Genomic DNA, 72,089 nt, shown 5'->3' on the forward strand with positions numbered 1-72,089 from the left:
ATTTCCTACCCTGAAGTATAGTAGTACATTGCACCCAGCACCCCATGTTCTGTACTGGGTGAAATATGAACTCTTGAGAAAATCATTTCATCTTTCCAAGCCATATCTACAAAGTGGACTATAAGTAAAATCTGCTTATGGGAATGATTGTGAGGTTTAGACGTAATTAAGAAGCTTGGCACTCAGTTGAAGGTGAGCATTATAATTACTCATGGCAGCAGCGACTGTATTATTGATACTGCAGGTAGAGAGATGTAGGTGGCTGCTGCTGAAACCACACTAACAAGTCACAAGAGTTAAGTGACCCTAACTTTATTGCCTAAACTGGGCACTTTTGAGATGTAAGGGGGTTCTATTAATAATGGTGCCAGAATCTGTCCTGGGCAGATCAGCCATAATTAGGAACCCGATGCTTACCTGCTCAACTGACCTCCTTTTTTCAGAACATAGTTCTGAGTGGAATATTTTTCTCTGTCTTGACACCTTTGGTTTTTGAAGGGTAGCTCTGGCTTACTGGGGAGTGCCTGCTAGTCAGTGTACTTGGGGAGTCAGTATGTGCCAGCCATTTCACTGGGAGTTTGATGGAAATGAGCTCAAAGATCCTTATCACAACCTTGGGAGGCAGGTGTTTCCTCCATCACACAGCTATGGGATCTGAGGCTCAAGGAGGTTAAGTAACTTGCCCAACCAAGGTTACAGACCTATGAAATGGTATATTTTGGGATTTACCACATGCCACTTTGAACACCAGACACTTTACTGACTTACTGGATCAGAATGTTTATAGGAGAACCCAGAAGGACTCATGCATGGTCCTCTCTCTTGCCCCTCCCCTGCTGTGCTCATGGGCTATGTGCCAAGGTGTCTTATCTTCCCCTCACATATTCACCAATTCCAAAACACTCAGGTCAGCTGAATAACCATTAGAAACCCTCCAATGTCTTTATAAATACAGCTTCTGGTTTCTTTGGAAAAAAAAAACTTGTATAGTTTTCCCAAGTTCTAAAAATTTTATAGCTGAGCTTGCAGCTGATTTGATCTGTTTCAGATATTCCCAAGGTGGGGCTGGACAGCAGTAACTCTAGAGTCAATGATTAGCTTATTTGATAAATTATTGATGAGTGTTTAAATACTTCTTCAGGAATGCCCACTTCTGATCCTGTCTTGGTAGTAGTACAGATATCACCTTGTTCATTAAAGTGTTTGTTGGTGGAAAACACTCTTAGTGTCTGATTCTATGTGAACAAAGCTAGGGCTCCTGTAAAATTGGGCAAGGATACTCTAAATTCAGGTGAAATGTTTGGGCAACTTTATCAGTTGGTTGAGAGCATAATTTTCAGTAGGGTAGTTTCCATAGCACCAGAAAATGACAGCTTCCTGTAGCACTGGTGTGGGTGTGAACAGGGAGCACCTCAGCAGACTTATCACTCATCCTTCCTTGAAGAGCTTGCTATCTCCACGGAGCCTGTACAGGAGTAATTTCATTCCTTAGGTCATGTCTGAACTTCAAGTGGAAGTTTTCCTCTGCACTCCCTGACTGATTTCTTAGGACCACTGATAACAGCTTCCATGTAGAAATTGGGATCAATAGCTGAAAAGTCACAAATTTTGTCTTAACTAACCTTGGGAAATAGACTTAGTTGATATTCTGGGAATTAAGGGCCTCCTAACATTAGCCCAGTTCTGAGGAGCAGAATATCAGAAAGTTTTCCCTCCACTCATAAACCCAATAAACTGAAAATGAAGTCTGTTCAAATACTCTGTTAAGATTCCTCTGAGTCACTTTCACTGGGTTTTTATGGAGACAGGCCCTTCTTTGTTTCCCATGTCATCAATGTTGATAATGAAAAATGGTGAAAATGTCAAACTCAGGCAAGCCCACCTGCATACAGGGCTATCCTCTCTTTATCCCTCATGGTCAAGAAACCTTGTGGAAACGGACTGCCCAGCTGTGGCAGAGACCTCAGGACACAGAGTGTCTGCTCCCCATAGCTGGAATATTGCCTGCATCACTGAGGAAAGGGGATCTTTCCTATATTTGGCTAGAGCATTGCTTTCCTCACTATCAGGGTCTTTGTACACACTGATCCCTCTCCCTGGAACAAGTCGCCCCTTTGCCATTCCTTCTTCTGGTACTTCCTCACCTTTAAGAACCTACCAAACAGGTCACCTAACTTCATCTGGGGGCTCTGGAAGAGGATTTCTGTTTCATACTCACACAGGACCCCACAGCTCCCTTTGATAAAACTCGCTTCACTTTTATAATTGCCAGTTCAAGGCCTACCTTCACCCCTAGATCATGAGCTCTAGAGACACAGCCTTGTAAGGTGCAGTGTTCCTTGCGTTCCCCTCATCTAGCATGGTACTTAGCACAGAAGGCCCTTGGGGAGGAATGGATTGCTTGGGGGAACCTGTATGTCCACGGGCTGTGGCAGTTGAGCCTTGCAGGAACCCCTGGAATGCTTGCCAGGGTCTAGAGATGGCTTGCTTTCTCTCTTTCAAGGAATGCTGAATTGTTAACTCTTTCTCCTAAACTCCAGGAGAGTTAGAGTGAGCCTCAGGCAAAATTATGCCAGTTGTTTATATTAAATGATCTTACAATTTATGGATATTTCATCTAAGTTATATCAAGGCAAGGAAGGTATTATCATTTCCATTTTACTGGCAAGGAAATTGACAGCTCAGAGTGATACAGTCACTTGTGCCAAGTCACACAGTATGGGCAGGGCCATAGAGTGAATTACTCCCCAATAATACAACTATATTAACAAGACAATACCATATAACTATAACAATACTGATCAAGTCTTATTTCCAAGCTCCAAATGATCATGATCCAGAGATCATTCTGAGCTTTTCTCAAACTGTTCCTATCACTTATTAAATATTTGCCCATTGCCTCTCTGAAAGTTCATCCTGCTATGTAAATTTTGATTACTTTATTAGAATTCTCATGTCTGGCAATAATCTCTATCATACCCATTTTCTTGGGAGACATTGTTATATGCTTGCATTTCTGCTTGCTTCTCTTTATTCTGGCTGGACCTTCCTGGCCTGGCCTATGTTTGCTTATCTAGGCCTTCAACTGTGTCTCTTGTCAATATTTATCTTTTGATGCTTCCTCTATTCACCCTATCCAACCAACTCTTGTGTCCCTCCCCAGGTGAGGTCTAGAGCACCTTCAGACATCAGTGATGGTGCTATTATTGCCATAGGGTCTGTTCTCAGGGCCATGTGACTGAGAGTAACTAGTACATCTGATATTACATGGCTGAACCTGACATGATGAATCTCCTGTGCAACTTGACTGCTCATTTCAATTATATTACCAGAGATCACCCTTTGGATTTGCTGTCCAAAATCAATGGCACCATGTTTTTAATATCCTCAGTGAACTTCTAATTCAAGATGGTGGACTAAGCACAAGCTCCAGCCTCTTTCTCACCCTGAATGTCTGGAATTGATAGCTAGACAGTATACTTTTTAATCCACAACAGAACAAACCAAGATGGGAGAAACCTCCTTGGTGCAGAAATTCTGGAAGCATAAAAACTGATGGGATAAATCTGGTAACGGAAAGAGATAATAGTTTACACAAGAGAAAAGAATTCCTAAAAAAGTGGGGCAATCTCCTAGAGGGTTCCACATATGTAAATAGTGGATTACATGGATTATGAGAGCAGGAGGAAACGAGACAACCAACAGCTTGACGAGCTGACTCCAGGAGTTCTTATCCATCATCCTTCCCCTTACCAAGTAGTAACTGAAATGGCAGTTCTGTCCAAAGAAGCTGTGGGTGTAGAAGGTTGGAGCTAGAAACACAGGATATATCCAAACCTAGAATTCGAACTGCTAAAATACTTTGACCAGTGGTGTGTCCCACTTCTCTTTAGTCTTCTGGAAAACAGATTGGACTAAAACCCACATAACATTCATCCTGTCTTCCTCCTACCCCCAGAAAGTGAACAGAGGCAGCCAACTGACTAACATGGAATCTCAGCTACAAAAAGGAGCTCATAATTAAGAATCACCAAACATTTTGTGAACGCCAATACTACAAAAGAGTCCAAACCTGAGGAAGCAGACTTGCAAACCAATCAAGACAGGACTCCAGAATATATTGGCTTAGCACTGGAGATGCCAGAAGATATGCTATCCGTAAAAATGATCAGATAACAGACATTAATATTTTGATTTTTTGAAGTAAAAGTCTGAGGAATGGGTTGAAAGCACAAACAAATAGCAGTGGACAAGCTAGGAGATTCAATTAAGGAATTGTCCCAGAATGAAGTATAAAGAGAAAAGAGATGGGAAATATGAAGAAAACAAGTAAAAAATATGAAGGATGGGTCCATAAGACCAATTTTTTTTCAGGTCAATACTTGAGGATGGAGGAGAGGCTACTTCCAAAGAAATAATAACCAAGAATTTCCCAGAACTATAGAGGACTACTGAATTATCAGTAGTCACACAAACAAACAAAAACATAAAAACCCCACATACAGATATCTCAGTGGGACCAATTCTTCACCCCACTGAAGAAAGACTTGATTTGGAAAGGAGTAGAAGATCATTTGAAACCAAGTATGTAGGAGAAAAAATGGATGATCAAGCTCAGTCATTGTTGACAATGAGTTAAACTAGATAGGAATTTAAAATCTTTTCAAGGCTCATAAATTTGTTCTGAAGATGCCTGCTTCTGCTATTAGCACCTGTAGGCAGTTTAGCTAGTATAGTTTACTATGTTTTCTCAAAACTTCCTTTAGGTTTCTTGCAGCGCAGCATGGAAGTGCATGAACAAATCAGAAGCCAGAGGTGGAGTGAGAAGGCAGCACCTCCACAGCATCTCCCACATCATCTGTACCGTCTGTGCTGCCTCCACAGTTCTACCATAGACACGGATGCTTCCCAAAATGCACCCAGCTTCTTCAGTCTCATTATCCCCAATGGCTTTACTGTTTCCTTCTGCCTGGTGTCTGTAAAGCCCACTCCTCTACTCACCAGGAAAATCCAAACCACCGTTTCAAGGCCAGAACCAATTGCACCTTTCACACGAAACCTGCTTTGACTGCATCTCTATGATACTATCTCCTTGGACTTGTCAATGGCATCACGTATGTTAGTTTTTGTTTCCTACCAGCCTGCAGGCTGCCCTAGAGTGGAGAAAGTGCCACACATTTCTTTCATACCCTCCAAGGACCTGCTCTGGACACCTGTTATGAAAACATTCCCAGGAGAGAGAACAAGTTGAAGGGTTATCCCCTGGACACCATTTGGTGAGACAATTTCCTCTGACTGGGCAGAGGAAAGTGGGTGGACAGAAAATGGGGGGAAATGGATTCAGAGAAAACATTGTGGGTGAGGATGGACACTGGAGGCAAATGTCAACTATTCCACAATTCTTTTCTGGTCACTTCAGCATCGCTAGATATATAGGTGACAAGAGGGCCATAGAATCACAGAACTATAGCGTCTTTAGAGACTATCTGGCTCCTTTGGCCCCATAGCACACAACTCTGGAGTGACCTTGGGGATACAACTCCACTCCAGAGACAGTTCCTTTAGCTATTGCCAAGACTGTCCTTTAATAACTTTTTCCTCCTTATAGACTGAAGACTAATAATAATTTTTATTGAACTCTTCCTGTGTGCCATGCATCTGGTAAGACCCTAATATGCTCTTAATCTCGTTTTCTCTTCATAGTAACTGTATCAAGAAATACTACATGTCTTCCCTTTTGCTGATGAAGAAACTGAGACAGAGCTATAGCAGTGAATGCAGTGATAGAGAGCCCACCTGGATCCAGGAAAGCAAATGGCATGAGAAGGGACACAGGAGCAGTTAGCTTTCAGATTCTCCTGTCAACCTTTTCACATTCTGTCTAGCTGCAGTGCATTTCTCTCAATATGATATCTTGCAATATAAGATCTGCTCACAAAGACATGCCTGACCTTCCCAGAAAGCCACTCTCTCCTCCCTTCCCATGGTGGCTTTTACTTCTGGTTGAATATTTTTGCCATCTGACTTTTACTATCGAAGTATGGGTGGTGCTGTATTGCCCCAGTTAACTCCTGAAGGGCAATGACCTCATTTTTCTATCTTCCTAGAGCCTAGAAGAGCAGCTAGGATGTTGCAGATTAATTTAGTTTGGGGACTGAAGACAGTAGCCTGAATGTGCTTGGGCATGCATGAGATGAGACCTGCTGTGGCAGAAGCCCAGACATCTTGTGAGCCTTGATATCTACTGAAGAGCTAAAGTACAGCCCTGGATGGTGTCAGGCTGAGATAGCCATGGTCCTCTTCTTTGGTTCCATGGGCCAAACAATTCATCACTTAATTATCAAGCCTTCAGTGTAGATTTGGGGTCCAATTAAAATGAAAATCCTCTAGAGAAATTTAATTCACTTACAACCTGGAAACAATACTAATTAGTGAAGATGCTTTTGATCTGAAAAGAGCCTCTAGGATCTTGGGCACCTGAGGCAGAAAGTGGAGAAAGGAACCAGACTGAGGAATTCTTCACAGAGGCCCTGTCAATAGATCTCGAGGGTTCCAGGAACCCAGTATTGTGTTCAATGCATTGCATGTCGATTCCTGAATTTTCCTCAGAGACAGTTTACACAGATTTATAAGATTCTCAGAATGGGTCTGGGCCTATAAAGAGAACGAGAAGACTTAAAGATGGAGGCCAAAGTCAGTCATTTGGACCCCAGCTTCCCTGACCCCTGGGCTTAACTCTGGGCCTACAGGCACCACTGGCTGGCATAAGGCAGGAGTGAAGAAGAAAAGAACTCAGGAAGGTTGGGGGCAAAGGACTGGGGGCAGGGGGTGGGGAGTTGATGAAGGTTAAGGATGTTGGGCATCAGAGTCAGAGCTACAAGGAGTCATGTGGCCCTATCCACTCATTTCGTAGATAAGGAAATAGAGGTCCAAGGGGGCTAAGTAACCCCAACACTTTGGGGTCAGCCAGTGGCTTCCTTGCCAGAGAGTGGCCCTGCTCTAGGACATCTCTATGGCCTCACAGTTTGTTCATTAAACAATAGATAAGCTCACAAGAAAAGGCCAATGATGCTGCTGCTATCTGACTGTTTGGGTGGTAGCTATGGGCCTCTGCATTGCTGGAGCTTGACATTTGGAATCACAGATAGGATACTGAAAACATCGCTCTGGGGATATGTGCATGTATCATATTTTGATGAACATAGGCCTAGAAAGCTTAAGATGCTAACCACTCATTCATCCTCTCACATTTCCTGGGAACTCGTGGTCACCTCTATGGGGGCATCAGACAAAAGATGTGCATTGTGGTCCCAGAGGAACATATGCTGTGGTAGTGGAGAAATACGCCCCACTGAAGAGGCAGTTGGCTGTCCTCAATGGGAGGTGTGTCCACCCATAAAAGAGCATATCCAGGTAAATGAGAACTGAGGACCTCAGGGTGATAAATTTTGGACACCAAGGCTTAGATGTGGCTCTGGATCTTGGCCAGAGATTCCATAGCCTCTGTGGCATCTGGGTTGCCCTAAAGATTGTCTATCCACATGGGGACCTTCCATTGTTGCTCCCAAAGTCACAAAATCACACAATTCCTTGTGCCATGGAGATTTTAAAGTCTGAGGAATGATGACTCCCACTGCTGGTGCGAGGTTCATGGGGCTTCACCTTACCCTGGCCTCAGCATCCTGAGACAGGGAGGGTTCACTTACCCAGCCTGGGTCCAGGCAGCTTGGAAAGTGAACTAAGTTACAGGACCAGTTAGCTGCAGAACTGAGGCTTGAACTCGGGTCTTCTGACCCCAAATCCTGTTCTTGTGATGCTGTCACTTCTGCCTTTTCCCTCTTCAAGTTAAAAGCCAAAATTTTGGAAACAACAAAAAATTCCACTGGGCCATGCAACATGGTAAGTCTAATGAAGCTGAATTAAAAAGTGAAATGGTGAAAAACATTTTAGAGAAATGACTTTTTTTTTTCCTGGCCTTTTCTGCCTCCTCCCTAGACAGGACTCCTAGTGAGAAAAACTGTGGTTTGGGTGTTGGGAAGCCCCAATACAGCCTGACCTGAGGGCCTATGAAGGGCCTCTGGTCCCCAAATACTACCAAACCTTGTCTTGTGGCCTGAAAAGCATTGAACAATCAAGCTCTAGAAGGCCTATAAGGCAGTCACAGCCAACCGGGCTTTGGAGCAAGCTCTTCTGGGAGACTGCATCTCCTACAGCCCACTGGGACAACCATGGATCATTCTGCTGAGGGGCAAGAGGCACCACTGGAGTGGCAAAGATCAAAGCTGAGGTAAAAAGACACCATAGAAACTTACCTAAGTCCCAGGCCTGCTGCTGGTTGGCCAGCAAGCTCTCGTGAAGATGGGAGTGAGCATTTCCACAAATATGTGACTTGTTCTTCTATGCCAGGTATTGTGCTAGAAGTTTGGGGACCTCAAAGATGAGTAAGAAAGCCCCAGTCCTGCCTGACAGCTGCCTGAGAGCATTGGATTTGCACGTTCACGTGAAACGTGGGTTTAAGCAGCAGGTGTCTTTCATGTACCTCTAGTGGTCTTCCCTGTGCAGTTGGAAGCCTAGGGTTGAAGTCTCCTAGCGGCACCTCCTAGATTTTTCATTCATTCCACACACTGGATTATTGAAGGATGGCACCAGGGGCTGGAAGTACAGGGTGGACAAAGACACTTGCCCTGAAGGTGGTTCAAGCCAACTGTACATCTATTGACTTGGGCTTTCCTCGTTGGTTCCCTTCATTTCTCCCCTGTCCTAGCTCAAGAAATTCCCAGGAATTAGAAGGTTTCTGGAAAGAATGACCAGAGGCTCTAGTGTCATGACCTCAATGCCAGGGCATGGAAAGCAGATCCCAAGAGGTGATCACTGATAAACCTTCCCTGCTTCGACGTGACCATGGACAATGAGCCATTTTCCCCTGAATCTCATGTAGTTGGTTCATTTTTAAAGGGAGATAACTGTATTATTAGAAGATCTGATATGTTTCTATGATGCAGAAGCTTGTGGGCAGCTCTGCCTGTTGTTCTAGAGAACCATGGCTCTCCTAAGATGTCCTGGCTTAGAGCACTCTTAGTTTGCTCATCTTCCTACCTTCAATGTCTAGAAATAGAACTGAATGTAGTACCACCCTTAGACAAGGTCTTTAATAAATATTTGTTTAATGAAGCCCTCAATGACTTTGATTTATCTAGTGCCTTGGCAGTTGAAAGTAGGAGTACCCCAGGACCCATGTCAAAGAGAAAAGGAGGAAGGATTTTTATAGCAGGTAAGAGATGGCTCAGAGAAGGAGAGGAGGAAGCAGACCTCTCCTGGGAGGTCAGGGAGTAGGGAAGACCAGGAAGAGCAGGAGCCAGTGGGAGGAGGAACCCAGCAGGTAGGATATTTGTGGGTCCATGAGGAGTCAGATGTTGAAGGAGAGAGCCAAGAAATGAGGATGAGGAGGACGAGTTTGGAAGCCTTACAGTCAATTAGAAGCAAAGAAGAGTTTGTAGCAAGGGACTGATAGGATAAAACTGAGTTTAACAACCTTGCCACATTGTGAGGGACAGTGAAAGGGTTAAGGTCCAAGGGGAAGAATCTCAGAGAGGTTACCATAGGGAACACAAACGGGACAAAGTTGCAAACAGTGCAAACTCAGGCAATAGGTTTATAGTGAGTATGCATGAGGGCCTGGACCCTATTCTAGAAATGGGATACAGCCACAAAGGAGAGAGACAGACACATTCTTTGGGCAATTTACCTTCTAGAAGTAGAGGGAACAAAAGGAGGGATGTATACTTTAATGTATTAATGACCCATTTTTTTTTCCTAAAAGGATTTGAGGAAATTAACAAAAATACATCCAGTTCTGATAAGTAAAAATGATTTTATCTACTTTGCTTGACAACATTCTTTGTTAGATAAAAGTGAGTTTTATATGGTTGACCTTGTAATGCCACTAAGTTAGTTATGGCCCGGCAGTAAAGCCTTACTAAACAAAGGCATTTGCAGAAAGGGCACAAATATGTGGTCCCAATGTGTGGCTCCTTGAAGGTGATGGCAGTTGATTCAGACACTGAGGTAAGGCTGCAAACAGCTGGAGGCCGACTGGACTCATGGGGAAATGTTTTGCAGGCCTGGTTTAAGAAGAGGGCTGTGCTGTCTATGTAACATGGTTGTCTGTCCACTACCTCCACATTCACATCACCTGTGCAGCCCCTGAAGGCAATAGTTTGGGGTGCTGAGAGGGGGCTGAGGGTCCAGAAATAGATTTTTCACAAGAGGATTTTGAAAACAATTGGATGTCAGAGAATTCAAGGTAAGGTAATTTTTGGCACGAGTCTAGTAGGAAGATATGAGTTTGCCTTCAACTGGCCACTGAGAATATACTTTGATCATGACTGAGTAGAAGGTAAGGTTTGGGTTCATTATAAAATTTAAGATATGGGAGCAGAAGGTAAAGGAAATTCAGGGAAGCACCGTGAGAACAATTTTAGGGAATATACCTAGAACTTTGTGACTGGACATAGAGAGACTGAGATAGGAGAGAAGAGATATCACTAGGAAAGGAAGTGGGGAGAAGGAAGAAAAATACTGAGATTCTGAAGTTGGAAGACTGGATAATGATGTATAAGAAGATTTTTTTTTTAGGGGAGGAGCTTTGGGGCAAGTTGACAGATTGGGTTTAGACCTAACTGTGGGGAGATGGTGAGATATCTAAGTGGTGGTGTCCACCAGGCAAGCACTTAGGCTGGGGAAATTCTTGTGTTTGGGGAGCTGAAGGAGAAATAAGGATAGGTGTAGAGGAATAATCAGGAGCAATGGGAGAAAAGGAAAAGCTGACCTCGACAGCCACAAGAGGACAAACACAAGCAAATACAAACAAATGACTCCAAAGCCACAGAGTGAAATCAAGAGGAAAAACAGAAGCTGAGAAGGTACAGATGGGACAGTAGAAAGGCCATGTGTCACTTCTGAGAGATGGTTTTGGTGAGGCAGAATCCGGGAGAGAAAGGAAATGGGTCAAAAAGAAACAGAAGCGGTGGTATGAGCTGCTTGGTTTGTAAGGAAAAGAAGCTATGAGAAGAAGGGAAGAGGCTAGGGATGTGGAAGGAGAATACGGAGAGACTGGTATTGCAGGATCCAGGAAAGGAAATAAACAGTAGTGAGATAAGGCATAAAGTACAGCTTAGGTTAAGAGAATGGACCTTCAGGTCACATAGATTGTTGATCAGCCCCCTCCCACCTTCACTACTTGCCTCATTTCTCCTCTGGAAGATGGAGATATAAGCTTGGGCTTTTTCCATGAAGACATCATGGAGGCTGAGCCATAACACGTGCTGTACATTGTAAAACATTCCTGGAGAAAGTGAGACCAAAGCTTACAGTCAATAGGTCTTGTCCACTCTTTTCAAGGGACTATGACACTCTATCCACACTGTTTGTCCTTCTTAAAAAAATAGCAACTGTTGTAATTTAAAAAAAAAAAAAAAAGATTTTTTTCATGCCCTTTGGATACTTACTGACTTCAATTTTCCCCTCTCTGCTAGTCTTTACTGTAACATCTCAGCCAAGCCTCCTGTCATCAAGGATACTCATACTTAGCCACAGTCTGCTTCTGGTGGTATTCAGCTACTCCTTGGGCCACTCCTTTCCTGCCTTCTCTGTAAATTCATCTTTCTTCCTGGGTTTATCCTTCTTGCATTAAATTTTATAGAGACACACTCCTCAGGTTGCGCATCCTCCTTGACTGGTGTCTTCCATAGCCCAGGATTTAATTTCTTTCCATATATCTTCAGCTCAGACCTCCCCCGTGAGTCACAGATTCTATGTCCCGTGAACTTGGATGATTCGACAGTTTCATAAATTCAAAATGAGTTCCATAAACACTAAATGAGCTTCCCTCCCACACCACAACACTGGCTTTGGCTCACAGAACGGTATCACCATCCCTCCAGGTGCATAGTATAGAAATTTTAGAGCCATTTTAAACATTATCCTCTCTACACCTCACTACATTTAAATCATGACCTAATCACATCACTTTAACTCTAAATGTCTCTTGTCTGGTCCACTTGTCTCTGTTTCTACTACCACTCATGTCCTAAGTAACTGCCTCTCCAACCTGAAAAATGACAAAAGACTCTCCACGGGTCTCTTTTTGCCCACTCTAAGACCCACCATCCCCATTGTATTCTTCTGCAGCCATATGATTTAGGTTTTCAAAACACAAATATGATTTTGTTGACACCCTGCTTAAAGCCCTAACTGGTTTCTCATTTCTCTTAGGACAAATTCAAGCATCTTTATCACAGCCTATAAGGCTTTACAAAAGTGTCCCTTCCCCCATTTCAGTCTCAGTGCTCTCTGTACAGTTTCCTGCTTTCTGATCTCTGGGTCCCCAACTTCCTCTCTGTTCCTTACTGATGTTTCTTTCTGCTTATTAGCATCATGCTCATCCAACCCTTGCCCTGTCCTGCCCAGTATCATTCAGCAGTCCCCTCACTGCTAGAAACAGAATATTCTCCAGCCATAGACAAGTGATAGACAAGCACTCTATCACTGAGCCACAATCCCAGCCCCAGATTTGGATACTTTCTAAAAAAAGACAAACCTTGCAGCATATCAACTGCTACTGGAAAATGGATTTAATGGTGACTTTTCACCATACGAGTTTATTCAACCAAGGCCTCTTCGACTACTAACTACCACCCCTGAAACTCTCTTCTAGAGTAAAGGTATTATAAAACCTGGCTGTAAAGACAGACTCCACAGCAGATGATTGTTGAACACGAGCAGAATCAGCAATCAAACTGACAAGGGATTGTGTTACACAGGATTAGCCCTGTTGGGATGAGGCTGCAGAGTGGCCTGAGTCTCTTACAGGTGGCATCCTACTCAGTCTGTCCTCTGCCTTTATTCTTCCCCTCCCATTCTTCTTTTCCCCACTACTTCTGATGTTGACTCCAGGGACACTGCTTAATCAGGCTATGGTGCAGGAGATTTTTAGATCCTTATTAAAGTCACAAGAGAAAGACATTCTGCATGAGTTACTTTGGATTCCATAGACAACCCAATGGGAGGCTCTGAGAACATTTCAATGATGTTCAAGAAGTGGGTCTGGGTCTTGCTGTCTTGCGATAGAAACTCACTAATTGGGAAAGTAATATTTGATTAAGGAAAGGGATTGCCAGATTGTTTTATTTGTTTTTTAAATTGATTTGGCTTCAAGGAAAAAAAGATTGCCTAAGAAAAATCTGCTGATGAAGTCACAGAATGATCCCACTTCTGGAATGAGCTTCGTTTTCTTGTATTTTGGTAAGAGATTTGGCTCTCAATTGGAAATGTGCATCACTCTACCCACTCAAGGGCAAGATGATAAGGTTCTATCAGACCACGCGTATAAGAGAACCTGAGACTCTACCAAGGTCAGAAATGCTGCACTTCAAGCCAAAAGATCTCTCTTGGGCTTGCTTGTTTTGACTTGTAGCCACAAATTTGTCTTGTCTAAAGTCCAATCACATTATAAAACAAAGTACTGATATCCCCAACACAGCATTCTCTGAAGCAGCTGGAGTCATAGACGAACCAGTTAGGGGATTCTCTAATAACTTTTCTGCCCCTTTGATTTCCATAGAGCTCTAAATTGCTGTGTCTGAGGCTGAGGAGAGCAAGATGGTTTTGGAAATGCTGAATCCAATGCACTATAATGTCACTGGCATGGTGCCAGAAGTCATGCTTGTCGGCACCATGCTGATTCTGCTGCTCATGGGCCTTCTTCTCTTGATTTGGAATTATGAGAACACATCTTCAATACCAGGTAAGTCACTTGCTTATTTCTTTGTCTAAGGATATTGTTTCTTCAGGCTTTTGATTCATGATCGTAAAGAAAATTTTGCAAAAGGACAAAGAGCAAACCCTAGTAAGATCTCTGAAGACCATGGTCATGAGAGCAAATGAGGACTGAGGTTAAAAGGTTTATAACTATTATTTGCACATTTTAAATGAAAGCATTTTAAAAATATCTTAGATAAACTCATCTAGTCCGCACACTATTTTGGAAAAATAGACTTGACATAAGTGCTTTTTAAAGCAAGCTTGAGATGGGGTGGAGCAAGGTAGAATTCCAGGTTTTTTATTAATTTTTAAAAATATATATTTAAATCCATTCCAATTTTGCCCTATGGCTGAAGTGTCTCTGGAATCCCTTCTTTCTCCATTCCTTCTCCCTCCTACTTTGCCTCACCTGCACCCTCTCCCTTTCTTGCATTTCTCCTTTCTCTTTGTTTTCTCTTCTTGGCAGTTTAGTGATTGTGGCATCACCATGAAAGTTGAATAGGACCTGGGCAATGGAAGAAGAATGGCGGCCACCACCATTTTATAGGCACATCACAACCTGATGGAATCTTTAACAAGGCCCATGGGTCAATTAAAAGTAAAGAATAATAGAATTATCTAGATAATCCCAATGGAAAAATCCTACCATTCCACCACTACTGCTTTAATTTTCAGATTAATTCAGAATTACCAGAACTGTTGCTTTAGTTTTCAATGTAAATGCCTCCTGGCAGGCACCTGTTCCCAATCCCATAAGCTATCCAATAACACAGTTTCAAGAGCATAGTAATTACATATTTCTAAGTGTGTTGAGCCTCAATACAGGGTAACTGAAAATGGGCACATGGGACTGGTACAAAATATTGCATGTCTGGATTCTTTTCAAAATGTCCCAGTTAACTGCCTGTTTTTCCGTCTGATTCAGCCTGGTTACTTGAATGCCAAATTTATTGGGATATTTAGTTAATTTTGTTCTCTGCTCTCCAGCCTCTGGGTCATCTCCAGAGGAGGAGGCTTAGAGCTGAAGAAAGATTTCCTGGTCTTTGACTTGAACTCCCACTCTGGATGTGCCTCTTCTTCACTGGATTTTTCCTCTACCTAGTGGGCTCCTAAGTCAGGGTCAATGAATGGTAGGAGTGAAGTGAATGTGTATGGCGGGGAGGGGGGTGGAATGATTTTTCCTTCTCTTCCCTGACATAGGCTGAGGTGTTAAAGTCTAATCCACTTATTATCAGTGCAGCTTGCAAAGAGAGAGAGGTCAGCATTGTCTGCCCATCCAGTAAGCCACAGGTTCTCTTTTAGTTATTAGAAGAATCAATGAGGCCCAGATTCCCAGGTCCTCCCCCAGACTTTTGAAATCAGATGTTCCATGCCTGGGAAAATGCATTTTAAAAAAGACACCCAACTGCCCTAGATTCTCCTGTTGCAAGCACCGGTGATATTCCCTTGAACCCTGGAGTCTGAAGTTCATCTTATGCAGAATAAGTGTAAAAACTGGAAGCTTAAAGCCCTGGGTCAGAAAGCTAGGTGGCATCTCACTTTGTCCTTCACTTCTGGGCCAGGAGCATTGGCAGTTAGATCACATTGATAGTATAGTGGGCCTCTGCTCTGCCAGAGGTGGGGCCCCAGGCTGATGTTTTAAAAACTTTCCTCTGGTAACTTTTCATGGGTAGACAGGGTTGAGAGCCACAAAGATGGGCCCAGCTCCTTCATTTGATAAAAGGTTCAGAACAAGTGATCTGCCTTGCCAGGTGACATGTTATGACAAGAGTGAGAAACCGGGGAGTTTTACAAGTGAGGGGTGAAAGCCCAGAGAAGGGAAATGGCTTGTCAGCTCCCCAGTGGAAGGAAGGTGAGAGCATAGGGGATGCCTGGGAGGTCCTCAGTCCCATGTCGATGAGCACTTAGCTGACCAGGGAGTTTCTAGCTTTGTGCTAACTTGAGGTCTGGTTAGAATCTTCTAGTGGCACAGACTAAGAACCTGTGGTTCCTGGTTGGGAGTGGGAAGATGAGAAAATGGTCCTTGTTGGGGTGGTTGTTCTTGCTGCTCTGTTCTCCTGAACTCCTCCTGCCAGCTCCCTTGCATCAGGGATCACTGTGTTCTTGGTTTTACAGGTTCCGGGGAAGCTCAGGGTTGTCAAAAACTGAAGGGAGTTCAGAAGGCAAAACGATTAAAAGACCTTAAGTTATAAATTACTCTGGTGAGGTTGATGTTAATGCCTATTTCTGTGGATCAAAAAACTGAGGTTCAAAGAGGGCAGATGTTGTACTGTTAGTAGACTGGGACTCACATCTAGGCTTCTTGTGTTTTCTGAGAAGCTCTCCCAGGTCAGGTGTTTAAGGGTGGAGGGCATGTGAAGACAAGAGGTGTGGTTTCTGGCCTGGGAAATGGCCGACAGTTAGATGGCATAGTGCCAAGGAGGGGGCAGTGAGAATCTGGGGGAGGAAAGACTTCTGTGGGGGATAGGGTTGTAGGCTTCAGTTCTGAGAGATGCCCTAAGGCCACTGATCTCCATCCAGGACTCTCAAAACCTGGCACCTGGCAGCTCTCCCTTCTCCAAGGACACACAGCCATCCTAACCTTGAATGTGGGTCCTCTCCCTCCACACTCTGCTCTGGGCACCACATCCCCAGAGCAGGGCACTTGGAAGAGGACATGGCAACATGTTCTTTTTCCCACTAAGAAACTATTTCACAGAAAAGTGCACAGTGTAATGGAAGATTTGCCATCATGGTCCTGCACAAGAAATAGGATGTTAATGGCATTCTAGAAGTTCCTCGTGTGCCCTCTCAGTCACTCTCTCATTCCTGGAAGTAAATACTTTCCTGGATTTTGTGACAGTCACTCCCGTACTCTTTTTTTTTTTTTAATAGTTTGGTCTCCTCATTTTATATACCCAGACAAAATGGTTTAATTTTGCCTAGTCTTAAGTGTTTGAACAATCAAAGCATTCATGTATTTATTCTTCTGTCTTGCTCCTTTGCTGGATATTATGTTTGTAAGATTCATCCATGTTGTGGCATGCAGCTGAAGTTTGTGTCATGGCCATGTGGTATTGAGTCTATGAACATCTCATGGTTTAAAACCAATTCTACTGTTAAGGACACTTTGGGCATCTCCAGTCTGGTGGATGGCATGGCTGTGAACACATGTATACACAGGTTTGTTGGGGTATATTCTGAGGTGTGGAATACAACAGCTCTTGATTAGAGCAGCGGGTGAGCAATCCCAGCTGTTGGCTTCAAGGAGGCTGTCTCTGCACAAAAATGCAGTGAAGGATTTACTACTCCTCTTAGGGTGTGAAAGAGGCTCCTGCAATCACTGCATGCCTAGATAAGCATTCCCAAAGCAGACAGCAGAGTAATGTGGAAGCAATCAGAATATTCCCCTAATATTTTACCCAAGTTTCTATCCTCCCAGAGCATTTTCCTCTTCAGCAGGGTTAAAACACTAAGGTTCTCAGCCTCAACTTCAGGGTTATTGCAATTTCCCTTTTTCAGTAGATACAGCTCTCCACAGTCATATCTTATATCTTAAAATGTTTTCATTTTGAAATTTTATGTTTTGCAAATTGGTTTTTTAAAGTGATGGGGGTCTCACTATATTGCCCTGGCTGGCCTTAAACTCCTGGGCTCAAGTGATCCTCCTGCCTCAGCCTCCTGAGAAGCTGGGACTCTTGGGGTGTGCTACCATATCCAGCTCACTGTTATACATTCAGTTGGATTGGTGGCTCCCAGATAATAAGGTTTTCTTCATGGCACCAACCTTTAGATAAAAGATGGAAAGAGCAGTGTTTTATTTGTATGTCTTTGTTTCTCATGGGACTTGCATATTGAGTGAGTGAATGCTGAATAATTCTACTCAAATTCAAGTAGCTATTTGGCTCTTGTGAACTAAATGTGTGTTATATGATATTTTTTCCATTTTTTATCAAAATGTAAAATATCTTAAATAAGAATAGCATTCAAACTTCATTCTCTATGTTATCTGCATATATTTATGAATTTTGAATTTATGAATTTTGAAAATTCATTAAGGAAACACTGAGCATGCAGTATGGCTAAGCTATAAATATCCAGTAATATAGTTTGTTATTACCTATTTTAACTGATTAAAGTTTTCTATATCTGATGACATTTTAGGGAAATATATGTTCAATCAAATCTATTTGTTCAAATCTTTTTAAAGAACTCAATGGAATTATTTTAATATGGAATTATTTTAATAAAGTCAATCATCTACTATATAATATATACTGTTATTAAAATAATCACAAGATTAATGACCCTTTGATAATATTTTGGTTTTATAGATATTAACAAAGATCTTCTTAAAAGGGGAAAAGAGCTGACAGTATTGTTCTTATTAACTCAGTCATTGCAAAGTAAAAGGTTAAAAATTGTTTGGATAATTCCACTGAAAGCTTTGATTATCTAGATTATTGTACAGCTCTAGCCCTGAGGGGTGAGGGTGTTCTCTTATACAGTCAGGCATGTTTTGGCTTCACAACTATTGAACTGACAGAATGGAATTAAAGAAGAAAGATTTACAAAAATGACTACTTTACAACTCCTAAGACCATCCTGAATGTTTTTATTTAGTTTGTTTGCCAAAACCAGTAAAGTCAAATGACCAAGTTTGTTCTCTGCTGTAAGCAACATCAAGTTCCCCAGTCATTGCCTGGATTTGGGTTCTTTGAAATCTTATCCCTGACTATATAAGGAAGGATGTGAGTGGCCACTGCTCTTGCCTAAAACGAGATCACGGGACTCAAACTAGTCTAGACACTGAGAAGACTTGTTGCCTAATCCCTCAATTCTTAGCTTTATTTTGCATCATGAGATTTAGCCTAAGATTCTTTTCTTAAACTGAATCTTTTTTTGAGAGGAAAAAGAAGATGTGAATGTTTTTCGATTAGACATTATCTTTGCAGATCTTGCTTCTCTCAGTTAAAAGGATTATTTCCAAACTGCCCAGTTCTGACATATCCATTCTGTCAACTGGGGCATTCAAAACCAGAAGTTTTCAGACAAAACCAAACTGCCAAATAGTTCTCCTGCTTGGCACTTTTCATGGGTTCCACACTTGTTACCAATGAGACAAATTAGCTTGTATGCAAAACCCATTGGCACTGTGTAACTTGGGAAGAGATCAGCACACATCCTCCAGTTCATTGAGACTGAAATGACTGAGACCAAATGGAGCTAGTGTGATAATGGGCTCCTGAAGTACTTTTTACTCACAGAGGGATGAAGAGCCCAGGTTAAGCTTGTCTTGGTTTCCATTTTAAATTGCTTTCTTAGTGAATCACAGATAGATATAAAGAACATTTATCTCTCAAATTTTGTAAAAGGGTTTTCAATGTTTAAAGGGTTAGTCAGAGGATTATGTGTCACCCCTAAAATAGCCCTAAAGAAGGCATGCAACAAGTAGCAGCTACTTTGCTCACCTACTCTCATTATCCACAGGTCTGGGGCCCTAAGAGGTCATTGAGCTAGAATTAGCTCAGCAGCTTTCCTTTCATATGTGATAATGTTTCTAAAGGTCAACAAAACACATTGAAGATAGCACCCCTCCCCAAAAAGGAACATTTAGATATAAAAGAACAACTATTTCTGGTTTGCTAAAATACAATGTTCTGATGACTATCCTAGGTCCTGGCTACTGTATGGGAATTGGGCCCCTCATTTCCCATGGTAGATTCCTGTGGATGGGGATTGGCAGTGCCTGCAACTACTACAACAAGATGTATGGAGAATTCATGAGAGTCTGGATAGGTGGAGAAGAAACACTCATTATCAGCAAGTAAGTTTGTTAATAAAATCAGAGACACAGGGGTGGAATGTGGCTCAGTGGTAGAGTGCAAGGGTCTGGGTTCAATCACCAGAACCCAAGATAATCATCATCATCATCATCATTTTGCATACTTTAAAATCAAGACTGAAGTTTTTGCTATTTAAAAAAAAAGTAATTTTGATTCCTTGATATCTTGGTAAGGCTATGTTTTTACTGCTATAACGAAGGTGAGTAATTCCTAGGTAATACTGCATACAAACAGAATAATTGGATTGAAGCCAGAGGTACATAGATAAAGAAGTCTGGAAAGTTGGGAAATTATTCAAAACTTCTGAGCAGTGAATGTGGAAGCTCAGAATCCAAACGATGTGGTGTTGACAAAACAGACTTTAGGGAGAGGCATTATCTTTTCTGCTTTTCTAAAAATTTGGTCTTATCTCTACAAGTAAGCATTAAACAACACACACACACACACACACACACACACACTCAAGAAATTTAAAATAAAAAATTAGAACAAAACTTGGGATGCAGGATCTGACCAGTAGTTTTCTAGAGTATTTCTAACACTAGTCTCAGAGTCCTCGGAGACAGCAGACAGCAGGCTATGGCACCATTCAGGCGCTGCCATCCCTCTAAGACTGTGTGCCAGTATCCTGGCCTGGCAATTCCAAATAAGTCAGGAGCAGCATCACCCATTAAGAAACAATGTCCTAACTCCCTGCATCATCGTGTTTGCTGAGTTACCTTAGTATGTTGACCTCACTCTAGAATTAACCAAATATACATCAACTGTGCACTAGTTTTCTTGTTTATTGATCTTAAAAAAGTGAAGCATTTCAAAGAAGGCAGAATTCACTAAACTTCAGATAACTTAAAAGCACTTTAACAAAGCTATCTGCCAACAGTGTCTCACTGATAATTTTTTAAATTTACAATCCCTGACAGAGCTTTACCCACAAGCGAAAACTCACCAAGGCGTTTTAGTAATTTGTTGGACTTGTTCATCCCAATACATAAACTATTGATCAAAATGTAAGTAAAGCATTTCTGGAAACTGCATGAATTTTTCAGGCCAAGGTTATGTATTTCATTTCATTAAATATCATGGTATCCTCAAAGCCCAATTCTTTCAAACAGATTCTGAAAAAAGGAAGCAGTGGGGAAAATATGTTGTACTTCCAAATATTTCAGACTACCTGGTAATGTTATTTTGGATCTGTCCAATACCTCAATTTTTGCCAGGGTTTTTTTGTTTCATTCAGTTTGGTGTTGAAGCCCTTTCCAGAATAGCTAAGGCAGACCACATTTATACAACTAAACATAAATGGCTGCAGGTAGACATGTCATTGCCCTGGGTTCATTGTAAAACACTGCTATAGTGGTTCTCAGAATGTTCTTCCTGGACCAGCAGCCTCAAACAACCTGACAACTTGTTAAAAATGCAAATTCTTGCCAGGTGTGATGGCACACACCTATAGTCCCAGCAGCTCAGGAGGCTGAAGCAAGAGAGTTACAAGTGTAAAGCCAGCTTCAGCAACTTAGCGAGGCCCTAAGCAATTTATCAAGACCTTGTCTCAAAAAAAAAAAAAAAAAGGACCAGGGATATGGCTCATTAAAAGTGTTTCTGAGTTCAATCTCCAGTACAAAAAAAAAAAAAAGCATATTTTTGGGACCCACCTTGACCTACTAAAAAGGAAAGCCTGAGGGTAGAATCCTATAGCCCGTGTTTTGACAAGCTTTCCAGGTAATTATGAGGCACACTTGAATTTGAGAACCATTGCTATATTCAATAGATCATAATTACTCTTTGATTTTACTTGTCCTGGTCAGTTTAGCTCTGGTCAGTCAAATTTGAGTGAATTTGATATCCTTTTTATTTTTTATTTTTTGGTACCAATGATTGAACCCAAAGGTATTTAACCACTGAGCCATATCCCCAGCCCTTTTTTTTATATTTTGTTTAGAGACAGGGTCTCACTAAGTTGCTTAGGATCTCACTAAGTTGCTGAGGCTGGCTTTGAACTCTTGATCCTCCTGCCTCAACTTCTGGAGCTGCTGGGATTATAGGTGTGCACCACCATACCTGGCTTGAATTTGATATCGTAATATGTTCTCATTTAAAAAATCAGTACTTACAGTCACTTTTAAAACTAGTTACTGTCTAAAAAAAAAAAAAATCCTGGAACTGCTGTCCTTTGGTTTGGGGATTGAAACATTTTGCTTTTTCAGCCCCCAGCTCAGCATGCTGTCTTCCAGCCCTCCTCAGTTCTGCATGTCTGCCTTCCCTGACACCTGCTTCCCTTGACAAGCAGGTGAAGTGACCCTCAGAATATTCATCCAATAGGGGTCCACTCATGGTCAGCATCTGAAGCAGTGGCTTCTCATCCCAGATGCATATTAGAGTCTCTCAGGGAGATTTAAAAGCCCAATGCCCAAGCCTTTGAGATCAGAATCTCTGAAGTGGGAACCCAGACATTAGTGGTGTTTGAAGCTCCTCAAGACTCCTCAGCAGCCTGCAGAGCTTGGGAACCTCCCATTTAAAGAGAAAGGAAGAGGAAGAAGGTTCTGGTACAAGAGGGCTTTTGTGGTGGGTTAGGGGAAACAGCTAAGCACAGTTGAAGTGACATTGCCTTGTTGCATTACCCTTGAGTCCAGCCGGTGGTGGTGCCATAGGACTAGATTGGGAGTGAAGAATGATGGATTTGAGAGTGGAGAATCAGGCAGAAATCCCTCTCAGGAGATACTCAGATGGTACACTGAAGTCACCAGATACATTTCCTGGGTGTCCAAAGACAATCCCTGAAGTAGGATGCTTGTTGCCATTAGGATGGCATCTGGCCACCCTGCCTATCTTCATTAGGAAAGTGACCTTAGCCACCCTGACCATCTCAGGCACTGATTCACACAGAGGCGTGGACACAGCCTACCTGCCCTTCCCCCAGCTCTCTGAGTCTTTTCTTGTCCTGTTCTCTCAGGCTTTTCACTTGTTGGAGTCTTTGTGTTCTCCTTAATTGCCTCAGAGCCGCTCAATTTTGTTGTTAAAGGCTGAGCTCCCCTCAGGAATAGGACATGTTTTTCCCCATCTCCTTTCCCCGCCTGCTCTTCAAGTCCCTTCCAGAACTACCCGTACCTCTTGAAAAGACCCCATCGGACCTCGGAAAGCTTTTTATTTTTAAGTGAATAGTTTGCCATATTACTTTTTTCTTTTTAAAATTTGAAGTCTGTAGTCATTCCAACCGTGTAGCATTCAATACAACTTTTCCAGCCAGCTTAACTCCAAAGTGTTAGGGGCTGCAGAACTTCAGGGAAGGAAGTCAGGCATGAGTGCTATTGTCATGCTGCCTGAACAACCTGGGGCTTTGAGATAAGGTCTCTCTTTGGTCATCTGTGGATGAAGTATGCACAGTTCCCCTGCGTAGCTCCCAGGAAGCTACACTTAAGCGAGGGTTTACAGATGCTGTACTTGATATCATATGTCCACTGCATGTATACATTAGTTCTGTCATAAATACCCGAAACCTTTGAGTAACAACCATAAAGGGGAATTAGTAATTAACATACTAATTCAAGTTTTATATGTATATCTTCTAGCAATTAATATACTTATTAGGATTTTATTTGCATACCTTTCTTAAGTATGTGTAAAATTACAAGGGATTCACCCAGTTATTCTTTCAATATCCATTAAGAATCTATTACATACTAAGCACTCTATGATTTTAAGTTTTAATAATCATAATTGGCTTTCCATTCTTTCATTAAATAAATATTTACTAAGAACTTGCTCTGCCTATCAGATATAGTTCTACACTCTGGGGAATCAGCAATATTATACTTTGGGAATAAATCAGCCAAATATCCTTAACTTTGTGAAGCAATATATTGTTAATATACCAATATTAAGCAAGTAAAATATTTAGTATGATCATGCATCACTTAACAACAGGGGAATATTCTGAGAAATACATCATCAGGCAATTTTGTTATTGTGTAAACATCATACAGAATACTTACACTAAGATGACTGTGATGTCAGAAGATGATATAATCTGATAGGACCACCATCATACATGTGGTCCAGCATTGACTGAATCAATCAATGTTATAAAGTTATGTATCAATCAGAAGTGTGAACAACAGTCTCAATTTGCCTGAGATTAGGGGATTTTCTAAGATGTGGGACTTTCTGTGCTAAAACAGGGACAGTCCTGGACAAACCTGATGCTTGGTCACATGATTGTTAGGTGGACGTGTACTAAATAGAAAAAAGTAGGGAAAGAAGATGGACGTATAATTGTAAATAGATAATTTGAGGCAGTCCTCACTGAGAAAATAGCATTTAAATGAAGACCTAAAGGAAGTATGGAAGTGAACCACATCGAAATCCAGAGAAAAATTATTCTAGACAGAAGGAATAACAAGTGGTGAAGTCCTGCGGTAAGAATATTCAAGGACCAAACTACAAAGATATTAGAGTAGTTGAGTGGAAGCACAAAGGACATGAGATTAAAGTGAAAATTAGGCATAAGAGCTTGTCTGTCCTTACAGGATATTTTAACAATTCTGGATTTTACCCTGCATGAGTTTGAGCAGAGGAGTGACGTATCTGGCTTGTTCATGTTTCAGCAGAATAATTTTGACTGCTCTGTTTAGAATTGGCAGTGAGGGGACAAGGGATGGGAGCAGAATGACCTGTTCAGCAAGAGATGATGGTGACTGGTTCAGAATCCAGCAAGAGACGTGGTAAGATGATGATGTGAGATTCTGGTCACATTTTGAAGGAAAAGCCAGTAGGATTTGGCTGTTGGGTTAGATGTTGGGCGTGGAAGAAAGAATAATTAAGTGATGCTCAATTTTTTTTTTTGTCTTGAATGCCTGGATGAATGAGAACATCATTACCTGAGCTAACAGGAACAAGTGTGGAGTGGGGAGATGTCCAGATCATGTCTAGCTTCAGACATGTTGGACTTGACATGCCCAGTGGACATCCGAGTGGATGTTGATAGGGGAGACTAGTATGTATCCAGTTTAAGGCAGTCAGAATCTAGCAAAGGAGACTGAGAAGAAATGACCAAACAGAGAAAGGAAAACCAAGGGAGAATGGGGGTCTGCAAGCAAGGTGAATAATGCATTTTAGGAGGAGGGATTGTTAACCATGTCAGATACCGCTGATGGGCCAAGTAAAAGGATGGACACTTGAGTGTTGCTTCCAGACAGGTCATGGGTAACCTTGAAGAGAACACTTTCAGTGGAATGGTAAGGGGAAAAACTCTGGCCAGAGGAGAGAATAGAGGGTGATGAGTTAGAGGTAGCAAGTGTAGTAACTTTTCCAAGGAGTTTGACACAAAGGAGGTAGGAGATGGGCCACTAGCTGGAGAGGGATGCACAGTTGAAGGAGTTTGCATGTTCACAATAAGGAAAATCACAGCATGCAGATTGTGGTGGGAACAACCAACCACAGAGTGAAATTGCTGATACAGGAGAAGGAGAGGGTTTGCTAGGTGAGATGTGAAGGAGTCCCCAAAGCAAGAGGAAGGATTGGCCTTGAATGGGACATAGAATTTCCTCCACAGTAACTGGGGGAAGACTGAATATGTTGACCCAGATCCTGGTGGTTGTAGCTTCTGGGGATTTCCTCTAGTTGCTTCTATTTCCTCAAGAAAAATAGGAATAGAGCCTCTATCTGAGACCCAACAGCGCGGAGTGAGGGTGAGGGTAGAGAAGAATAGTCACGTAGAAGTGTGAATAGACTTGGGAGTTGGAATTGGATTTCTTGCTGCACTAAGGGCCCATCTGAATTTAACTAAGACCTGTCAGCAGGGTGAGTGTGTGAGTATGTGTGCATGAGTGTGGTGCACACATACTGTGTGATCTGTGCAAACACAGAGTAAGCTAAGGGCTGGGTTTAGCTTGATTTGATCACTTGGTTAGGGTGGTTATGGTAAGATCTCTGTTATGAGAATGGTATTTCTCTTGCTGCGACCCTAGACTTTAAGCTGGGTTAGTGTTAGAATGGGCAAAGGACAGTGAAGAGGTGACAGGACTGATAGAAATTGTGTCTCAGACGCAGAGCAGTGTACGCATGGGCAAGTATTCTTAAATGTTTGTTTCCAATTATTTCCTTTATTGCCTTCTCCTCTTTCTAGCACTCACCATAGTCAAACCTGGCCACAGGTGTGTAAATTTAATAAAATAAAAATTGAGGTATTTCCTCCCTGCCATCTAAGAGCTTACTACCTGGCTACTTTTCATTTTGATTAGACAATAGATTTACCCTCTTTGGAAATGTCTTTTGACTTTAGTCATGTTTAAAGAAGAAGAATGACCCAAATAACCAGATATCTTACACTGTCCACTGTCCCTTCTAAGCCTGAGAACTCTGTTTGTTTCTCCTCAGTGCTGAGAAATCCTCGCTTTCCCAATGGTATGAAGCTTTCCTCAGCCAGTGTCACTGGCCAGCCCACACAGGGCCAGGGCCAGGAGGAGTCTGGGCTGGGGTTCCTTTCTCTTCCTTAACCTTATCTTCTTCACTCTCCCAATTTACTTTGCTTAGATAGACCCAGCCTCACTTTGATAAATAACCTTGTTTTAAATTGCTCTCTTGTGGCCAGTCACAGATACTGCGCTCTGGGTACCACTTCTGCCTGATTGGCTTTGTCACTAGCCAAGTCTGAGCTTCTGACTGAAAATAATTGAGATGTTGGCGCCCCCTAAAGGACACAAAGATTTAAAAAGTAGTGTTAGCTAACACTTAGTTGGGTTTTTGACTGAAGTTTCTTATTCATTCTTTTTAAAATTGATGAGCAAATTCTTCAAAGAAATAAATTGATATTATTAACGTACTTTCCAGAATCTCTAGGGGCCAGATCAGGAAAATAGTATTCTGCTTGTCCTCAAAGTACTTAGAATTTCTAGATACAAATTTGTGAACAAAAAATATAAAATTTACTTACTTTCTACTATAATTATAGAATGAGGTAGGAGAAGATAAGAAAAGTTAGAGTTTCAAATATTTTAATTACTAAGAATTTCAGTCCTCCCTTTAGTATGGTTTTTCTATGTAGCACACAATTTTAACTGCCAGTAAAATTAATTTGCTGGAATATATATTGGAACATCTAGATTCTCATTTTCATTTTTGTTGCTACTAAGAGGATAACTTGTCCAAAACTTGAAGTCATTTGGTGAATATTCTCTGGAGCAAAATCAGGAGAATATTTTATTTTCTGAAAAGTAATTGTTAATTACATAATAATGTTTTTTTTTTTCATTTCTTACCACTGCTTTTATTTCAGTGGTGAGAAAAATTTAAAATTCTAGTAGGACCATGGAATATATCACAAATGTGTTTGATTAATATGGAGTTCACAGCCTAATCCATTCAGTTAGAGCAGAGCTCTTTTGACACAGTAACTTCTATGGGAAGGTATTTTGGCAAGCATTACCTGAACAAGCTCACTAAGGTAAAGTCATCCTTTAGGAGCCAAGTGTCAACTTTGAGAGGGAAGAGCAAGTATCAGGATAGCCTCTTCAGCCCAGATGAGAATCAGGTATGTGTAGCCACTCCCAAATTTTAAGGGTTATGTGTTCTGAAAATCTCCATAGTAGAATTTGCAGTTGAGAAACAAAATTTCAGAGAAGTGGGGAGGGAGAGACAAAGTGGCACTGAATACATGAAACCTTGTATAAATATTCAATTCACCAGAATTTAAAAAAAATAGCCACATCTGAAATAAAGAAAATAACAATGTATTTTATGCATCTTGAATTTGCATATGGGGCACCATGCAAACTACACTATCCCTATACTTGTAACATCCCATATTTTAGGAGAAAACTGTTACCCTGAGACCTTGATAAGTCATTATGGAGACAAATTGAGACACAGTGCTCATAGATAATTTCTCTCACCAGCACAGTGAGCCTTCCAGGCCAGCCCATCCAGGCTCTGAACAAGCCCAGGGCCAGAAGTACCCAGGGTGATCTCCTCTGAGCCTACCATGATACCATACTGGAGGGACTAGGCCTGATGGGAGACTCTAGGGGTTGGGTGATAAAGTCAGAAATATTGGTTCCAAACGAACAAAACAAGACCTCAATAATTCTAGCAACTTCCAATTCTGTGACTCACTCTTACAGGCAGTGGCACTGTCTGAAGTGGGGCCAAATGGAAACCAGGAGGCTGGAAGCTCTCCTGACTCTTGTGGTGCAGAGGATCCTTCTTCATAACAGCCTTGCAGCTCTGACTTTGGTGGTGGTTAATGGGTTGGTGACTTGGGGTTAGAGAAGAAGAGGAAATAAAGAACAATGTGGTGTTTGTTTTATTGTTTGTGATGCTCAGACAAGGAGTCAGTAGGTAGAACTGATTCAACTGGAGATGGTGCTCTCATGCCAACAGATGTATTCATTCAATCTGAATACTAGGAACTAGGCATTGCACCTGAATTTGCTAAGGGAGCCATCACAGTCAAGATGCATCACCATGATTTCTCTCCATGGTGAATTAACACTGCGGTTTGCTCTCTTTTCAGGTCCTCAAGTATGTTCCATGTAATGAAGCACAGTCACTACATCTCCCGATTTGGCAGCAAACTTGGGTTGCAGTGCATTGGTATGCATGAGAATGGCATCATATTTAACAATAATCCAGACCTCTGGAGAGCAGTACGACCTTTTTTTATGAAAGGTAAGCAGGGGCTCAGCTACATACTTCTATTTTATCTATGAATGTGACTTTCTTAAAATTATATTTTAGGAGCTGGGGCTGTGACTCAGTGGTAGTGCACGTGCCTGGTATATGTGAGTCACTGGGTTCGATTCTCAGCACCACTTATTAAAAAAATAAAGATCTATCAGCAACTAAAAAAATTTTTTTAATTATATTTTAAATTTTGCTGTCTCACAGCTTTGAAATAATACTAATGAGAAGAAGGGCTAATGCTCTTTATACCTTTATTATATCTTAGATATTGTTCTAAACACTTGATATTTTAATCCCACAGCAACCTTATATGATGAATTCTCTTATCACCTGCATTTTCCAGAAGAGAAAACTAAGGAATAGAGAGGTTAAGTAACTTCTCCAAGGTTCCAACATTAGTAAATCGTAGTCCCCAAGATGTAACACCAGAGCCTACATTTATAACCCCCACAAATTCGGTTCTTCCTGTGAACATAGAAAGCAAATTCATGAATGTGAAGAAGAAAGAGACTGGTATTCATAGGATCATTTCAATTAAGAATTCAGTGTCAGCCATATGTTTGATTAAACATGATTGATGGTTATTGAATCATTAACAATCATGACATTTCATGAGAAAACAATTTGTGAAGAAAATTAGAAAACTTTAGGACAGGGAAGGACTGTGTATGTTGCCTCATCTGGTCTCTTGAGTTTTATAGTTAAGAAAATAAAGTCCTAGAGGGGTATGATTTTCACCCAGGAAGCACAGCAAGTCCTGCAGGAGACCTGATTTCAAGCTTCCTTATTCAGTGACTTTCTTCTTTTACTATGTCTTCCTGGAAAGGAAACTGTTGGGAATATTAACGCCCATCCTTTGACATTAATATTAAGCATCAAGAAAGATAAGTATGCTCTGGAAATCTTGTCAGTGATGTGATCTGGAGCTAGGTGGACTTTAGGTCAGTATTCTTCCCTTAGTCAGCCTCTCATATGATAAGTTTGGGTCACCTGGATAATCCACAATAATTTCTTCCTCTCAAGGACCTTCACTGAGTCATCTCTGCCAACTCCCTTTTTCCATTGTAACATATTAGTAGATTCTGGGCAAATCAATATCCCCAGGCCTTACAATACTGCAGAATAGATTAATGTACAAGTGTAAGACTCTGGGTTATAGGTTGTTCATTCAAATCCCAGTGCTGCCACTAACTAGCTCTATGACCTTGGGCAAGTCACTTAGCTTCTCTGCACTTCAGTTCTCTTATTCACAGAAGTTGATAAATATTATAAAACTTATACTCTTGTGCTATTGTGAAGAACATATTAAATAATGCCTTAAGATCCCCTAGAAGAATAAATTTTATTTTACCTTGTCATTTGACTCTAAATAAATATGTGAACTAGTATTTAGGAAAGTAGTTAACTTTGGGATTGGGAAGGGGCAGGCCAGCACATGACCAAATACTGTCCTAGATGACAGTAATGCTCAAGGTGTGCACAGTGCTGCAGAGCACAGACCAATGGGCCATCAAGCCACCAAGGGATAAAGAGAGAGTTTTCAGAGGAGTGGATGCTTACCATGAATTTTGAAAGAAGTTAAAGCTACTAATTAAGCAAGTATGACAAAAGACATTCTAGGGGTAAGCAAAAAAATATGCCAAAGCAAAGAAGGATAGATCAACATGACATATCCAGGGACCTGTCAATAATTCCTGGTGCCTGGCTTGGATACATGGAGGGATGAGGTCATGTGGAGGGAGCCACCAGACCCTTCTGAACTCTTGAGGTTATCTCAAGAGCTTTGAGGAATCACTAAAGATTTTAGCAAAATGATATAGATCTATGTGTGTTTTTAGAAAAACTCCTCTGCTGGCAGAGTGAATGATTAATTAGAAAAAAAACATGATTATCAGCAGTGAGAACAGTCAGGAGCTACTGAAGTGATTCAGGATGGATGGAGGGGAGTCCACAGGTATACGAAATGTTAAAAGAGTAGAACCTAAGGCCAATGTGGTGGTGCATACCTATAATCCAAGCTTTTGGAGAGGCTGAGGTAAGAGGATCACAAGTTTGAAGCCAGCCTTAGCAACTAGTAAGACCTCAAATTTAAAAAATGAAATAAAAAAGGCTTAGGATATAGTTCAGTGGTAAAGTGCCCCTGGGTTCAATCCCCAGTAAACCTCCCACACACACACAAAAAAAAAAAGAGAGAGAGAGAGAGAGAGAGAGAGAGAGAAGAAACTGTAGTACCAGCAAATTAAATTAATCAAAACATCTTTGTGAATTTTTAATTAGATTAGCCCTATTTATGTAAGATCAGATTTTCTAATAAAAATGCTGCAGTTGCACCCAAATTAAATGTCCCAAACTACGAAGCTAAGAGCTTATAAAAAAGTTCACTGTGGTGCCTCATTCTTTATAGTCAGTGAGAGTCCTGAGCATTTTTTTGAGGAATCTCTTTTTGGAGTTAGGCTCTTTGTTGGTTTTTCAGATACAATAGAAAGGTGGACACAGGTTTTGGTATCAAAACCAGTAACATTAATGAAATTTTAAACTTATTGGGTGTGTCTACAGAAAAAAAGCTAGGTGCACCTTAGGAAAGGGTTTATCCTGGAAGGTGGTGGAAGAGGCAGGAGGGTGGAAAGAAGGTATATGTTTCCTGAAATTACCAAAAGTTTGTCCATGTTGATGAAATTTGATTACTTGCTCAATTTTTTTGGCCTAGATAAATAATATTTTTAAACATATTTTTAGAAATTAAATAATATAATCACTACTGCCTATAAGAAATGATATTACATTCTCCCTATCAGTGTGAAATGTGGCTTCAAGCTCTTAGACACAGAGGCAAATCATGTATCACCCTAAAAAGAAAGCCACCAGTGATTTTGGAAGCTAATCTTCCATGCAAAGGGTGAATCATTAAGGAATGATTTGTTCCACTTGCAGATGTGATAGCCACCCAGAGAACAATGCCTTGGCCCTTCCTGTCTGCTGGGTTCTTCCTGAAATCAGAAAGAATGCTCCTACCTCAATCTTCTTTTTTTCATGTATGGAAATCTTAAATGTCTAAACCACTCCTCAGGGCTCCTTTCTCAGGTGCAAAGTCTGCCTTGATGCATGGGCTGTTGCCACTTCAAAGTTTTTGTTGTTGTATTGTTGTTTTATTTTGTTTGTTTCCATTCTTCTGAGAAAGTGACCTTTTGGAGTTACCTACAAAGTTCCTCAGAATTTATTATCTTGTCTGGAGGACTCTTAACAGCAAGTCTGAATAATAAAAGGACCTACAAAAAAGAGACTACTCCTAAAGGAAGCTTTAAAAAAACATATCAAAGAGGGACAGAGGAGCTTAAGCTTTCATTATGGACCATCAGGACCCATAAGCCAAAGCCACTGCCCTGGTGGTCAGGAACAAGGCAAAGAGGAGGGCAGGGCCAGTTCACTCTACCTGTTTTCCTTCCTTCAGCCTCTATTTGGCAAACAATGTATCAAGGGTCTGGTGTACTGTTGACTAATAAGCAGTTGCCACTGAATTTCCAGTTTCATGGGAAACATTGAAAAGCAAACTAGGAATCACTTAGCAAGTCGTTGGTTGAGTAAAATAAATCTGGAAGCAATTTGAAGAGAAATTGAAATTAAGACAAGGACATTTTTGGTGATTTGAAAAGCTAGCATTTTTACAACTATAATGTACAATTAAACAGGAAGCACCTTGGGTCAAATAGTTAAGGGTCATTTTCACTGGTTCTGTAGTGGTATCCTGCCACCTGTTGAAACAGAAAATAATTATAAGCCAGGCCAAATCCAAACTGTCTTTAAAGGGGAAATGTATAAAACAAATATGAAAAATCACTGATCATGACTATGACCACAAATATTAAATGTTTCATTTGCAATCTCACAAATGATTTGCCAGAGCATGAAGGAAAGCTTAAGTTTAAATAGCTTGTTTAAAATAATATCCATTCATCCACTTTTAACCATAAAGTTAAGGGAATGATTGTAGAAAATTAGGAAAATATGGGAAAGTATAAAAAAGAGTATGAAAATTTCTAACCTATCATTGAATGCAAAAGTGAGGACAATTGAGCTCCAAACACAAAATGCCAAAATAGCCTGGTGGTTTGTGAGCCCTGGAGTGAGTGACAGCTGATTCTCTGATGTGTGTTCTTTAGCTTTAACAGGCCCTGGCCTTGTTCGCATGGTGGCAGTTTGTGCTGAATCCATCATAAGGCACCTGGACAGACTGGAGGAGGTCACCAATATGTCGGGCTACATTGACGTGTTGACCCTTATGCGGCGCATCATGCTGGACACCTCTAATATGCTTTTCTTGGGGATTCCCTTGGACGGTACTGAACTTTTCACTCTTGTGATTTGACATTCTGCCCTTGATGAAACAAGAGGATGAGAGGGATAGCCAACTAAACATGTGCTGTTTTGTACAGTTCTCTTGTTTAAACATTTCTAAGTATTCCTAAGGCACCCCATCCCCCAATGTTTCTGCCTTGTTCACTTATAAGATATAAATTTCCATGAAGTAGGGGCCAGCCTTTCTTTGCTATCTATCCTCATTGCTTTAAGAAATAGCATTCTACTCTGATTAAGACTTAGCAGATAATTTGGTCATTAACGTATCCTACCACCAATAAAACGGGTATATTTAACCATTTCTAACCATTCTTTTGGGCATGATATATGTGTGTGTGTGTATGTATATACATGTACATATATGTGTGTATACATACATGTATATATGTGTGTACATACATATATATAGATATAAAAGCTATCAAATATGAAAACTTGATTCTGTTTGATAAAAATGATGGTGATGCTGCTGCTGTTGCTGATAATGATAGAAATGATGATGATAGCTGCCATTAATTTAGTATCTACTATGTACCAAATAGTATGAAAGATTGCTTTCCATGCATGCTTGCCATTTAATACTTATAATAACCCTGACAAGATGTCTCACTTTCCTCACTATGTTATGTAAGTGAATACTAAAACTTTTTCACCAAAAAGCAATGAAATAATTGAATTGAATATGTTAATTCCATTCTATTATTGATGTTACATCCAGGTTAATGTGATTTTTCCTGAATTAATTTACACCAGTGTTCATTGATTCACACTTTCATTCAGTAAATACATATTGATGATCTATTTTATGCTAGGCACTGTTCTTGTTTCTGGGGATATAGAAATAATACAGGTGAAGTTTTTACCCTCAAGGAGCTTACATTCTAAGGGAGACATGGACAATAAAACAAGTAAATATTGAAAATTTATTAGACAGTAATAAGTGCCTTGAAGTAAAAACAAAGCAGGGTAAAAAGAGCAAAGCGGGAGCAGTGGGGTGGGCATGGCTGGTACAGAACAGGTGATCAGGAAAGGCATCTAGGGAGAGGACATCTGAACGTGGCCTGAATGGAGTGAAGCCGTGAGCCATGTTCAGATCAGAAGGAAGAATAGTCCAGGCAGAGCAACCATACACGAAATTTAGCATTTGCCCAAACCACCTGAGATAGATCACTCATGGCCTGGTTTGTGGCATTTGAGCAGGTAGACAAGCTGTAAGCTTTCTGTTTCTCCTCCCCAGCTCCCATAGCCTCATTTCTTCTGCTATAACTGATCCTTATTAGAGCTATAGAAATTTCATCTGACTGCCAGGTGGATAGGAGCCTCCATTCACTCTGAACTATTTTAGTCACAACCTCTTGCTTGGTCCCTTTCCATCCTGTTCTACATACCTCACTGCCCTGCTCCTTGGTTCTCCCAAGTTTCAATTGTTAGGAAGGATTCTGTAAAGTGAATTGAAAATCTCTCTGTTAACTCATGAGTACAGAATGTGATGTCAGAAAACCTGCATAATGCATATGGGGATATGTTTATTTCCATTTACACTGGGCACCTGTTAAACTCTCAACTTGCCTTTGGGACCCGGTACAATGAAGAAGAGCATCATCCTGAGATCAGACAGAACTGGGCTGTAGCCTGAGGATCTTCCTGTCACACTGGCTGTATGATGTTGGTCAAGTCTCATTTTCTATGAATTGCAATTTTTTTCATATGCAAAATGATAAAACTACTACTCCCCTGGTAAGATGATAAGAATTAAATCAATCCTTTGTAAAGCACCTAGCATGGTGGCTGATATTTGATAGTTGAAAAATGTTTAGTTTTTGTCTAGTGGTACTCATGTGACTAAATTGTTAACTGGTGATGGAACCTTGCTCAGCTTAGAGCCCCAGACAGGAAGGAGAATCTGTAGGGAATATTCTCTGCTCAAAATACTCTTCTTAGGCTCACATTTTGCTCAATGGCTCTATTTTTGTTTTTGTTTTTCAGAAAGTGCCATGGTGGATAAAATCCAGGGTTATTTTGATGCATGGCAGGCTCTCCTTCTCAAGCCAAACATCTTCTTTAAGATTTCTTGGCTATACAAAAAATATGAAAAGCCTGTGTAAGTAACACAAGTTTGGAAGATTTATAAGTGCAATCAGAAAGGATTTTTTTGTTTCTTATTTTCCATTGTGTCTTTGCTGTTGTTGGCCTCTTTGGTAAGTTTTACATTTCTAGAGCCCATGGGGATTTTTGATTAAGTTGCCAATGAAACACTAATAGTAATTTGGCTGTTTTTAGTTAGATGAGAGAGTAAAAAAAAAGCCGTTGGCCAACCAGCTTCTCAGCCAGGGTGCTGAGTGTGTGGTCCGAGAGCTCATTTCTGGAACAAGGACACTGCAGTGTACTTGAGAAAGGTTGGCTAATCCTAACATTAATATCTGTGAGAACTCTCTTTTCATATCTGGAAAAATGGAAACACAGAACCAATTTGTAGTTGTATTGCTTCTGAATGCATTTAACATAAGTCAAACCAAAGAATTGATAGCAGTCCCCAAAGAATTATTGCATAATGACTATAATGAACTTCAATAAAATGTGTGATTTTTTTGTTATATATTTTTTGTTTTGGAGGTCCTGAAACTGTCATTAAATGACATTGTTTTAGTCTTAAAGTAGTCCAGTAGAAAACTAGACAAATGCCCCAAAGCTTACAGACTAATTATGGGTTTTTAGAGTACAGCTCCCCAGCTACCAAACACTGCCTCCTCTGACCACCAGTGGGAAACCCATGTGATTCAGAGGCAGAAAGTCCCAGTTTGTATCCTCCCCTACCATTTAGAACTAAATGGCCTTGGGGAGTTATTTAAAGTAAAATATAAACCCCTCTAGAGTGGGAATACAGGTTTATGAGGTCACATATATAGAGCAATGAGATCTAAGCACAGCAGAGTGGGCATTAAATATGTTAATTTCCCTTTTTCCTATATTTATATCTTCTTTAAGCATCCCTAACCATCTTAAGTTCTTCATTTCTAAAATGTCCCTGAGATTTTTGAAGACCCAATTTTATCCTTTCTGTGGATTTTGAAATTCAATAATATTAGTTTCTGGGGAGGAACCTAACTTGATGTTGCTTTGCATGGTCTCGTGTGGTTGGTTGGTGAGTATTAGGTAAATGATTTGCACAGTTGGTTCTTTACACATTTCCTTTTCTTTCACAGAGCTTACTGTGACTTTAATGAATTAGATAAAGGATTTATCTCTTCACTGTGATCAAACTTGGTGGTGGTGGTATTCTGAAGAGTTTCATTGTGTTCTTTTAAGTTATTAGTTTAGCCTTGGCCTTGGCCATAGAACAAAGCAGTAAACTGTATATTTATTTCTCTCAGAAGTCTATAGAAAGGAGCTCAGCAGCATTTCCTCTGTATATCACAGTTGCCAATGATTAGTGCACTAATTTATATCTCCTATAGTAACAAAGACCTAGAGAAATCTTTTCATCTCTTCCACCTAACACTTAAAATAATGTCAGTACTTTTTAAAAATACATTTATGGGAAGATAAATGGACACCTACCTCTACCTTTATTCGATTTTATATTTTTGCTTCTTTTAATTCCAAATATCATAGTAGTATTGTTTTCTATGTTTTGTTTTTGTAAATGTAAAGCTTTTCAGCCCCATAATACCTTGGAATAGGTGTTTATAGTCTAGGCTGGTAGCCTAGTCTTTAAAAATGTATTCAGAATTCCAAACAACTGATTCACAGGTACATTCTCGATATACATGCTTGTAAGTCAGAGATTTCCTAGTTCCTGAAAACTGTCATTTAACTCAATTCTTCCAGTTTTGAAGGGCATATAAATTCAGATGCATACATTTATGCAGTTATTAAGGCCAACTTGTAACTTGAATAGGAAAGATCCTAATTTGCATTCACAGTCCACTAATGCAAAATTTTGAATTCTGGCTCAGGAAGGAAGTATATGCTCAATAGTGGCTGCAGTTCTATGAAAGAACTGTTTATGAATTCAGAATGTAGGGGCATCCAAACACCTTCCAGGCCATTTGGGGGCTAGTGCTCCAGTAGAAATGCTATCAGCATTCTAAGCCTACTTGAAAAGAATCATCATAGCTCACCAATTGAATAGATATCTGTCTTCCTTATGTAGAAGATGCTCAACCAATATATGCTGAATAAATGGATGGGTAGGTGAATGAATGAATGTGAATACATCTTTGGTAGATATCTGGAAGGGTGTGTATGTGTGTGTGTATAGGTATACTCATAGAGATACACAATACATGCATCCTCATTTACAGCCACACAATTACTCTCTTAAAGTGTTTAAATATCTTCCTTATGATGTTCAAAAGAAATTTTTTTAAAATGAGGAACATTGATGGAAGATTCGTCTCTTACTTGATGAACTGTACTAAAAATAGAGGCTATTGATTTGTGACCATATCAATAAGAATTTGAAATAAAGATATGTACATTTAACGTTACACAGAATATTGTCCCCTAGGATGAGGGAACAATATGCTTACACATGAACACATACATGTAAGGACTAAGACAAGAATGGAATTTAGACCTCAAGGTGACCTTATTGTTCATCTAAACATAAGGCTCAGAAATGTAAAGTAGGTTACATAGAAAGTGAGTAACCTGGGCTAGAACCTCACTGGTTGTCCAAGGAGCTCTCCCTTTACCATAATATGCATACACATATTCATGCTGCTACTTATTCCTAGTGCTTACAGTAAGGCAAAAGTCACAGGTATGAGAATAAATATCAAGAATAGTACCCACCTGAGTTTACTGTCTAGTACAGGAATTTTATACTCAATAGTCTTCAGGGCCTGGCAAATAAAACTGGGCTGTGAGGCTGTAAGAGGGCAGGAAATGGAAGCGCCTACGACAAACTGAAGAGTGCTTGCCCCAACCAAAGACATACATGGGCTCTTACTTTAAACACTGCCTACCAAATCAGAAGTTGCAAAACATGGCTGAGTGTAGCCTTTGGTATCAGTGTTTAACCCTTAACTAAAAAGTCACAGCTTTAATTTTACTACCTGTCTAGATATCTTAGTTAACTCTGATGCCTTAACAAAGTATAAACATGTAATTTAGGAATGTTAGTGAAGAAATAAAATATGAATTTCTTTATTCATGAACACCACTGGCTTCAAGGGAAGCAGGACATTTTGTTTAAACACACAGGAAAACAATGTTTTTCTAGAGGCTTAAATTGAGATTATATTTTGACTTTTTTTTTTCCAGCAAGGATTTGAAAGATGCCATAAATATTTTGGTAGAAGAAAAAAGGCAAAAGGTTTCCACAGCAGAGAAACTAGAAGACTGTATGGATTTTGCCACTGAATTGATTTTTGCTGAGGTACTGATCTAGACTAACCATAATTCCCTACCCAACATGTTATGACTGTTCATGTACATGTGTGTGTAAAGATTCCCTTTTATAATAGTTGCATATTTCTGCTTTTAAGTATTTTCCCTAGAAGTACTATAAACCCAACCCAAATATCCCATGCAGACATTCTAGTAAAACTGGTCTTTAAAATTGAAAACTCTTCTGTACCACAATACAGCATATGAAATCAGGAAAGAGGAATATTAAAGACCTTCAATATAATCATTCCTCTGCATTTAAGGGAGTTCATCCAGAACCCTTTTCAGATACTCAAATGCAAGGATGCTCAAGTCCTGTATAGAAAGCAGAATATTTACATAAAACCTACACATATCTTCCCACATACTTAGAATCATCTCTAGATTGCTTATTTGAATACAGTGTAAGTACTATGTAAATGGTTGGTATACTGTATTGTTTAGGATATAATGACAAGAAAAAAGGTCTCTATATGTTTACTACAGACACTATTGTTTTTTCAAGTAGTCTCAATGTCCAGGTGGTTGTTGAATCCATAGTTTGGAGCCCAAGGATATGGAGGCTAGACTACATGTAGATAATTGTCTAAACTGTTCATCGGTCAGCTGTAGATTGTCACGTGAAATGTTCATAGTCAATTATAGAGACATGTAATTTCTATAATTTCATTTTATTGAGGTTGTTGAGCTTGAGGGTCACTTCCCCTCATTTTATTGAAACTGATTACTTTTTCAATTTTCCCCCTCTTTGAATTGTTCAGAAACGTGGAGATCTGACAAAAGAGAATGTGAACCAGTGCGTATTGGAAATGCTGATTGCAGCACCTGACACTATGTCTGTCACTGTGTACTTCATGCTGTTCCTCATTGCAAATCACCCTAAAGTTGAAGAGGCAATAATGAAGGAAATACAGACTGTTGTTGGTAAGAATTTATCAAATAAATAATAGAATTTAAAAGATAATCCTTTTGATTGCCAATTTCTTATGTCCTAAGAAGGAGGTCAAACACAGAATTCTTTTTATAATCCACTTGGAGAAAAATAAAACAAGTAATTCTATCACAGTTGGACTATGCCAGGTAGGTTGAAAAGATGGTTCTCTCTGTTTTTTACTATAAAAATAATACATGCTCTTTGGGAAAATTCAGAAAACAGAGAGAAGTGTAAAGTAGAAAATGATAACTAAAAGGATTAGTTCCCAATCCTTTCCACTGTCCTTCCTGACCTCATTGTCATTCCCAGAGCTAACCAGTGTTAATTATTTGCTGTTTATTCTTCAAGATCTTTTTCTATGTGTATACAAACCTAACTCATTGTTGGATTTGTCTTTCAAAAACTTGGGATTGTGTATGCTATGCCTGCTTTATCAGTTCAAAGGCCTTTGTGGGTCCACCCAGGAAAAATGGCTGCTATTTACAGCATTGTTTCTGGATTTCAAGCAACTCAGTCACAAATGAACTTCCAATTGGTGACAGAAGGAAGAGGAGAGAATAACAGCAAAGACAAGGGAGTGAAAAGTTTCCTTCTGGACTCCAACCCAGTGAGGCTCACCCTCATCCCTGATGCCTCTCCTCCTCCTCTGCAGGGAGCCACCAGGTCTCCCTCTACTTTCTCCCCTCTCTTTCCATGGCCCTGCCTGTTTCAGCACCATCCTGTAGTAACTCTCCACAAAAGCATTGCCACAGTCACAAGAATCAGACCGCCTTCTGGGAAAAAACAGAGGTCCTTATTTGGAATCTCCTTCATATTGGTAATCTTTGCAGGAACACACTTGGGCTGGTGGGAGGGAGAGGACACATCAAGCCCAGTGGAGTGAAGAGAAGGCTGGAGTTCAAGGCACAGAGGGAAATTGCTTTTGAGACCATAATACATAAGCCTTTAATATAACTTTGATACAGTTTCCTCAAGAGGTGAAACGTGTTTGTACTTATTGATGTTCTCCTGATCCTTCAGCAGACCTCTGCAAAGACAGAAAAACAGCAGAGCCACTTGCACAAATGTCTGTCCTCCTTCCTGTACTCATTTGCTTCCTAGTGGATGCCTTTGGTCACCTTCCCCATCATCCTCCCTTCTACCTCTCCACCCCAGTTAAACATACTCCACTACATCCTTGGGTACAAAGACCAATACATGTGGGGCAGGGCTTCTTACTTTGGTTAGACTCAGAACCCTGGGCCAGTTCTGATTCTTCAAAAGTGGTGGCCCATTTGAGGAAATGCTGAAGCTCTGCCACCTCTGGGACTAATTCAAGCCTCTTTGAGCAATGTCATACCAGTCTGAGGCAGTGAGTGTGCCCATCAATCCCCAGTCCCACCAGGACTGATCTGAAATACCTATTTTATTTTGGAGGGGAGTTCTTGCCACACTACTGTGAAAGGTTGTTCTTGAAGAGATGTGGAGACATGTGGGCAGGTGACTGTACAGTAACCAGAGGAAAAAATGTTGTTGCAATGGATTGAATCCACTGTCTCACTTTGACTGTGCAGCAGCCCATGCACCCTTTTGGGGGATGGTTGTGCTGTGAGTTTGCTCACAAGTCCAAAGAGGAAATGAATGACTCCTAGAATTTAGAGTTGTGTGTAAAAGTCAGATTTCAGAAGCCAGGCAGATTTGAATGGTGTATGAAGGGAATTAGATATGGTTCACAGGACCCCCTTTAAAGGGGTAATCGGCCCCTCATCTTCAGCCCACTGTTGTCCTGTGGGAATGTGGGTCCAGTGTTTCTGACTTTTCAGGAAATCTCAATGTTTCTATGAAATCTTCCAGGTTTTAAGATAACTGTCTTGATATCTGAATTTTTATAGACATAATTGTTTTTCAGTCAAAAGTAAACTGTTCTATGGAAAAAAATAGGAGTGTCAGTACTCAACACATATTGAAACTAACATTACCTTCCTTGCCCACTTTTCTCTCACAGGTGAGAGAGAGATAAAGATTGACGATGTGCAAAAACTAAAAGTGATGGAAAACTTCATTTACGAGAGCCTGCGGTACCAGCCCGTCGTGGACTTGGTCATGCGCAAAGCCTTACAAGATGATGTGATTGATGGCTACCCAGTGAAAAAGGGAACTAACATTATTCTAAATATTGGAAGAATGCATCGACTCGAGTTTTTCCCCAAGCCTAACGAATTTACTCTTGAAAATTTTGAGAAGAATGTAAGAGCCCTTCTTAAAACTGAATGTACCACTCTCGGCAGTTTCAACTGTTGAATCTGCTCTGGGTCTGTGTTTGCACCACACGCTTTTCATTCTTCTTACCCATTCCCGTCTGCCAGCTCACTCGGAGCACACATGTTCTCTGGCTTAGACACGGCTACCAAGTTCTTGCTTAAGCCAAGGTTGCTGGGTCTCCAGCTCTGTAAAATATCTAAGTGGGAGCAACATGGTGGCTCAACATGTGAAAAATCTAGGCCCCTAATTTTGCTAAAGTGAGATAAGTTATATTGAACCCAGTGAATCTACTTTTCCATTTAAACTGATCACTTTGTCATCATCCAGATTCAGCTAGCACTATTTAAGCAAAAGAAATCCATTTCTGCTTTAGATGGAAATTAAGTGAGACCAAAAGATCTGACTTTGGTTCATCAAATAGCCTTATGAGCAGCAGGTCTCATTCTAAGTAAGACTCAATAAGTGGAAGAGATTCTGCTTTTTCTATACTTGACTTATATTGGAGATTCTGCCTCCATTCTGTCAAATTTTAGGCAACAGTATTTTTTTAATTTTTAAAAAATTTTTTAGTTGTCAATGGATCTTTTATTTTATTAATTTATTTATACATGGCACTGAGGATCAAACCCAAGACCTCATGCATGCCAGGCAAGTGCTCTACCACTGAACAACAACTTCAGCCACAACAGTATTTTTAAACCTAAATTATCCAGATAATTCAGTGCTCTCTTTTCCCACTTGCATATATCATAGAAACATGAAGTTAATTCAGTACTTTAATTTATCCTGTTTCTATATAGGCAATCTAGATAATATCCTGTAAATCAGCCAATTAGTCAAAAAAATGTATTGAACATCTATGTGCCAGGCACTATGTAAATTCAGATTCGAATAAGACAGACGGACATGGTTCCTCATTAATTTTCTTCATAACTAAAAACAGATGCTTAGTTCTGACATGTTTTGTCTGCATTTGTCCCTTTTCATCAGGCTTATATGGCATCACACAGAAACAGTCTTTGCGTTGGAGACTTGCAAAGCAGCAGGAGAGCTGTGGGTACTCTCCAGAGCTAGTTGAGTACCCCAGCATTGCCTGTAAAAAGTTGATTTGCTTTGCTTTACTCCAGCTCATTTACATGAATGGCAAAAGTGGAGACTGAGGATGAGTCTGCACAAAAGGTGAATCACAATAGATCAGAAAGGGGTTTATTTATTCAGTCCTTCAAATCAGTGAAGAAGCAGTATGGCTGAGACCCCAAAACAGAGTGTTCTGACTGACCAGTGTTTTCAGAGTGAAATCAGAGACTGTATTGCATGACTCTGGCCTTGAACACTCTGGCTAATGGTCTGATCATTTTCACAGGTTCCTTACAGGTATTTTCAGCCATTTGGCTTTGGGCCCCGCAGCTGTGCAGGAAAGTACATTGCCATGGTGATGATGAAAGTTGTCCTGGTTACACTTCTGAGGCGATTCCATGTGAAGACACTGCAAGGAAAATGTGTTGAAAACATACAGAAGAAAAATGACTTGTCCTTGCACCCAGATGAAACAAGCAACCTGCTAGAAATGATTTTTACCCCAAGAAATTCAGACAAGTGCCTCAAACACTAAAGAAGGTTGTTCAGTGACTACTCTGGAGCATTTCTCATCAGTAGCTCACATGGGAACCATTCACCCTTGCCAGGTAATATCATCCTCACAGTGAACATTTGGGCCCAAGGCATACCTCCTATGGGCCTTCAGCAAGATGGGAGCTATGGGACATCTACCCTCGTCCAAACTAGAGAACCAGGATGCAAGAGAAAAGAGGCCATGGGGAAAGTAGTCAGTGAAGAAACTGCAGTCCAAAAGGACCAATTCCACAAAATATGCTTTGGAAAAGATAAGTAATCCACTACACCTACATCTGGTTTCCTACAGGATCTCCACTGCCCTGCCCCAGGGCATTTTAATGTCTGGGCAGAAGCACTGGAATTGATTAGAAAAGCCAGGCCAAGTCTGAGTACCAAGGGCCAAACACATCTGCTAGTGTGAATAAAACAGCTTTCTTTTTTCTTTTATTTTCTTTTTCTTTTTCCTTTTTTTTCTTTTTTCTTTTGTGATGGTAGAACAGCAACATTCAGACACTTTGAAGAAATACTTAGACAATTTCAGCATTTGACTTTTCTCGTGAGTTAGGCCCAGTTACCTATTATGTATCCACATGTGATCTGACTGTGGCAAAAGTTGAATCAAAGAATATCCTTTCCCAGTCTCTCCATTCATGTCTCAAATACCTCTGCTATAGTAGGTATAGATTCAGGTAATATAAGCTAACTTAGTAATAGCCTGGGTAAAATATAACTAGGACTCTACATCTGATATCAGGGGGGTAGGTAATAAAGGGTAGAAATCACATGATGTATTCCAAATTCAAATAAAAATCCCTTTTCCATGTTTGCATTGTTGCTCAGCTCCAAAATAGCATGGATAACAAGAGATGACTTTAAACAGTCACATAGCCCTTACCACAGCATCAGTCATTTAGGAGTGAGAAAGCCCTCTGAATCTGTATCTGGTACTACAGCCCAGTGGGTTCTGACTTCTAAGGAGTGCTCCTGTTACCTCATTCCTTTGACATTGTCTCCCTCCCTTTCCTTCCATGCCCCCAAATCCAAGGGCAACAATCAGTAAGGAACATGGTTGATGTAGAACCCCTGCAAACCATTTTTTAAAAAAAATCCTACCTCAAATTTAATAGTTACCTTAGAAATTTAACCATTATCTAGTTTATTGAATCATTGTATGTAGCCATGGATAAAATGTACACCTGGAATTTTCTCTGTATAAGGAATCAAATAAATGGGTCAATTTTCCAAATACCACTTTACTTGTGTTTATGATCACTTCGAGTGTATTTATTGGGTGTTACTAAAAAATTGAGAAATTAAGCTCATTTACAAATATGTTAATATGTCTACTGCATCAACAGCCATCACATCCCATCTGAGCATCCCTCACATCCTACTATTTAGCAACAAGGCAGCTGAGTAGAAACTGAGTATAAGTTCCTTGAGAGCAGGAGCTGTTTTCCTTCTCTTATCATCTGTCCCCATCCTCATCACCCTAGTCTCTCCATATTTGCTGTCAAGATGAGTTTCAAAGAGACACTCTTGCCCGTACATACTTTCAATTGACCCAGAAAACAAGCTAAGAAGAGGTAAGTATTCTAACAATCAAAGATGTGCATTAGTGGAGAAGGAAATACTTGAGCTTGGAATTATTTGGATTCTCTCTATGGTCTAAAGATACCTGGAATATGCCTGGGTACTTGAGCATGTCTGTGGTCAGATCTAGACCATCCTCCAAATAATTTAAACCCCTGAGAATAAAGCCAGAATTTGAGATTTAATGTATTGATGTTAATTCACCGGATGATTATGGACATGCTGTTTACACTGCCTCTGGTTAGAGTTGTGTGGTAGAGGGAGAGGCTGGATCCATTTCCCTCACTCATCCAGAACTTCCCAAACACTTGTGTATTTTATATGTATAAATGTAGCCAAGGCCTATATCCATACAGTGAAATGAGAGGTTGAAATACTTGTATATAGATAATGCAGACAGAAAATATGTTGGGGAGAATCTGGAAGTTGGGGGCTGAGAAACATGGTTTGAATGATCAAAGCAAGCTCTCCTAGAATCAAAACATCTGGGTAATTGTTGAACTTTCCTGCCCCCCACCCCACTTAGCCTGTGTAGAAAAACCCCATCTGTTTGCACAGAGTTAGCCTAAGAAACTTGGAATACCACTGGCTTTTCAGTAGGTTGATGGACATATATTTGAGAGTCCTGCCATCTCTTCAGACTTTGCCTCATTGTTAAGTACTTAATTGTCACTCTTTAATGTGTTGTCGATTCTGTTTTCATCAGTTCTGAAGAACTAGAATGTGTAAATTGCCAGTGAAATGCATGCATATAAGGGCTCTATCACTGTCAAATGTTAAGGACAATTGTACCCTCATATCCTCTCAGGTGTGCTAGACACTCTCACTCCAGTGCCTTCATTGAGATCACACTTTTATCTCACCCAAGTAGAAAATAATCACATTCAGAAAGCCCTCTCATTGTTGAGAAATGCCAGTTGAAAACTGTTATTTTTATTTCTAAGCAGCACTTTTCTCAGTTCAAGTTGCAAATATTCTACATGAGTGTGTAGCATTGACCCACTGAAAGAATGCTTACTGGACTTTTCTGTCTCCAGTGTCAATTGGGCTCTGGGGCTGACTCTCTGACCTCCACTTCTAGAAATGCTTGCTAAATTAAACTTGATAATGAGTTGAACAGAATTTATGATACTTATCAGTTATACAATTATTTAATTCTCCCAAAAATATGATGAAGTAAGTATTATCCCCATTTTACAGATAAGGAAATCCTCCATTCATCTATTTTTATTCTCCTGTAAAATGTAGCCAAGGCCTACCTGCTTGGTAGTTTCCCTCTCCTACCCACACAATCCAACACATGTGGCCAATGTCTCCAGTTCTATTATCAAAAACTGTTCTTGGGGCTGGGTCTGTAACTCAGTGGCAGAGCACTTGCCTAGCACGTGTGAGGCACGGGTTCAATCCTTAGTACCGCATAAAAATAAACAAAGACATTCTGTCCATCTATAACTACAGAAAAATAAAAATTAAAAACCCTCTCAACATTGTTTTAGCCTGCTAAAGTTATCTACCTAAATTATAAAGCAAAGCTAAGCCTCAAAATGTTATCTTTCTTTCAATAGAGGTGCTTTTTCCCCTAGAGAATTGCACAAGAGAATTATAAGCATCAGCAGGCACGGCTGGTAGAAGGAAAAGAGGAGGGGGAGGAGGGGGTCCCTTCCAGATACCCCTAAAAGGCACTTCACCCACATGTGAAACTGGTCCTACCTATACAGTGTTTCAGTCACAGGTGTTCCTAAATCAGAATGTCCATAGGAGGCAGGCAGGTAACATGTCAGATGATCGGGCAGCTCTAAGAATAACCTGTGTGGGAAAGAGAATGCTGAGAGTAAAGGCCTTCAAATTCAATGTTCCTAAAACACAGTGCCAGCCAAAGCATACCCATCCTTGACCTGCATTGGACCTGTGACTTACAGTTTCTAACATCAACCCCTTCACATCGAGTGTTCTATGTGTACCCTCTACCCACCCACTCACACACCCAGTGAGGAAGGAAGAAAAGTCCCCATTTCACTGAAGCAGAAACTGATGCACAAGGAAGCTGAATACTTTGTCCAAAGTCACACAGTAAATGCCAGATCCTGGGGATGCAAGTCTGGGAGCTGTTTGATTTCACCCAGTTTGACTTCTCTACATCACTGTACATATCCTGATGATTATTTGTTTGCCCTTCACCAATTCAAGCCTAAGTAGAGCCATTTGTAAGTATGCATTAGGCCAGAGGAGCTTTATAGTAATGTCCAAAACTTCCATTAAGTTACTAATGTGCTTTATAACACCAATTTTCCCCCTTTGTGTTTAAGCCCTGATAGTAATTTAATGCATATGACACTCTCACTTTCAGGTCAAACATGCAATTTGGTCTCTGAAAAGATGATTTGAGCATCCATTGTAAGTCAACTGGAACACTCCAACCCCCCAAACACTAATATGTCTGCATGTGGCCCTAACATTGCCACAGGGGGAATGAGGATGTTTGTGGAACACATTTGGCTCACAAATAATTATCTTATTCCCTACTTGGACTTCTGAGTAAGCCAATGTATTTGGAAATAATCTCTTTTTCTGAGTGGTTTCATATCCAGACTAATTGAATCACTAAGATCTCAATAGTATCTCCTTTCACTGCTAAGATTTGCACTCTATTTGGGCAAGAGCAACCCTTCTGGCATGTTTATCACCTTCCCAAAATGCAGTCACTACTTTTACCACTCATGCAGGTCTAGCAAGCAGGCAAAGAGAAATGAACTCTCACTCTGGAGAAATTCTACCCATGACAATGCAGGAATGGCCCGTGCATCTTTGCGCATGGTCCTTGAGGCAAGTGACAAGGAAAGAATTACTATAAATCATTAAGAATACAGCATATTAGGACAGCAAAGGTGCTGAATGTCCTTTCTGCTCTGGTGGCCCTTAGGAAAATGAATGAACATCTTTTCTTTTTCTTTCTCCTCCTCTCTCCTCCTGACTTAGAGGTCTTTCAGATAGTTCATTTTGAAGAAAATACTGCCCCTTAAGAGGTCTATATATACATATTGCCACATCAAAATAAAACTATGTTAACTTAAAAAAAAATCTAAAACCAATTTTATAAATCTCCAGAATAGTGTGACACTTCTTCCTATGCTTAAACAACCTCCAACTTACAACAGAAGTAATTTATGCTTGTCCTATTAATCACTTATTTCTCCAACAAACATTTATTGAACACATATTACACAGCAGGCCCTGCCCTAACTTCCTGTTCCTTTGCACCTTACATGTCAAAACAAAATAAGTAAGGAAACAAATAATAAACAAGATTATTTTAGGTAGTCTAAGGGCTATGAAGGAAATAAAGGGAATGATGAGATAGTAATGTGGGAGGGGCTCTGTTTCAGAATTGAATGCCCAAGCATGGTTTCTCTGAAATAGTGAAGTTAAAGCCAAAAGGGCAAAGAATAATCAACCAGTCAAAACCTGGAGAACAAAGCTCCAGGTAGGGGGAACAGCAAGTGAGAAGCCCTCACATGGGACCAGTCATGGAGTCTCTGATTATATACACAGTGTGACTGCAGTGACATTATCAAAGAGAACATAAAACAAGATGATATTGGCAAGATGGGAAGACCTCTCTGGGCCTCAAGGGCCATAGAAAGAAGCTGAATTTTAAGTAGGAGGGATATACTGGGTCTAGGTCATTCTAACTCTCAAGAGCCACTTGGTAAAAAAATCAGGAGTTCTGTGAAATGGTTAATGTCAAGTGGGTAGTTTGTAGAAGTATTTATACCATGAAAATTGGCAATTATTACAAATTCAGGCTCTTTTCCTTTCTTCTAGATTGCCCTCCAGGATAGCCAGTTGTTAAATATTTCCCAGCACACCACTAATATATGTGCAAATTAAGCGCGATTGAAAGTCATTGGAGGGTTTGAGCGGGAGGAGGACATGGCTTGGCTTATGTTCTGTTCAATATGGCTGGCTGCTGTATGGATAAATGGTTCTTGGGGGATGGGAGTGGAGGCCAGGGGGCTCAATAGGAGAGACTCAAACCCAACTTTGCAGACCCCAATCCAGCGATGGGCATTTAGATTGCTTTTACCTTTTGGTCATTGTAAATAATGCCCCCATGAACACGGGGCATATACAACTACCTATTCAAGGTCTTGCTTTCAAATCTTTTAGTCATACACCCAGAAGTGGGATTTGAATTCTAGTTTTTTGAAAATGGCTGAACCAATTTACATTCCCTCCAATAGAGCGCAGGCTTCCAATTGCTCCACATCTCTCCAACACTTGTCATTTTCTGTTTGTTTTGATAGTAGCTATTCTGATGGGTGTGAGATGGTTGAGAACCAATTTATAATCTCCAATTGGATTAATCCCCCCACCTCAATTCTGTGTCTAGGCTTGTTCTTCTAAGCAGAGGAGTCAGATGGGGAATTCTCTCAAAATTTGTATCTGGCCTATGGAATTCAAATGAAACAAAAAACCAGACTTTCCCTCTGGTTGACCTGTCAGATTTAAACATTAGTCTCTACCAGCATGGGCTTTAAATCTCTGACATTCAGCAGAGCTCTGACGGGTGGGTGCTCTGGTTCCCCCTGCACCTTACTCCTTTCGTAGATTCTTGCTCTCCACTTTCACACTTATGTTTTCCTGCCCTCTGATCTCAGAGTTACCCCACACACAGAGGGGTGGGAAGTGAGGAAGAGATTAACTCTCACACACATTCTTCAAAAGTGGCATCTTTCCATGGCTGTTGAAAAGATATTACCGAAAGCATTGAGCAGAAAAGCAAATAAAACATCAGACCATGAGGCAAAACAGAAGGCAGATAGAGGAAAGTGCCTTCTTTGAAGGGTTGCTTTGCCTGCCCCAGGGGACCTCCCATCTTTATCTTTATTACTCCTTCCCTTTCCTTTTCCCTATGCATCCCACTCCTCAGGATAAACAGGTAGCCAGGCCGAGCAGCTGGATAGTGCCAGGAGAAGCTGGTGATGAAATCTCCCTTACAGCCAGTTAGCACCCTCCTTAGCTGAATTCCTCAGACTGACAATGTGACCTCTCTCTGTCTCATTCATCCAACCAACTGGTCCTGGAGATTCAACTCAGGCTTGAAAATCATATAAACATGTATAATTTTCATGGAAAATAAAATACATTAGCAAAGTAATTATGTCATCCATGTGGCTAAAACCTTTTATGTATTGGTCTTAAATAATTCATAATACTTTTTCAGTGCACAATATGGAGACTTCATCTATAAAGAGGAAGTGGAGCAAACAGTTGAGGATGTTCTCCTGTAATTGACAGATGGGTTAGGAAAAAGTGCCCTGAACTTTGCCACAAACCCAGATGAACTGCAAATATACAGGCCCTGACAAGCATAGTACAGAGCAACCAGCAGGTTACAAAGTGAAAGGAGGACCTTGTTCCAAGTGACCAACTCAGATTCCATGTCTCTGGTACCTCTACTCACTGGGTCACCCCCTCTGCCACCAGGTCCTGGATCTGTGATCAGTGCCTCAGTTGTCTCTCATCTCTCCTACAGATTGGGTTCTTCCCATGACTTAGATGGGGCAGCAGCTATGGAATGGCCATTGGAGGAGGGAAACTAACTTAATAAAACTGGAGTGTTGGGATAATGAACCTAGAGAACACATTGTATAAGGGGAAGTGATGGAGGAAGAATGGGTCACATGATGGATTGGAGAAGGGACAAGGAAGTGCTTAAGTATATTAACCCTGGGGATGCTCTGGAGCACTATGTGCCTGAGACTTGGAATGATGGCCAGGACTTCTAGAACAATGGGTCTTCTGCATGACAGACGTGTAGAAGTTAGAACCTAAACTCTAAGGGTGTTCCAGCATAATCAATGACAGAAAAATGGCATTATCTATTTATAATAGTAAATAAATTTAGGGCATTATCCAGGTATCCTCAGAGATCTCAGATTTTGAAACAAATGCATTTATATTTTCCCCAAATATTTGCTTCACATAGTTTCCACTAGTTGTTTTACCTACGCCTGAATTGACATAGGTATTTCCTACGATTCTATTACTTTATACATTTCTAGAATATTCTATTTTAATTATTTCCAAGAATCTAAAGTTACTGCACACTATAAACAATAAAACTTATTAATATAAAAGAATTTTGGGGTTCTCATTATAGTGCAACCAGTACTTCTATTTCTTCAGGACAGTTGATTGCTTCCTTCTGAGGGTGCTGGCCATGTCCCTAGATATCTCTCCTGTGGTTTTTCTTTTGACACTTGGCCAGTATCTATGATCTGGGTGCTTTGAAATGAAAAGAACTGTGCCCCTCACAGTGTGCTAAGGAGGGCATCTAAGGCTGTGTCCACAGATTGCTGGGAACAGACTGCTCCATCCCTGTGCTGCAGCCACTGCCTCATAAATCCCTTCTGCTTGGCAGTCACATTTATACTGTGGGTGACCAGCTTGTGAAATGGACCTCTATACACATGATGTCAGTGATTTTACCAGACAAAATACTGAGCAAGTAGTAGGTGTGATGCAGTGTGGTGTTAGGAGTTGTAACTCCCAAGCAGAAGAGGCAGGAATACAGGGCAGAGGTGCTGAGGACACCCAGGGGACATGTAGGGACATTGGCCTTCACCAATGTGAGGGGTCAGGGCAGCAAGAATTTTTTTCAAACTGTGGCCCAGATGACTAAGTGAATAGAGCCCCAACTGTATGTGATTTTACAAATCCTCCAAGACAACTTCATCCTTTGTAGTGGTGATTGCATTGTGACAACTCTTAATTTCATTGTAACTATCACTGTCTTTTGTGGTATTTAAATCTTCAGTGGGGTTTGGGGTCTTTGTTTTAAATGTGCCATCAAAGGCACTAGTAGTTTAAAATGTGTTTGAATGATGTGACTGTATCGAATTACCATAAAGTGTGTTTGAAGAGAACAGGAAGTTAGGGACACTTAGGCTGGAGCCTTTTAGGCCAGTGGCATTTGTCATACACAGTCAACATCATTTCTTTTCATTTCTCTTCAAAACTGTTCTCTGAAGGCAATGCCAAAAAAAAAAAAAAAGGCATTCTAAAAATGTTCTGAGCAGTGGCAGAATGATTAGAATAACAGTGTGACCCCTCTTCTGACTGTAGAGATTTTAGAATGTCAGCTGAACAGACAGGCACCTTCCTTTAAAATGACACCTCACTCAGGCCCCTGCGTACTGGCTACTCCTTTAGAGCATCATGGTATTTCCTAACCTGAGGACAATTTTAAAAAGAGATTGCTAATGTACCTAATACTTGAGATAAAAGAAATTCTTATTTTTTAATCAAATAAAATGCCATTTGCTTTGTAGCCAAAGTCCAAAGTCAAAGCCAAAATATGAAATGCAGTTAGGATTAAACGCTGAAAATACACAGAAAACAAAAGAAAGGTGATGAGCTGCCCACTGTCCATTCTTGCCCTGTCTCCCAAAAGTCAATCCCTGTTTGTTGCCATTTTTCTCAGTAATGCAACTTTGGTAAAGTTGCATATGAATGGAGTAATATGCTATTTATTGTTCCTGTAGTTTTTATTATCTGATTACTTGAACCTGTTCAAGTTTAAGGGAGGAGGACAATCTCTCCAGGGATGCTGAGAAACCCAGTACTGTCCCTCAGCACATCATGGTCATTGTGGACAACTACATATCTTTAATGTGATGGTATCATTTGGCAAGTGTGGTGTTGATAAATAAAGTGCTACGGATTTTCCTCTTTCCCTCCTCAAGGAAACTATCCATATGTTACAAATTACTATCTCTGTTGTAGTTGTGAAGATTTATTTCTTCTCCAGAGAATCCAGAATTAAGAGCAGCTACTGCTTCTCAAAGTGTGTGCACAGGCTGAGGCTGGTCTGAAAACTGGGGTTCCTGATGAGATGGACACAGATGCGGAGGTGGCATTTAGTAACGTGACAATTAGACACGACCACCTCATTCAAGCACAAGATCAGAACTTAGTTAAGACTTGTTTGGTAGTTTGAATTTGTTTGTTTTAAATTTCATTTTCTAGTAATTTATTTGTATTGTATTTTTTAAAAGTCTCAGTCCATAATGGGTTGGAAATGAACAGAAATAATTTGTTCTTTACCACAAAAACCTTGCCTTAGACTCTACTAGAGCTAAATAGATATGTACAATGTGTGCGGTCCAAAGAAAATAATAAAAATTCTTTGCAAACTCTTTTTTTCTCCAGATAATACTAGGGTTGAACATGAGGTCATGTTAACAGTAATAGCCATATCTGGCTGGTTCTAATTCCCATCCCTGATAGTTCAGAATCTCTAGTCCCATATTTCCCTTGGGAATCTCTAGGCTTCACAGGCATCCATTACTGGATGACAACAACTTTAGGGGCCTCCACAGACTCTCTTGTCCCCAGCTTTCCTTGGGATCTCAGCCATTTGCTCAGTGAAAACTGCTAGCAGCCGTGATGCTCTTAAATCTTGATCCCTAGGGCTGGCTCAGCTTCCCCTGGACTGAGGGCCTGATTCTAGCTCATGTTCCATCATGAATGCCATTACTGAAGCCTCAGTAGGTCTGCCCCCATGTTCCATCCTTCTCACAGCTTCTGGGAATCCTGTGCTCAGGAAGAGAGCCTGCTTCCCTAGCAGCTGCTGGGAGATCATTCACCCAACCTGCATGGGTAAGACAGGAGTCAGGAAGAAACTGACAGGTAAATTCCTCTCTCCCTCCATCTCCAAGTTCTAATACTTGGTGGTTCTGTACATTGTAAAAAGCTTTTTCCAAACATGTTGTTTTTCTCTGTCACTATATCTAGGTGATAGGTGTTAACATCCTCATCTTACAGAGAGGGAAACTGAGGTTAAGGAAGATGAGATTCATCCAGAGCCTAACTCTAAATACACCCGGCACAGGTACAGATCAGGCCCATCTTAGATTAGGATCCAAATCAGGAGGCCCAAGTAGAGGACACATAGAAATCCATAATAATCCAGGTGCAGAATTGTTCTAGAAGGAGAGTAGGTAATATCCAGGTGCTCCCATTAGGAAGAAGAGCTAAGTCCACCTTCACTGAGACCACCTTGCTCTCAACCTCCAGTGTCTGGGGCACTTCTGGACCCTTGAGTTTCCACTGGGACAAACCCTGGGGGTGGGGTATCAACCTGGCCCTGGGTCCCAGCCCAACCATGTGTAGTATGACCATGGACCTCGTTCATAGCTCTTGGACCTCAATTCCTTTATACAAATGTAGGTGATAGAAAATATTTCCTTAAAGAGTTGCTTTAAGACTCACAGAATGCTTTTTAAATTATCACATTATGCAAAGGTTCATTATTACATCAGATTCCAACTTCAGTGCCCAACAAGATATCATATAAGTTGTGGGTTTCTGTTTCTTCTCTTTCTAAATCTTGGGTTTGCTCTTACCAGGATGTCCGCGGAAGGCTGGTGCCAATGCCAGGAAGTGCAGCCCAGTTTACTTTCTGAACCACAACCTTCCCATTCTTAGCTAATGGGAGCCTGGGACCTTATTCTAAGGTGGTTTGGCTCTGAGAGGAATGGGCAGCACCTGGTGCAAAAGCTCTCTCCAAGAGCTGGGGCTGTGGCTCAGTGGTAGAGAGCTTGCCTAGCATGTGTGAGGCACTGGGTTCGATTCTCAGACCCACATATAAATAATTGACCAAAATAAAGGTCTATCAACATCTAAAAAAAAAACCAAAAACCTCTGTCCATGGGGACTTACTGGCCAGTCTAGTCATGTTCTGGGGATGGGGACTGAGGAGGAGGCCTGGGGTGAGAAGGTAAGGTCCAATGAGGAGACCTGACTGAAGAAAAGAGTTAAAGGATTTACAGGGGGGGGGGTTAGAGCCACCCATAGGGCCATTAGAATGGTATAGTCTAACCCCTCATTTTGCAAATGAGGAAACAGGTGCAAGAAAGATGCCTGCCACTCAGACCCATCACCCTGCTGGGACTGGAACCCAAGTCCTAAATCTTATCCCAATTCCTTTAAAAAAAAAAATGACCATTAGCCCCCACTTTGCCTCCACCCTGTACTGAGTGACTACACAGCCAGATTTGCCAGGAGAGAAACCAATTGTAGAACAGGTCCCAATTTATACACCACTGCTCTACAATGACAGAGAGGCCAGGCGGCCACCCATGCGGCACTCTCATAGAGGATGCTCTTCCAAGGACCTGGAAGAGAGCCCTGCTATGCTCACATCGGCCAGCAGGAGGAAGACATGGAAAAGATTTGTCAGTTTCCAAGTCGGGCAGCTCCCAGCAGAGGGGAGCTCATCCTGCTTTGGTTTCCTGCAGAGGCTCTATCTAAACGGGGCTGCCGGCCCGGGGCTAGTAGTGTGAGAAGCTAGTGTGGCTGGTATTACTGTCTGATAAAATGAAAATACCCCAAACACCCATTTACTCTATCATTTAAAATCCTTAGTGGCTGGCTCCAATCAGGGTACTAGAATCTAAGTTATAACCTGGCCATTAAAGAGCTGTGACCTTGGGAAAGTTACACTCTATGCTTTGGTTTCAACATTTAAAATTGGGGCAACCAGAGTGTTCACCTACTGGGGTTGTTGAGTTAAACTAATTGAAAATTAGCTGCCACATAATAAGTACTCAATACATAATAGCCAGCAATAATAGAGATTTTTATTTGGTTAACTTAGCCTAAATAAATATGTATCAAGCACCTAATATGCACAAGACCCTAAACCAGGTGTTTCAGCGACAGAAAAATGAATGAGACACTCTTTCAAAAATATTGCAGTTCTACTCAGTGAGACCTTGTCTCTAAATAAAATACAAAATAGGGCTGGGGATGTGGCTCAGTGGCCAAGTGCCCCTGGGTTCAATATTTTCACCCCCCAAAATATTATAGTTCTTATTTTTTGTCTCTTATGTGTTATCTTAACAACAGTAACACTATAATCTCATTTATTTTATTGTCCTTATTATGAGGAAGCTCAGCATCCGATCTAAAGGCCAGTTTTTACTGTTTTGATCCTATGACCACCATGTTTGCATTCTTCTTTTTGTTTGGTTCTCATATTCTGTCTATGCTCATATTTTACTAAGTCACTATTGTATATGCTATCTTTGACCCAACCTGCTCCATCCAGAGGTCTGGGCTTGCTGCCTAACTAATAGGAAGTCAGAATGGAGCACTCTGGGGACAGGAGGGCTGCCAATCCCCCAAAATAAATTTTTACAGGTAAGGAAGTGACTAATGGAGCCTGAGGGGAAGCAGAAACAGCAATAATCAAAATGCTTTTGAGACAGACAGGATGGAGGGTTCTGGAGAATGAGGCAAGTGGTGAAAATAAAGACCCTGCCAAAAGTTGACCTACTATGTAGGCAAAGAAGAGGAGGGGGTGGCAGAGGTGAGAGCTGAAAAGCACAGGTTAGGAAAGAAATTGCTTTGAATTCATTGCAGGAGCACAGCACAGGAAGGGAAGGCAAATAGCAATAGGTTTTCCACAGAGGTACAGAAAGGATCAGGGAGCAGAAATCATTGCCTCCGGAGTGGAAAAACACTATCAACTGAATGTCCCAAGGGGGAAAAGTGATGGGGTCAGCTGCTGAGGCAGCTGAACTTCCAAGTTCTCCCATGATTGGGGGCCAGCCTCGGGAAGCTGATGCTTGTGTCCCCTCATCCATGAAGCAGTCTGGGGCCAGGATGTATATATAAGGAGCCAGTCACATGCATATGTTAGAAAAACAACAGCTATTTGGCCCTGCTCAGCACATGTCAAAGAGTCCTGCAGATGGCCTGGCACACTTGACGCAGAGGAAGGAAAAGTACAAAAAGAAAAACAGCTGATTGTGGCAAAGGAAAAAAAACAGGCTGACCCATCTGTTAAGTCTGGGTCAAGAAAATGTCTTGGCCAGACAACTCAACACTCTTTCTTTTAAAAATTAAGCAGATCCCTCAAAAATATGGACCACTCTGGCTAAGAGGTCTGTGCTGGAATCATAAACTGGAAACTTCGTAAATGTCTGTCAATTGTATTATGGATAAATAAATTGTACATTTCTACAGCATTGGGAATGAACAAACTACTAACTACAGTTAACAATGAATTAATCTCACAAACAGAACTTTGAATAAAAGAAGCCACATACACCTACATACACATCCAAATAGAGACTGTATGTTTGCCTTTCCAGGAGATCATAAACAGCCAAACCACTCTCTGCTGCTAGAGGCCAGATGTGTTAGTCAGCTTTTCATTGCTGTGATCAAGATACCTGACAAGAACAACTGGGAGGAGAAAAAGGTTATTTGGGCTCACAGTTTCAGAGGTTCAGTCCATGGTCAACTGACTCCGTAGCTCTAGGCCTAAGGTGAGGCAGAGCATCATGCAGAAGAGTATGACAGAGGGAAGCTTCTCAGTTCATGGCAGCCAACAGCAGAAAGAGTGAAGGAGGATCCAGGGGCAATATATATACTCCCTAAGGGGACACCCCCAGTGATCCACCTCCTCCAGCTTCACCATACCTGCCTACAGTTACTGTCCAGTAGTAACCCATCAATCAAATGATTAGGTTACAGCTCTCATAATCTAGTCATAATTTCAGTTCTGAACATTCCTGCATTATGTCACACATGAGATTTTGGGGGAGATCTCATATCCAAACATAACACCAGGGTAGTGGTTACCCTGGGGAGGTAGTGGCTGGAAGGGGCCACTGGTTTCTGGCATGCTGGTCATGACCTGTTTCTTTGAGTTGAGTGCTGCTTCCATGTGTATATATTCACTTGGTGAAAATTTACTGAGCTATGAGTAGATTTCAATAGAGAGTAAAATCAGATAAAAACACAAGGGAAACAAGCAGACCTTGGGGCCTTGACACACCAAGACTCAAGTGAGAGCAGTGGGTCATGTGCCCTTGCCACAACCCAGTGCAGAATGGGTAGTGAGTGACCAGGGAACAAGGAGTGACCACAAACACAGTAGCTGGCTTCTTTCAGTGGTCAGTCAGCCCACAATGCAAGACTTGGTTGAACTAAGGAAACTAAGCAGTACAAGCAACACTTCACGGGTGCTGGCTGAGTATGACACTGGGATCTGGCTGCCCAATGTTAAGTCCCAGCTCCAATACCTTGACCCTGGTTCAGTGCCCTAACCACCCTAGGCCTCAGTGTCCACACTTGAACCATAGAGATGGCAATAGAGTTGAATATGTTTAATTGAGAACTGGGCCTCACACAGAGTAAATAACAAATAAGGGGTAGATTCCATCCTCACCACGTTCCAGAAACTTTGATCCTCACAACGACAATAAGAGGTAGACTTAGGGATTGAGTGATTTCCGCGAGGCCACATACATACAAACAATTCTTGTCTGTAGACATGTAAATAAATTCTGCACACCCCCAAATAATAAAACAAGTTCCAAACCCACATATAAAATTATTTCAACATTCTTTTACTCCACATAAACTTGTAGTTCTTTTGGCTTCTCCTTTGAGCCAGTTACGTGTTGCTGATTGCCTCATTCAGTTAGTGAGTCCAATAGAATCTTTAACATGTGTTCATTTTACTTTATATGAGAACTATAATTTACTTTTTTAAAAAATTATCCTCTATCACATGGAAAGAGGTCAGGCTTAGATCTGTGACCCCGGGGTTTCCTGAGGAAGGCTCTCTCTTTGCTCTACTAAAATCTGCTGGTAGGAGGCCAAGTGAACCTCACAGGGCAGGCATGAGGCTAGGGTTCCAGGTTGGGCCTTGTATTCTGCTTCCTGGCCAGGATTGGAGAGGATACCAGAAGGCTGGTTAGACTTTGGAATGAACTCTGGCCAGCCCGAAAACCATTAACAGTGAGCAGGGAGAAATTCTGGCCAAGCCAGAGATACCGGAACCATCTCAGGCTGCCTCCTGGCTCAGGAACCACACTGGATCACTCGAGTTTGGAAGTGCAAACAGAAAAAAATGGATATAAATGGGGAGGCATGAAGACTGGGTCCTGAAGGGTTAAGACCTAAGTACTTCCTCTGTTCATGTCCTAGTGCTGTGGTTTTGATTAATTATTCAAATTGCCTGCTATAGTTCGGATCCAAGTGCTCTCTAAAGGACCCCGTGTTAAAGACTTCATCTCCAGCATGACACTGGTGGGAGCTGGTGGAGGCTTTGAGAGATGTGGCCTAGTGAGAGGTCTTCAGGTCATGGAGGTGTGACCCCTAAAGGGGTTGTGGGGTCCTGGCCCCTTCCTTTTACTCACTTCTGCTTTCTGCCATGAGGTGAGCCATTCTGTTCCACCGTGTGCTCCCGGCCATGAGGTGTTTCCTTGCCACAGGCCCCAAAGCAACAAGGCCAATTGAGCATGGACTGGAACCTCTGAAACTATGAATCAAAATTAACCTTCTCTCTTTACACATTGGTTATCTCAGATACTTATTATAGTAACAGAAAAAATGACTAATACATTTCCCAAGTATCATTTCTTCCTCTTGAACATGTCAATGATACTACAGTATCTACCTCTCTGGTGGGGGGGAGAGGACTGTAAAAATTAAGTCAGGTGATATATGCAAAGCTCTTAGCACTGTCTCTGTCCTTATATGTGATAAATTTTCTTTGTTGTTGTCAGCAGGAGAGTGACATTTCTGATGAGGCTGCAAAGAGTAAATGCTTGTGACTCTTGGGGGGTTTTTTAGTCAGTAGAGTACTATTTATTACCTTGATATAAAGAAGGCATTATAACTCTCCATAGGCGAAATATAACCCACTCTAAAAAGAAGTCAAGTTCTCATTAATTTATCAAAGCAAGAAATAAAAAGAAAAAAAAGACACTTATCAAACTTGTCTTGCATTTTTGATTCTTGGCCACATGAACAAAGGTAAGTAAAGGATTTTTTTTTATTATTTAAGACAAAAGACAGCTAGTGATGGCAATAGTAATGGTTGGTACTTTTTGAGCCTTTGTTTTCTGCCAGGCATGTTCCTAGGGCTCAGCTTGCCCTGTCATTTTCAGTCCTCTCTGATCAAGGCTAAAGGCAACCTCATGAGCTGGGGAGTTTTGTCAACCTTTCTATTTGAGAAATGAAGCAGAGCTGGTATTCAGACCCAGCTTAAGCCAGTCAATCCCACTGTGTATGGAGGGACCCCGGAGCCCTCATCCTAGATCCTAGGATGTTAGGGTGGTCTCCAGGAGGTACTGTCCAGCCAGAATCTGAAATGTAGGACTAATGCTAAGATGAGGTCAAATGTTTTATTCATTCAACAAATATTTATTTAATAAGGGTCTATAATGTGATAGGCACTATTCTAAGCTGAAAAAATGTGGGGGGCGGGGGGCGGGAATCCCTATTGTCATAAAGCTGAAATTTCAGAGGGCAGGTAGATATTAAACAAGTGGCAGGGCAGGTTGTTCTCTGTCCCTCATGGATTCTGGGTCCATCTCTGAGCTGCAGAGAACCATGGGTAATGAGCATCATAAGCCCCTCAACTCCCTTCAGACTTTTCTCAGAATGAAGCAAATGCCACCAGAAACAGGTTGTGGTTTTTATTGCTGCATTAAAAACCACCCCAAAAGCCAGTAACACAAACAATATTTTATTATGTTCTCAGATTCTGTGGGTCAGTAACTCGGGGCACCATGGGAATGGCTTGTCTCTGCTCCGTTACGTCCAGGGGTCTGCTGGGGATCGGTGGCTACAAACTAAGGCAGAAATCATAGCAGAGTAGCTGGGAACCTTGGAAAAGAAACTGACAGGGAAACCAATTCACAGGAAAATCTCGGGGGGATAAAGCAATAGCAATCTAACCATAAGTCTTCTCTCTCTTCTGGTAAGCACTAGAAGGCCTGAAATCAGGGCTTTGATAAATTGCCAAGTGGGAGAGGAGCCTGCTAAGTTTTCCAGGCCCACTGGTTGCTGAAAAGTGCCCAGTTGTTGAGACCTTTAGCATGTCCATAAGTCAGGACACCAATTAATGCTACTCTGATTGGATTCCAATCCTGACAACACCCTTAGGTGGCATTTCCTACTGACCAACGATCTGCTCATCCACTCAGCCCATCTCCCTGCAGCTGAGGAAACCTCTCAGCAGTGATCAGCATCTAGAATGGATCCTCTTTTGTTCTTATCCATTCAATGTGTTTATTTTCAAGATTGCGTTTGTGGGAAGCATTGAAACAGCACCATTTAGAAGAAAACAAAAGTCACCAGATGGAAAAATAGAATAAGAAACACACACACAAAAACTCTGCAAGCAATATAGGCAGGGTGGCGGGAGTTATTGTTGTGGATCATGCAGCTGTGTTGGAAAAGCTGTCTGTCTTGACAGCCTAGAATTTCAAGAGGGAACTGAACATGGGTCAACAGAATTCTGTGCTGCGATGCACTTCTCAGAAAGTTTGTCAAATCTGCTCCTTGTCAGGACACAATAAGAGTCACAGGATTACCATATATATTGAATGATGAAGCATAGGCAACTTTTTCTTGGAATAAGAAAAGTTTAGCCCCCATCTTATTTGGACAGGCCCCTTAGCCATTGGCTGGTGGCAAAGCCAGGCTCATATGAAAAGGAGAGATAGTGCCTGTTTCTGAGGTTGAAATAAACACACCTCCCACCCACTCTGGAAATCAAGAGAACCAGCTGCTTCCTCCCCTCTACCTGCCTCCTTCAGCATTTTGCCTACATGGATTTTGCCTACTGAGAGGCTGAAAACTTTCATCAATATACCACAAGTGGCAGAAAGACAACTGTCATTCACAGTAGGTCCTGACCACTGCTCCTTCGCTGACATTCATTCCCTCAATGGCCAACATACAAGGAGAAGAGATAGGGCTGTTTAAAGTGTCCATATCCTGACTGATATTCTGGGTTCTGTGAGGAGGTTTCTTAGCATTAATTTTGCCTGTACTGAGCTTATCTGGACCTCTAGCCTCCAGGCGCAGTCACTCTGTTTATTATACGCCCAGAAGAGGAAAACAGGTCATAGCAATGGCCCAACATTATGTAGGTTGGCAACCCTGGCAATGGGTAGAGGAATATTGAGCTTCAAAGTCAGACACTCCCCCTACCTGTTACTTATCAACTCTGTAACACTCTGTAATTTATTTAACCTCTCTGACCCTCAATCTCTAACTGGAAATAGTAGCTTTTGCCCCAAAGGGAATCTTGGAATTAAAAGAATATGTAGCATCTGACGCAGCCTCAGTTCTCTATAAATGGCAATTCTTATTACTACTGTGGGAATGTGGTTGCAGTTTCTAATACTGTGAGCAAGTATGGGCTAATAACAGCTGTCTCCACAGTTGTCAGTTTTAGGGGCTGTTCACATGATTCTAACTGTGGGTCTTAGAATAATGAGGACTTAGAGAAACCAACTGGGATTTCACATTAAGGAACTAATCACATTAAGGAAGAGTGGTGTGGAAGGCTCTGGGTGGATGGCTAGGACAGCAGGAGAGCATGGGGAAAGGGACCAGAAGGTCCAGCTGCCATCAAGAGGGCTTCCCAGGGGAATGGCCCACTTGACCTGACAAGGATGCAGGAGTCAGAGGAAAAGGCAGGCTCTGACACACAGAACTCTGTGAGCCCTGGAGCAGAACTGGCACACGCAGCTTCTATTAACCACAAAGTCACGAGAAAGACAATTTTTTTTCCCACAGGCTGAGGCTATCTAAGGAGAAAGGAGGTTGAAGGCCACAGACGATGTTGTGTTTTCAATGCCGAGTGTCCTTGCTGGGCCAGGCCTCCCTGGGCTCTGCTGCCATGAGGGTGCAAAAGCAGGGCAGGGGGATGCACTCACACCCAAGTGGACCAACGCCCTTGGCCAGATAGAAAGGGCAAGGAAGCTTCTGAAAGTGCAGAGTAAGTGTCCCTGGAGACTGATCCCATCAGCTGATCTCCAGCAGAACTTGCATTTTAAAGCATCAATCTGAATCCTATTCAGTGATACCAAGCACTTTTCTCTCCACCCTTTTTGGACTATAGGATGGCCACGCACAGCTGGAAAACAACACTGCCTTCAAGAGAGAACTCCAGAAATGGGGTGCTTCTTTGAGAAAGAGGCAAAATGGTCAAAGAATTTAGCAGGGACTATATTGAAAGAGTTTCCCTTCCAAGAATATTCTGATGAATACCCTCCCTGAAGCACACAGAGATTAGTCTGGGCCACCAGTGGAACTCCAGGAGGTAGAAAGGCTGCCACCATGAACTCTGCCAGGCCAGGAATCATTTTCAACCCATGTATTTATGTTGATTAAATAAAATCACTAATTTGCATTCACTTACTCCAGAAATATAACCTTACTTCTCTCCCACCCTAAACTGTTTTCTCCATCCTCCCCCACCAGAGACACAGCAAATTCCATGTCTTAGACAACACAATGCTCTGTCCTGCCAAGACATGGCCCAAAGACTCAGGCTCCCTGTGGAATCCATTAACCACACCAATCATGACCATGTTCTCTTGGTCAGTTTTCAGTCCATCAGATGAGTCTCTGCCTTGTTTTATGAACCTGTGGCACAATCTGGTCTGACCAACAGTTTTAAAAGCAAGCAAAAGAAAATCTTTTGCAACAGCCCAGCATAAGTCAATTATATTTTGGAAAAAAAAATAGACTATTGTAAGGCTTTTAAACATGTTTTCTCCACTCCAACCAAGAGCCCACACTCTTTACATCAGCTTGGCATATGTCCATTAGTATGGCCATTTACCTTACCTGCAGTAGCCTGCTGGTCCATGGAAGTGCTGCCATAGTAAGAGCATTCGTTCTGGAGCTAGAAATGACTGGGTTCAAGCCCTGGCTCATGCCCAGATATGGGTCTCTTTCCTTATTTAGAAGATGAGGATAATGGTATCCACCTTATGCAGATGTCATGAGGGTTAAATGAAGTAACTCCTAGTCCCCAGGTTCTTCAGCTCAGCAGCCAAGTCACAGAAGATTAAGGAAGGCAATCTCCTTGCCAGGTCCCAACCAAACCACAGTCAACTACATGAACATAGAGAGCTGAGTAGGTATTACTGGGATCCAAGTCTACAGCAGGGACCCTAACAGTGAAGAGGAATGGCTGCAGGGGGCAATGCATGATGTCCTAAGACCTAGACAAGGGGTGGAAGTAGTGAGGATGGAAGTCTTCCTCTAACCCAGTCTCCCTTTCTTCTTTGCTGACAAAGCACTGATTTTGTGGAGGTGTGAAAACTATATTCCTCAGCCTACCCTGTAGATAAGGACAGCCACAAACTTAAGTTCTGGCAAATTATAGATAAGTATGTCATTGAATAAGACATTGGGGGAGACTTTTTAAAGAAGCAGCTACTGTGATTCAAAAGGAAGCCCTTTTGCACTTTTACATTCCTTCTCGATAACTGCAACTCAGACATGATGACAGGTGCTACCGAGGACATCTTGGAACCATGAGGCAACCCCGAGAGTGCAGAAAGATAAAAGGTGCCTGGGATGGCCTTGTCTACATCTAGACTTATTTCATATGGAAGAAAACAAAGCTCTATCACTTATTTCAGACCTCTGTTACTAACACAGTATGATAACCAGCTTCCAAGATGGTTTCCAATGGCTCTTACCTTTCACCTTCTAGGATGCCTATTCTTGCATAGTCGTTTCACAAGTTGGAAAGAAGTAACCTGTGTAACCAATAGAAGATTGAGAAAATAATAGTGTGTGGCTTCTGAAGTGTCATCAAGGACATGTGGATTCTTCCTTGCTTTCTTTTTAATCACTCATTGCAAGGGAAGCCAACTGTCATGCCATGAGACACTCAAATGACCGTATGAAAAAGTTCACTTGGCAAAGAACTGAGGCCTCCTGCCAGTAATAAATATCAGCTTGCCAGGCATGTGAGTGAACTCTTGGAAGCAGAGCCTCTAGTTCATCAGACTTCAGATGGTGGAAACCTCAGGTCACATGTTGACTGCAATCTCAAAGAAGACTTCAATCAGAACCCATATGTTCAGCCCATACAAACTATGTGAAATAATAAATGTTTATTGTTGTTTTAAAGCACTCAATTTATTACATAAAATAAATACATAAATCATAGACATAGTCAACTCCTAATTGATAGGAAACCTAAAAGTTCAAAGTGGCAATGATTACTTCCGATACCTGTATGATCTATACTATGCAACCTGCCAACTACCCATCCTGAGAGGCATGGCCTCCCTCCTCTCACTGCCTCCTCCTGAGCAGGTGTGAAATACTCATGTCTTCCTGTGCACTGGAGGGCAGACGCTGGTGCTACCCGTAATCAAAGGAATGAGTCCACGGCACTCTACTTGAAGAGACGTCTGTGACAGCTCTTCCTTTGCCTGACTTGCTCAGGGCAGGAGTTCTCACCCCCATACCACCTCCCCACTCCAGGTATCCTCTGCTTCACTGTATTAGTCAGGGTTCTCTAGAGGAACAGAATCAACAGGAATATAATTATAAAAAGGGGTTTTTATTAGGTTGGCTTATGGGACCAGAAGCTGGATAGTCCACAATGGCCATCTTCAGGCTGGAAGAACCAGTAGCTACGCAGTCCAAGAGGCTGATGCCCAGAACATGAGGGACCAACAGTGCTACCCTAGTCTGGGACCAAAGGCTTCTGGAAATTCACTGGTAGAATCTGCTTTGAAAGAGTGAAGAAGTGAGAGTCCAATATCCTCAGACAATTGCAGCAACAATCAAGAACCCATTCAAGAAGAATCCAGCTTACATCTGCTGCTGCTTCCTTGTTTTTCCAACTTTTATTCCATCCAAGCCACCATCCTATTGAATGGTGTTGCCCACACTTAGGGAGGGTCTCCACTTCAGTTGGCTATCCCACATGCCAATCATTCCTAGACACACCCTCATTGACACACCCAGAAGCCTCTTAATCCTCGGCATCTCTTAACCCAATCAAGTTGAAAATTTAAATTAACCATTATACCTACCATCTATTAAATAGTGGGTCTGCTAGTGTTCTGGGCTATTGTGAGTGGGTTGTTATTTTAGGCAACTCTTTGGTAGCTGTGACCAAAAGACATGATAAGAACAATTTTAGAAGAGGAAAAGTTTATTCAGCATTCAGTTTCAGTGGTCTCAGTCCATAGATTGCTCTGGGCCTGAAGCGAGTCAGAACATTGTGGCAGAAGGGCATGGAGGAGGAAAGCAGTTCAGGACATGGCAACAAGGAACCACAGAGGGAGCTCCACTTGCTAGGGACAAAATATAAACTCCAAAGGCATAACCCCAGTGACCTACTTCCTCCAGTCACACCCTATCTGCCTATAGTTACCACCCAGTTAATCCCTATCAATGGGTCAATCCATGGATTATATTACAACTCTCATAATCTAATCATTCCCCCAAATGGTCTTGTGTTGTCTCACACATGAATTCTTGGGGGACACCTCATATCTACACCATAAGAGTTGTCCTTGTGAGACGGCTGGGAGTTGAATCAAGTCGGAAGGAACAGAGGAGAATCTCTGAAGCCAACTAACTCTGGTGGGCTGTCCTTCCTGACCAATAAACAACTAGACTTACTCATCACAACTGGCTCCCTCAAGGCTCCTAGAACCAGAGAAATTGAGCTGAAAAGGATAAAGCTCCTTAGCAATCTTGCTGGTGTTTCTACTCCATTGTTCTCCCCAAAGCCAAGGAAACTTTTTCCAGTCTGAGGGATCAGAGGCCTAAAAAACTCTTCTCTTACACTGAGATTTTTGAGGGTGAGGGTCAGGAATGTGCTGCTGCTGCTGCTTTTCTGTGATGACCCCTCTCCCCTCAAAGGAGGGACTAAGTCTTTTCCAATTGCCACCTGGCAAGAGAAGGAAGGTCCTCAGAATAGCAGTGAAGAAAAATGGTGAGCACAGGATAGAGGTAGTGGAGAACAGTAATTGATGTTTTGAACTCAGATCATATTAGTCAGGGTTCTCTAAAGAAGTGAAACCAGTAGGACTTAGATTAGATAGATAGATAGATAGATAGATAGATAGATACATACATACATACATACATACATACATACATACATAGATGATAGCAGATTTACAATGATATTTTTATGAAGAATTGGCTCACATGATTATGAAGGCTGAGAAGTGCCACCTTCCTTCAGTAGAAAGCTAGAAACCCAGGAAAGTCAATGGTTACACCTTAGTCTAAGTCTGAAACCCTGGGAAACAGGAGCACTGATAATGTAAACCCCAGTTCAAGGGCAGAAGACCAAAGTCCTGCTCAACAGTCAGGCAGAGAATGGGAATTCAACCTCCCACCACCATTCTGTGTATTCAACAGGTTGGATGGTGCCCACCCACAATGAGGAGTGTGATCTGTTTTATTAAGTCCACCAACTCAAATGTTGATCTCATCTGGAAACATACTCATAGAGGTCCCCAGAAATAAAGTTTAACCAGTTCTCTGGGCAATCAAGCTGACACATGAATTTAACCATTACATAAATAAAAACTTGTCGGTAGAGCACATGTTACCTCCTGCCTCACAACCAGTGCTCTGGGGACAAGAACCTCTGTACACGTATCATGCTATTTCCCTTCCCTTTCCTTTTCCCATACTTTTCTAACCAGAATGGCCTTTTCCTACCTTCACATTGGGCCAAGTTGTATTCATTCCTGCACTGAACAACATCTGGGGGTAAGTTGGGGGCCGCTCCTGAGTGTCCCACCCTCCCTGAGCTCTTCCCCGCTCCTCCTTGCTGCCATACAGCCTGTACTGACCAGGACTCTCAGTCACAGGTTCCATCTGTACCCCACCCCACACTGCTCCTCGAGGACAGGAGCTTTGCCCAGATCATATCCACATTCCCAACTCCATCCTCTAGATGCTTAAGCTATAAAGTGCCCTCAAATAATATTGGGGTGGGGGCTGCTCCCTGTCATTTTCTACTCTTAAAGCTCGTCCTTGAACCACCACACTACTCAGGAGCAAGAATTTCACAGCACTGCAACTTTTCTAATTCAGCTAAATCTAGCTTTAACGACTCTCCAGAATGGTGAGAAAGTCAATCTTAGTCACATTTGGGGGTGTCAAAGCATAATTTTCAAAATGCTAAGAATGCGATTTTTTTTATAAATATACAAGGAGCTAGTGTCAAAGATTTGCATATTCATTAATGAGGGAAGGCAGGATGGAAAAGCTGGCTAAAAGTATAACATGAGAAAATGACACAGAGTCAGTAATAAAAAAGAGACCGGGGGACAATTGGTACCTTAGACACAGAACCAATTAATGTTACCTAGCAGAAAGCCATCACTCTGGGGATGACCTTCCCCACCAAATGAAGCAGCGGCTTTCAGACAGACAAAAATCATTCACCTCCTTTCAGTTTTCTATAAACTAATAATATTTAATTCTATAAATTCTGGGCCTTAATGATCAAAGCAAAAGCAGAAAGCTCAGCAGAACCACCTTCCCGCAGAGAAGACAAGTGAATCCTTCTGTAAACTATTCTACCAATGAAGAGATTCAAATGAGACAGAATGAAGTGAAGCCTGAGGATTTACGTGTTTAAGATAAATATGCGCCTATAATCTCAATGGCTTGTGAGGCTGAGACAGGAGGATCACAAGTTCAAAGCCGGCCAGCCTCAGCAGTTTAGCGAGGCTCTGTCTCAAAACAAAATATAAAAAGGACTGGGGATGTGGCTCAGAGATTAAGCACCTCTGGGTTCAATCCCCAGTACCAAAAAAAACAAGGAGTGGGGAGGATAAAGGTAAAAATGAGACTGAATGATTAAATGGAGGCACAATGTGTGTCTGAGGCAGGGGAGCAAGTACGGGGCAATGCGACCTTGTGAGTGAAGAATGATGTGAGTTGTTGTAACCCTGACATTAGAGTTAACACAACTGCAAGAAAGAGAAACAGCAACAGATTTGGTGTTTTCAGATGTGACTTGATGAAAAGACTAAAAGTTACACTGGGCAAGTACCCAATGTGTTTGGTGATAAAATGTTAACTAAGGGCTCTGTTGGTAGTTGAGGATGCATGTCTAGACCCTTCCTTCTGGGGTTCTCTGCTAACAGAACTGTCTGTATACAACTATAAATGTGAATTAAAGCAAGTTTTCCCTCCTTCCTCTTCTCATGTCTTCTCCAAGCTGGAAATGCAGGGTCTACAGAATAGACTCGGGGTCCCCTGAGTGTGGCCAAGAAGCCAACAGGAAGCTTGGTGGCCACTAGCCCCTGAAAGTGGGCCTGGCCCTGTACAGTTTCCATGAAGAAGTGGGAAATGTGAGATTTCTGAAGGCTGAAAATTCGGTGATAAAACTTGATTTGAACGGATGGAAAGAATTCACAGCTTTTGATGGTCTCATGCTGTGGTTTCAGTGTGTCACCTGAAGCTCATGTGATGGAAACTTGATCTCCAATGCAATAGCACTGAAAAGCCAGGCCCCAAGAGTGGCTCTGCCTCAAGAATGGGTGAATGCTGTTGTTGCTGGGCTTGGGTCCATCATCACGGGATCAGGTCCATATGAAAGGATGAGTTCGTCCCTCTCAGAAATACCCATGAGATGCCTTCCAACAGGTGATGCCTTCCAAAGGGAGGGAGAGGAAGTTAACCTTATTCCAGGTGTTTTTCTTAAATCTCTCTCAGCCTCTGCTGCTGCCTCTCCTAATATTCTCAATACGGTACCTTCAGAAGCCCAGTGGGGATATGCACTCACTATACAGTAGCCCCCTCTTAACCCTTGCTTTGCTTTCTACAATGTCAGTTATCCACCGTTGCCTATAGTCCAAAAATATTACATAGAAATTTCCAGAAATAAGTAATTTATAAGTTTGAAACAACTGATTACAGTATGTTATTAGAATTGTTCTAGTATATTATTGCTGTTGCTAATCTCTCAATGTGCTTGATTTATAAATCAAATTTTGATTCAAATTTTGCTAATATGTATGTTTTGGAAAAAACAGTACATATCAGGTTTAGTATGATCTGCAGTTTCAGGCATCCACTAATGGTCTTGGAAAGCACCCCTCTAATAAGGGGACAGTCTGTGTTGCATTTCCCCAAACCTGGAATTTCTTGAGCTATTTGATTTAGGGACTTTGCTAACCTTCACTATTGTAAAAGCAGTTAAAAATTCCCTTTCTACCACCTATTTTCTTATTCTAGCAGGATGTGACATCCTCTGCATATTCATTTATTGAGGTCTGGCTGAGAAATTATAGGAAAGGAAGATGAAAATCTCCAAACCACATTAGATGTCTGACCACTGATATGACCTTCTGGATCATACCCAAATGAAATAGCTAGGGGCATATTTGTGAAGACACCTGCTTGCAAACACCCTCCTTTGACTCTAACAAGGTCTTTGCTTCTTGATAACTTGACCCTAGGAATAATTCTCAGTCTCCACTCTAGAGCAGATCTCTCGAGGTTGGAGTACGGGGGAGAAACAAGTTCTATGCTGGTGCTCCATGATTGGGGTGAGGGTGAACGAATCCCCAGTGGAGGTTTTGGATGAGGTGAGGCTGCTCTGAATAGGCTAGGACAAGAGCTGTTCACCATGACAGACTTTGGCTCTGTCCACCTTGATCTTCATCCTCTGATAAATCACCTTCCCAAACACTGAGGGTTATCCTGGAGAGGAATGAAAGAAAACAGTCCCATGTGGTTGATGATAACCCCCCAAGGGAGCCAGATTCATTAATTCTGGATGATATGTTTCCTCATACTCACTCTCTATTTATAGAGATGACACTTCCCTGGGGAATAAAATCCATGTTATAGGGTTCCTTTTAAAGCTCTTTCCTTTTGAATCATAGTCGCCAGGGTACAGAGCCCCATTCCGTGACAAAAACTAGGCTGCATGTGTTGGCACAGTTTCTTTGTGAACTCAGTTGTGAACTCTAGGCCTTATAGGGAGAACTCACAAAGCGGAACCTCTCTGTGATATTTAAATTAGCTTCTTCAGAAGTGGAAGTAAATGAGGAGTGGACAGGGAAGAGCCAGACCTTGGGAACTCATTTTGCTCCCTCCTCTTAGCTTCCTTTTCTTGTCCCCAAGTCTAGGTCCCTGGGGGCTGTGCTATTTGCACCCAGGCCTGTCTCTCCACATCAAAACCCCAGGCCTGAGACCCTGCCCCACCCTGTCCCTCCAGATTTCTCAGGTTCACACTCTTTTTTCTATCTGAGAAATTATAGGAAATAAGACCAGTAAGACCAGTAACTCTCACTGCCTGATCTGCCTTTCTCCTTTACCCAATAGTCTCCACTATTCCATTCAAACTTCAAACACATGAAAGTCATCAAATCCTACTTTCACTTCCCGTTTCCATAGACTTGCTGGATCTGGTAGTACATCTTAAAATATTATATTTTCCAGGGATATATCTTACCCATATCCAGGATTTGACTGTACCAAGTTAAATTTTATTGGGAACTTAATGATTTTTTAAAAAACATTTTCATTTTAATTCTCAATTTATAATCAAATTCTCAAATTTCCATTTGACTTCTTTTCCCCCTTTGGTACAAGTTCTCACAATGTTGCTTAGGGCCATGCTAAGTTGCTGAGGCTGGCTTTGAACTCATGATTCTCCTGACTCAGCCTGCCAAGCTCCTGGGATTAAAGGTGTGCACCATCACTCCTGGCTTCATTGGACAATTTCTTATGTATCTTAGTATGATTGCTTTTAGGCTTCATGACTGTAAGTTCAGACTAATTTGTATCATCAAATGACCAAGTATTTTAATGGATGCCCACGTAGCTCACCTTTTGATTTATCCATAAATATTTCTATTTTATGAAATTCTGTAATTTTAAAATGTCATTCCCTTATAGCTACATCTCTTTGCAATACTTTCTACAATTTTTTTCCTTACAAATTATTTTGTGCTGTAATTACAGTCAAACTCATTCCCTAGTCTGAGAAACATATACAATGGGCAAAGTATTTTTTAAACATGTCAGTATTTGGGGCGCATTTTTCCTTTGAAGGAAATTTGCAAATTGCAAATGGAGGGTGCTACCTGAGCAGTCATGATTCTCTTCATTAGTAAAGAGGAAAGAAAAAGCTGGGTAAGAGTGCTACCAGGTTGTGAATCCAGGTAAAGAGACTGGAAATTTGGACTGAGACTGCCTACCAATGAACTCAATTATCTCACCTGAGAATCAGGTAGAAAGTCAAAACATTGTTAATATTGTATTTAGGAGCAAAAGACGGGCTCAGCTTACCTGGACATTTCATCCTAACAGAGGTTCCCAGGTCATGAGAATAAAAAAGGGCCTCCTCCTGCTCCAACTCTGCAATTGTTTCTGCAAGGAGGTCAGAGAGATCCTGTTCACATTGCTGCTCCCCACCAGCGCTCCACAGAAGCAGCTACAGGAAACCAGCAGACATCTGCCCCTTCCTGAAAGTTCTGAGGTCCATGACCCCACCCAAATGTAGATATTCTCCATCCTTGACTGGATCTGGATCCCTGAGCTGCATCACGGTGCTATTTAAATGAAACAATCAAACTGGCTGCTTCCACAGGGCTAGAGAACACATTGGGCTCCTGGGGAGTCCAGACAACTTCTAATAAAATCAGCATGGGGGCTGGGGATGTGGCTCAAGCGGTAGCGCGCTCGCCTGGCATGCGCGCAGCCCGGGTTCGATCCTCAGCACCACATACAAACAAAGATGTTGTGTCTGCCGAGAACTAAAAAATAAATATTAAAATTCTCTCTCTCTC

General features: G+C 41.4%; 1 protein-coding gene across 1 annotated transcript; it reads left to right on the forward strand.

Moving 5' to 3' along the window:
* Positions 1–13,418: 13,418 nt before the first annotated feature.
* On the forward strand, positions 13,419–44,109 carry LOC107138103 (aromatase). Its single transcript, XM_015480662.2, is given in 10 exon segments — positions 13,419–13,804; positions 19,477–19,627; positions 28,153–28,307; positions 32,480–32,656; positions 34,662–34,776; positions 37,944–38,058; positions 38,831–38,993; positions 40,988–41,229; positions 42,608–42,847; positions 42,849–44,109. Coding segments are annotated over 10 exon segments (1,605 nt in total). The 5' UTR covers positions 13,419–13,659; the 3' UTR covers positions 42,951–44,109.
* Positions 44,110–72,089: the final 27,980 nt, after the last annotated feature.

The sequence above is a fragment of the Marmota marmota genome, unplaced genomic scaffold, assembly GCF_001458135.2.
Source record: "Marmota marmota marmota unplaced genomic scaffold, marMar, whole genome shotgun sequence".
In the NCBI taxonomy this organism is placed as follows: Eukaryota; Metazoa; Chordata; class Mammalia; order Rodentia; family Sciuridae; genus Marmota; species Marmota marmota.